This window comes from Pristiophorus japonicus, chromosome 23, assembly GCF_044704955.1.
Source record: "Pristiophorus japonicus isolate sPriJap1 chromosome 23, sPriJap1.hap1, whole genome shotgun sequence".
Classification (NCBI taxonomy): Eukaryota; Metazoa; Chordata; class Chondrichthyes; family Pristiophoridae; genus Pristiophorus; species Pristiophorus japonicus.
This window is the reverse complement of record NC_091999.1, coordinates 48186315-48258403: the sequence shown is the minus strand read 5'-3', so window position 1 is coordinate 48258403 and position 72089 is coordinate 48186315. Positions and strand designations below refer to the sequence as shown.

General features: G+C 42.5%; 3 non-coding genes and 2 pseudogenes across 3 annotated transcripts; 1 reads left to right on the top strand and 4 right to left on the bottom strand.

Moving 5' to 3' along the window:
* Nucleotides 1-28684: 28684 nt before the first annotated feature.
* Nucleotides 28685-28767, bottom strand: trnal-uaa (transfer RNA leucine (anticodon UAA)). The gene has a single exon. It is a non-coding gene; the product is annotated as a tRNA-Leu (tRNA).
* A 3205-nt stretch (nt 28768-31972) lies between these two features.
* trnal-uaa (transfer RNA leucine (anticodon UAA)) lies at nt 31973-32055 on the bottom strand. Its single transcript has one exon. It is a non-coding gene; the product is annotated as a tRNA-Leu (tRNA).
* Nucleotides 32056-34895: 2840 nt separating this feature from the next.
* trnal-uaa (transfer RNA leucine (anticodon UAA)) lies at nt 34896-34976 on the bottom strand. Its single transcript has one exon. It is a non-coding gene; the product is annotated as a tRNA-Leu (tRNA).
* Nucleotides 34977-35567: 591 nt separating this feature from the next.
* Nucleotides 35568-41700, top strand: LOC139235526 (Ig heavy chain C region-like; annotated as a pseudogene).
* Nucleotides 41701-53161: 11461 nt separating this feature from the next.
* LOC139235525 (probable G-protein coupled receptor 139) lies at nt 53162-56036 on the bottom strand (annotated as a pseudogene).
* Nucleotides 56037-72089: the final 16053 nt, after the last annotated feature.

Sequence of the window (72089 nt, the reverse complement as noted above, 5' to 3'; positions counted from 1 at the left end):
GTGTCCCGCAGCATTTTGTAGTCGCCATTTAAATAATAATTTGCTTTTTTATTCTTCCAACCAAAGTGCATAACCTCACATTTTCCCTCATTATACTCCATCTGCCAAATTTTTGCCCACTCACTGAGCCTGTCCATAATACTTTGCTGAATCTTTGTGTCCTCCTCACAACTTGCTTTCCCACCTATCTTTGTATCAGCAGCATATTTGGCTGCAGTGCACTCCGTCCCTTCATCCAAGTCATTAACATAGGTTGTAATTAGTTGAGGCCCCAGCACTGATCCCTGTGGCACCCCACTAGTTACAGTTTGCCAACCTGAAAATGACCCATTTTTCCGACTCTCTGTTTTCTGTTAGTTAGCCAATCCAAAATTTATGCTAATATATTACCCCCAACCCCGTGAGCTCTTATATTGTGCAGTAACCTTTTATCTGGCACCTTATCGAATGCCTTCTGGAAATGCAAATACACCACTGCTACTGGTTCCTCTTCATCCACCGTGCTCGTTACATCCTCAAAGAACTCGAGCAAGTTTGTCAAACGTGATTTCCCTTTCATAAAACCATGCCGTCTCTGCTTGACTATTATGATTTTCTAAATGTCCTGCTACTATTTCCTTCATAATGGACTCCAGCATTTTCCCAATGATAGATGTTAGGCTAACTGCTCTATAGTTTCCTGCTTTCTTTCTCCCTCCCTCCCTTGTTGAATTGGGGTGTTGCATTTGGGGTTTTCCAATCCACTGGGACCTTGCCAGAATCCAGGGAAATTTGGTCGATTACAACCAATACATCCACTTTCTCTGCAGCCACTTCTTTTAAGACCCCAGGATGCAGGCCATCAAGTCCAGGGGACGTCCAACTTTAGTCGCAATAGTTTGTCTGGTACTTTTTCTCTTGTGATAGTGATTGTTTTAAGTTCCTCGCTCCCTGTGACCCCTTGATTATCTATTATTATTGGGATTCTTTTAGTGTCTTGCACCGTGAAGACCATACAAAATATTTGTTTAAAGTCTCCGTCATTTCCCTGTTTCTCATTATTAATTCCCCGTCTCATCCTCCAAAGGGACTAAAGTTTATTTTACCTATCTCTTCCTTTTTATATATCTGTAGAAGCTTTGACTGTATTTATATTTCTTGCCAGTTTACTCTCAATCTACCTTCTCCCTCTTTATTATTTTTATTAAGACAATACTTAAAACCACACGGCAGAAGGAAAGAATGTTCCATAGAAACTAGAATTGTCTCTTCTGAATTTCGATTCTGTACTTATTTTGTAAACTCCTTTTGCAGGGTGTTAGAAGGGGAGGATTTGAAGGAGGGAAACTCAAACTAAACGTCACGTCAAGATCAGATAGAGTCACTCAATTCATCAGGACTTGAATATCATCGGCCTTTAAATGTGGAAGTAGAAATGTTTTTTTGTTTTGTCTGTGGGTAAAGATTACAAACATCAATGTGACTAAAAAAGCAGAGACCCACACACCCGAGTGAGAGTGTATCAGTGCACTGATTGTGGAAAGAGCTTGAACCAGTTACACAGCCTGAAAAACCATTGCACCATTCAAAGCGCGGAGAAACTGTAAACGTGTTGTGTGTGGAGGAGGCTTCAAATGATCGTCCAACCTGGAGAGACGGAAGCACACCCGCACCATGGACAAACCGTGGAAATGTGGCGACTGTGGGAAGGGATTCAGCTACCCGTCTGCATGCAAATTCATCAACACAGTCACACTGGGGAGAGGCCATTCACCTGCTTTGAATGTGGGAAGGGATTCACTCACTCATCCATCCTGCTGATACACTAGCGAGTTCACATTGGGGAGAGGCCATTCTCCTGCTCTGAGTGTGGGAAGGGATTCAGTGTGTCCTCCCACCTGCTGACAAACCAGCGGGTTCACACTGGCGAGATGCCGTTCACCTGCTCAGAGTGTGGGAAGCGATTCACTCAATCATCCAGCCTGGTGATACACCAGCGAGTTCACACTGGGGAGAGGCCGTTCACCTGCTCGGAGTGTGGGAAGCGATTCACTGTGTCATCCCACCTGCTGAGACACCTGCAAGTTCACAAGTGACTGCAGGGGTTGGATTCTGCTATCATTGCAGCTGTTAATCACATCCCGACTGAATCGTGTCCATTACGACAGTTGAAGTTAGTTTCTGATGATAATAACCCTATAATTGGGCTGGAATATAATATTTTGATGTTTCAGTAACAGAGTGTGTCGATATTTAATGTTCCAAGATAAGAGGAGACTAATTGATGTCCTGTTACTGACTGCACCATTTTGGCGCCTTTTCTCCTTTCTAACTCTGGATTATTTCAGTTCTCATACCTTCGGTTACTCTCGTGGACAAATGCCAGTTCCCCTTCCCTTCCAGAGTGCCTCTCCTAGCCTTGGCATTGAGGAAAGGTGTCGGTAACATGCCTGGGATCACTGAACACAAAACCCAGTCTGTGAATCACTTTCAGATACTGGACTTAGTGTCTGTCCAACAGCATCTCTCTCACCTTCGATGTGTGAATGGAGCATCACGCCTGCAAACCTGGGTTTAATTTAAATTTGAATCCACTCAGGAAATGTATTTAAGAGAATACAGATCACATCAAATAATTGCCAACGGTTTCGAGTCAACAAGATGAACAAGTAAATACATCCCGGCCCAATATTCCAGCTCCACATTCACAGGAGAAAGTCTGTTATCAAACTCCTCGAGTAGACAGAATAGAGAACGATGCTGACTCTAAGAATATCTACCATCTGTTGTAAATATCTTTCAAATCCTGACTGATACAACCTGGCATTTTCCTTTCAGTTGAAGTGAATGGAAGATGAGAGGGGACTTGGCATAGGGAACTTGGTTAATTCAGCTTCTGAAAGGTGTTCATTCCATATCGGGGAAAATGTGGTTGTTATCATTAGGGAGAGATTTCACTGAGCAACAGTTGGTGTTTGCACCCAACTGGCTGTGGATATTTTCATCATAGAATGTTTAGATTAGAAATATTATGCGCGAATAAGAAGAGTTCAAAGACTAGTTGTTTGTGCTTATCACAGGAAGTCTAGTGCTTCCAACATTGTTGATGTATGTTGAAGAAAATGCAGACTTGTGTCTCTGGACTATGCCGTAGCCAAAGACGACAATATTAGGCAATGCCAGTTCCAGTTGGATAAGAGGTTGATGGCATAGCAAAAGATCCAGCAGTTAAAACAAAATTATCTCCAGTTATCTGCAGACATCGAATTACGCAGCATGGTCACAAAGTTGGACTAAAGAATTTAAAGTATTGAGTTAAATTATTGGGATTGATTGTTATTGAATTGAATTGTTATAGAATGGAAAAGTGGTGAAGTTATGCTAAACTTGTATCGAACCTTGGTTAGACTTTGTGCGTGCAATTCTGGTCACCATATTATAAAAATGATATGGAGGCACTGGAGAGGGTGCAGAGAAGATTTACAAGGATGATACCATAAAGGCGATCGTATACCTATCGGGAAAGGATGGACAGGCCGGGTCTATCTTCTCTTGAAAAAAAAAGGCTGAGGGGTGACCTAATGTCTTTAAAATGATGAAAGGTTTTGATAGAGTAGATACAGTGTTTCCACTTGTGGGGACCAGCAGGATTAGAGGCCATCAACATAAGATAGTCACCAAGAAATCAAATAGGGAATTAAGAAGAAACCTCTACCCAGAGAGTGGTGAGAATGTGCAACTCGCTGCCACAGGGAGGGGTTGAAGCGAATAGTATCGATGCATTTAAGGGGAGGCTAGACAAGTATATGAGGGAGAAGGGAATCGAGGGTTATGTGGATATAGTTAGATGAGGAAAGAAGTGAGGTAGCTCGAGTGGAGCATAAACGCCGGCATGGACTGGTTGGGCCGAATGGCCAGTTTCTGTGTCGTATATCCGATGTAATCCTATTGTCCAAGTCACACTGCTCGAAGGGGAAGATAAATGACTTGCATTCAAACGCAATTGTTACTTTTGTCTTCTTGGTAAAATGACCATGTCTGGGCATAATTTGTTTGTGAAATTAATACTGATTTTATATATATATATATATGTATTGCAAAGCGTCGCTGGTCAAACACATGGGAAGGAAAATTTAGCTGAAAATTGAGATCATTAAGTTTTATTTTTGAAAAGGTCCCGTCTCTGTGGTTCTGTCCAAACTATGTATTCAGTAATAAGTTTTTGGGGGTGACTGTTATGCTAAAGGTAACTAACATCCTTCCTCTTGTAGACTGAATTGCTCTCTGACATATTTTGGAGAATAAAAGGTCCAAGAAGAGGTTTGGTTAAATAAAATTAAACAAAGAAACTGGGTCAAAACTTGAACCAAGTGGGATTATTTGATCGATGTTTAAAGAAAGTATGATAATATTGTATTAGACAGTAAAGTTCCTAAGGGCTCATGAATGAAATGGTGAACACTGTATAAAATGTAATGAGAGGAAATGAGTGAGGATATACGAGGAAAACAGGAAAGTTACACCTCCAAATAGAAATGTTTCTTAACTCATTGTCATAAATCACCTGGGTACAATCTGGTGTTAATGTAAATTCTTGTTAAAGTCAGGGAAGTGTAGGAAATTGCTAAGATTTCTCTCTCAGATGTTTGTGTCATTGCCTACACTGAACAATAAGAAAACTGAATTAAATCGCCTGGCCACTACCCCAGACATCGGGACTGTGCAGAGGGAGATGAACAAAGATCTTCAGACACCCCACGATCTTTTGATAAGTACACCTCAAATGGCTTGGATCAGATGTCCCATTGGGCATGATACTGTGATACCGCTGCGTGTGTGTGTGAACGAGTCTCAGGCATGCTCCGTTATCGACAACAGCACAACATGAAATGGCTAATGTGGCTCAGGAGAGTGAGAGAACTTTTTAAACCATCAAGGCCGTGACACATTCTCCATAGAAAATGCGACTTTGAAATAATCATGATGGAGTTAAACACACTGCTACCTGTCAGAGGCATTAGAATTAACAGTGGCGAGAATGCTGATCAAATTAGGATTTCCTTACAGCTAGAATGGTCGTCAGTTTCAAGGCCTCCACTAAGTACTGAACAAAGAAAGCTTGTAGAGGGGCTAAAAACAAAAGAAGCCAGCCTGTCTGTGTCTGGACAAGGTGGCCATGGCTGTGTACAGATCAGCTACAAGCTGAAGGTGGGAGATAAAGAGGCCAGACCTCACAGGCTCCATAACAAAACATGAATCCAAGTGAGAGGCCATCTCCAGCAGGAAGCAGAGGACCTCAAAAGGGATAGTTTTGGAATCGTGATAAACCGAGGTATCGACCCTCAAAAGCATCATTTTAGTGGTAATAGAGAAAGAACCCTAAAGCCTGCTCCTTGGAAAGATTGGGAGACCAGGAAGACCCCCCTGAACCAGGTGGGTTGGGACACATCCTGACCCCAAACACTAAATTAATAGTGTTCACTTAAAGAGTTAGTATCACACCAGGACAATAAGTAATTCAAGAACATTATGTCATACTTCAATACAAACTTAAAAGGTAATGACAGCAGGTTATTTTAAAGTAAGAAATGTCGTATGTTGATCAGTAATGTTAACTATTGGTTTGCCAAGTACAAACGCTGATAGTGATCATCATATGTGGGACTTAAATAAAATGACATCCCACCTCACAAAAAGACTCGACCTGTCCCATCCAGTAAAAGAACCCACATTTTATGGACTAGAAGTAACTGAATCAGGAAATGTATTATCTAACAATGTGTGTTTTTAAATTGTGAATTGAAATCAAAAGATTTAAACATGAGCTTGAATCGATCAACTAGATTATGTGAAGGGAGATATTCACAGTTAATAGACAAAATTGGAAGAGAATTAGTAAAGGATGTGTTAGTAAAGAATAGAACACAGGAACCAAGGGATGAGGAAGATGGGGAAAACAAGGAGAAGCTGTTTAATTCGACAGTAAAGTGACAGCTGACAGGATAGCTCAGAATAGGAGCCACAGCAAGGTTAGCAGGAGTAAACAGAATAGATACAGAAAGTGAATGGGAACACGATGTGGCTTACTGGTGGTATTGTGTGTAGCCTCTGTGACATTTATGATGAATGTGGTACAGAAGGGACTAGACAAGAGAGAGAGTAATCAAATTCCTTTGTTTATTCATGAAGGACAACTGAGAAAAAGGTTTCGGGGAACCAAGTCATAGGCTTTGATGTGATGCAGCCAATAGGAATGGGGATTTGTCCCCTAAGGAAGGAGAAAGAAGTGAAGATATTAGACCAGTGGGATTGGTCTTGCCTTTGCTGAGGAAAAATAGAAATGAAACGAAACCTTGGACGGTGTATCGGGTAGAATCGTTTTCAAGGGTGGAAGACTGAGTTAGGTCCGATCCATAAACAGTGTGAGGAATATCCAAGATATCTGATTCAGAAGGGAGGAACTTGGATAGCACCAGATAAGCAGTGTTGTACTCTGAAAGGAGCAACATGGCTGTAGCATTGACGGGGAAGGAGGTGATCTGTATAAAGAATTCGAAGGGGTAAGCTGCAGGACAAGTTATAACGAACCACAAAAGGCTGAAAACCAAGGGTGGGATAGGTGTATTGCCTGAAAAAGAAGGAATACAACTAAAGGGAGAGTGTACCCCAGCGATCGTTAGAGGAAATATACGGCGTATGACCTGAAGCGTGACATGGTAATAACACAGTGAAGCTGGTATTGATCGTGTGTAGTGTAAGCAAAAAGGAATTCGAGCTAAAATGTGGGGTGGGACCCCAGGATCCTAGGAAAACTGGCCAGTGGGATAAAATGCAAGCTAAAATAAATGGAAAATTATTAAAAGAAAAGAAAAATGTTGGAAAAGCAAATTGAATTTACAAAGGACAGTTAGTTTTTACCAAAAGATACAAATGCGAACTTGAAAGCTGCAGCAGCTTGAAAGAGAAACAAAGATGTTGAGGAAAATGGACTGGAGGAAGATCATCAAATTACAAAAACGAATTTGAAGAAATGAGATTTAAATTGGCTGTGAAAAAGATATTGGTTTAAATATAAAAACTTACGAGTTAAACCCGACAAAGCTTTGTGCTGAGAAAGAGAAACAACGATGTTTAACGATGGACTGGAGTAAGGTCATCAAAAAATGATTAAGTTCCGATTCAAAAGGGGGAAAAGTAGTAAGCTAGGCGAACTCAGCACAGAAAGAAAAAACTGGGAGTTACAGAATTCTTAAAAACGATGGACCGGCACCGAAGTTTAGATTTTGTGCTGAGAGAAATAAAACACAAGATTTGCTCAGTAAACGGGATCGTAAAAAAACCAAACTGCTGGAATGTATATAGATTGCGTGGAAATTGGATTTCTGTAAACAGAATAGCTATTAAAAATGTGTGGTCTCGCTTTAAATCAATGAAAAACTCGTTGGCAAGTATTTGAATTGGATGTGTAGAGAAATTGGAGTTTAATCTAAAATGCTGCCTTTCCTGATGAAAACGTTTTATTATGACAACTTTACTAATAATTTCTGCTATTTTAACGGATTCCTAATTTCTTATCAAGTTTTGAAAGCACAAAGACTTGGGGAAATATTTTCAGATGAATACCCGAAGTCACGTAATTACGTCAGACCTTCTTACAAACCTGTAGTGGAATTAACCCATTCCATTGACAGCTGTTTTATTTATACTGGACATTATCAGTTTGGATTTCTTAATAAAAGAAAGAAGACTTACCCGACAGACAGAGGACATGGTGGGATAGTCAGAATAAAAATAAAATGAAGAAAGGCGATGCAATAATACTTGCCTGCTACAGAGGAGAGATAGATACTCAAACAAAACAAAAGTTAGCAGCCCGTCTGCCTGTGGACTGCAAATTTACAGAGCGACCTTCCTCACCCCGACCCTTTCGGCCCAGCAGACCATGCCAGAGTTTACTCCATCATCACGTCCTGATCTTAAACGGAGTGCACAAAGAGAGTGGTCAACATGGGAACGTAGGGAAAGTGAGATTCGGTGGTAAGTCCGTGGTGAGTCTAGCTGAGTATTAGCTGTAAGAAGGGAAATTTAGATTAAAGTTTTGAATTGAACTTAGAACTTTAAATACAGAAATTAGCAGAAACTGCCTGTTAGTAGTAGTTAACCACCAGTCAGCTGTAAGTGTTAGTCTGAAATAGGTGCTAATTACTGCCAGCAATGGGCATGGAGCTGAGACAGCTCTTGTAATTTGTGTGTGGCTCCAAAGATATAAAACTAAACACTGACTTGTGATTCTCAGTGTGTTCTGCACAGTGATATTAAACGGAATTTGGTGAGAGTTTGAATGGGAACAGTGGTTGAAGGAGGTGCTGCTTTGGCCTCCAAATTACAGCCGGTCGATGAACGTTTGGTGAGTATTACCTTTTTTCTCGAAGCTTGGTCTACACTAAGACCTGGGAGCAATAACAATACTTTATTAAATTAATAATTTAACTATAATTACTAATTAATTAATATCATTATAAATAACCATTGAATAAAAACTAAGTAATTAAATTAATTCAGTGTGTAAATAAGCAAATAAATTTATAAAAAAATAACTAAAGATGGCAGGGTAGACAATGAGTCGAGACTGTAGTGTGTATGTTTGTGGACATCAAATCTGTCCCACTTTCCCACATCTGCAGGAAATGTCTCTGCTTTATTCACTCTGGCTCAGCGCAATTGGGCTGGAGTGCGAGTTCGACACACTCTGAAACACACAGGATAAGTGATATAATCCAGAAAACAGTCACATCCCACAGAAAAACGCAGGTTCAGGAAAGTCCGTGGTTGATTGGGTGCCGTGTAGCGATAACTGAGGAGAGGCTGAGAATGAGATACTGCTCCTGCCCAACGATAAGGATAAAGATTGCGTGGAGGACATCCACAATACATACCAAGGTACGTCGCTCATAAGGTTGTCCACAGGCAGAGATAGGAAGAAATATTAAACAATTACTTTGCATCAGTATTTATCAGGGAGTCAACACAGGTGGACATGACATTGGATGATATTAGAAATGAAATAAATGCATTTAAAATAACAAGAGGGAAAATATTATATAAACTAATCAAACCGAAATTGGATAAAATGCCGGCTTCGGACAAATTACATCGAGGGAAGAGATAGCAGAGGCATTAAGAAACATATTTAATACTTCGTTAGAATAAAGTGCAGTGCCGGAGGATTGGCAGATACCTAATGTAACACATATTTTTAAGAAGGGAGGTAGAACGTGTCTGAGGAACTATAGTCCAGTCAACTTAACATCGTTGGGAGGAAAAATAATGGATTCCCTACTAAAGGAGAAGGTGGAAGAACAACTTGAAACCAAAAATGAATAGTCAGCATGGATTATAAAAGGGAAAGTCTTGAATTGACCAAATTCTTTGAATTTTTCGAAGAAGTAACAGATAGCGTAAACTAACGTAATGTAGTAGATGTAATTTATCTAGATTTCCAAAAGCCTTCGATAAGATACCCCATAATAGATTGAAAGGGCAGAACAAAAATTATAATTACAATTAATAATAATAATTGGGATGTTTTAAAATGGAGTTAGCAGATTTTTAAAATGGATCCCACAGCCTGTTTTTCAATCAATGGGAAGCATGTGTGGGATGCCATCCGCAGAGGGTCAGATGTTCCAATGCGTAGACCAAAGGTCTTGGGAGCTGGGCACAGACACAGATAACATCGAATTTGAATTCTGTAATACGATACAAGTTAAATAAAAAGAATCATAACAACACGTATCCTGAATTAATAATTAAACCTATAGAGGCCAGATTGGAGGAAGCAACCTACCAGATAATCATGTATTAATCAATCAGCACGTATTAATTGTAACTTGCCTATTTAAGTAAGACTATAATCTGAAACTTTATAAAATAAGATGTCTCTGGCAGTTTCTCTGAGCATTCCTTCAAGGGTAGCTCACCTGTCAGCTTGTATCTCCGAGTGGTGGTTTGAAGTTAACTCTAACAACGTGGCGCAGTCAACAGGATCTATTCGACGGGCAGATTAGACTCAAAAAGCCAAACCAACCGAATAACGAGTGAGTAGAGAATTACCTTGAGAAATTCTCCTCGCAAAGTAACCAGATATCCAACGAATCTGAGGTAGAGTCCATGCAGCCAGTAAATCCAGTTGAGGGGCGCGTCAGGACAATGTAAATAAGTACTCTAATTGTTGGGACAATAAGTACGCATACGGGATATCGGGGAAAAAGCCTCAGTGTAAATATTTCCGCATAATTAAAGGTGGAAAAACAGCACTAGTTAAAAAGCATTGGTTTAAAAAGTTCTGCTTAAGTAAAGATGGTAAAACAGGAACTGGGGAAAAAGCCCCAATGTCTGAAATGGCAAAGGAATCTGCCAAGGCCCTTGGAGGGCTTCGGTATAAACTACCAGAAGAGTTTCTGAGAGATACATCTGAAAAGGTCATAGAGATGGTTAAGGCAGGATATGATGAAGGGAAAAAGATAATTTTAACAGCCGGAAAGATGAATAGAAAGATACCCGAAGGTGAGATGGACAGAGAAAGTGACAAAAGACAACAGGATGTAAGTATAAAAATAGATATAGATGACAGAAGAGAATGGACAGAGGAATTTGGCCCAAATTTGTATCCCACACTAACAGGGTTATGATTAGGACTGAGGAAAATAAAGGATTGATTGGGGGCCAGAAGGCTCGCTGAGTAGATATTTTTCGTAAGTCCATAACACAAAATGTTAGTGACTATCTTAAGTGAAGTATGGATCCAAAAATAGAGCCGGCCAAACAATAAGCTTTGTTGAATGAAGAGAGACTTTTGTGAATGTCTGTCTTTGAATGAAAGTGCTTGTGTGATTTTTGGCTGCGAAATATTTGAGGTGGGAATTAATGAATTTTTCATGTGTCTGTAAGCCTGCTTCAGAAAGTGGTAGAGCTGTCTGTTGTTATGGCTCCACCCACTTTTTCAGAAAGAGTGATTTGTTTTAACCCTTTGCAGTGTTGTCCTGTATGAAGGAAGTTTTAAGAAAGTGTGAACCTAGATTTGAATTACATTTTAATTTAGAAACCCAGGTGTGGATTTATTCAGATGATATGTTATGGAGCTAGGAAATGCACAAAGGATAGGTTTGTTGAGCAAAAGATAAAAAATGTGTGGTCCCGATGGTTTAAAAAAAACATTTCGACACGCTCACTTGTCAAAAGAAAACATGTAATCATTGATTACATTTGTTTGAAAGACAATACATTTCGTCTAGGAATGAGATAAAGAACGGAGAAGGGAAATTGTAATGCCTTAAAAAAAGAATCCTGCGTGGGTGACTCAAGGCTGCGGTCTTGGGAAGTACGCCCCCATATTTCTTTGTGTAAAATCTTGATGCGAAAGCTTCGAGCTCAGTAAAAATATTTTTAAATAAAAGATTGGCATATTTGAATTGGGATTTTGAGATATTTGTGGTGATTCTCCTTGATAAACATTTTGGTTGTATTGGAAAATCTTGGGTTTGGAAGACTTTTAATAAAAGTAAACATACTGCGGCAGAAGCTGAAGCTTTAAATAATTACATTTATGAGATACTGTATCACAAAATTGCAGTTACAGCGCAAAAGATTCGAGTTTCTGATGTTCAGCTTCTAAAGCAGAAGTGAGGCACATAATTATAAAAAAAGTAATTTGCATTCTGTGATCTGTGAATCACTATAAGCATCAATGATAAGTCCGATTAAAAAACAGTATTATCATATTTGACATTTCATAATCCAACAATAAATACAAATACTACAAAAAGGGAGCAGAAATTAGGATGGAAGCAGTGAAGAGTTAATTTTGTTGTGAAGATTTCAAGTACAACTATTTAAGAAAATACGCAACAAAATTAGATACATTTAAAATCAAAAGTTAAATCTGATCTCTTAAAAAAAAGAAATAAAACTATAATGTTTGGAAACAATGTAGAAATACCTTCAGGGATCAGGTCAAACTCCTGGGCAAGTGGGGAGCTATCTGCGAAATTGCAAAAGGAATTTTGAAAAAAATTAAAGATTAAAATGGCAGGCTTTAGCACTTTAGAACAAAGGAAAATATAAGTTGAACTTGTGACTTCAGATACGGTGGTTGAAGAACCATAGAAACTGAGACGTAAAGGCTATGAAACTGGAGCATTTGAGACAACAGAAAGCAGTTATCAAAGCCTACGTGCTAGACTCTGTTCTAGTAATGAAAAATACATTTGAGATAATGGAAAGCAGGATGTAAACTAAATCCCAAAAAGGCACAAATCGTACAATTTGTGGTACAGTACCTGGGACACGAAATATCCCAAGGAAATCGGACCATGTCCAATGTCGGGAAGGAGGGCATTAGGATTATGCCCCGACCAAAACCAGTCTGAGGGGTTTGTAAGGTACTGGGGTTCTTTAGCTATTGTAGGAATTTTGTGCATAACCACAGCAATTGCAGAACCAATACAGTGGCTAGTGAAAGGAAAATCCGGTTGAAATGGAAATGGTAAGACTCTAACTAAAACCTGGAATATCCAAGATGTGCTTTATCAACAGAATATAAACGTGATCATCACCTTCCTTCCGATTCTACAAGGACAAGCTACAAGGCCGCCCCGAGGGGGCCCAGAAGCATTTAACCACAGCGGAGGGTACAACAACTACATAAAGCAGCATCTAGGGGGCGGCATCTAAGTGTCGGGAGCGTTTGTCTTGAAGCCATAAGATAAGTGTGTAAAAAATGTTACCTGAATATTGTAAACCAGGGGAATTAACCTTGGGAAATAGTTAAACCTGGAACAGAAGTAATGTTGTTATTTGACAATGTGTAGCATGAAATGTTACCTGTGAGCATAAATTAATCAGCCAGAAAAAAATAACCACAAGACTAAAGCGTTGTAAATACGATTGCTAGACACAATCCTGAGAATATCTAGCGACGCATCAGGAGCAAGGGAGTAACACAAGAAGCTGAGACACAAAGAAGGAAGACAGAGGAGATATACAGCGAATGACGTCTTAACTTTAAAGGGACATCTCTAGTAGTTGCACCAGATATAGAGGCGATCCAGGCAGGTGTAGAAAGTTTGAGGGGAACAACGGAGTTACTAATCAGGAAACAGGCCAGGATTGGGATAGAATCTTCAGAGTTAGGATCTAAAACATCCCAAAAAAATGCTAGAGCGTGTAGCCGTATTGGAAGGCCATGCACGAAAAATTAACGAGCAAAATAAGCAGGAATTGAGAGGACGATGCCGAGGACAGGAAAAGAGACACATGTCATGCTGATGGGAGATGGATGATTGGTCAGGTGAGACACGATATGGATCAGATACAAACCGGGCGAGTTACAGGTACAATAAATAGCACCCAGTTGAAAGAAATGGCACAGCACACTGGGCCATTAGATGCATGCACCCTGAAACATAGAAACATAGAAACATAGAAAACTGTTGCGGGAATAGACCATTCGCCCCTTCGAGCCTGCACCAACATTCAATAAGATCATGGCTGATCATTCAACTCAGTACCCCTTTCCTGCTTTCGCTCCATATCCCTTGATCCCTTTACCTTAAGGGCCATATCCAACTCCCTCTTGAATATATCTGATGAACTGGCATCAACAACGTTCTGCAGAAGAGAATTCCACAGGTTAACAACTCTCTGAGTGAAGAAGTTTCTCCTCATCTCGGTCCTAAATGGCTTATTCCTTGTCCTTAGATGTGACCACTGGATCTGAACTCCTCCAAAATCGGGAACATTCTTCCTGCATCGAACTTGTCCAGTCCCATCAGAATTTTATATTTTTCTAAGGTCCCCTCTCAAGCGTCTAAACTCCAGTGAATACAGACCCAGTCGATCCTATCTCTCCTCTGATGTCAGTCCTGCCATCCCGGAAATCAGTCTGGTGAACCTTCGCTGCACTCCCTCAATAGTAAGAACGTCCTTCCTCAGATTAGAACAAAACTGAATACATTATCCCAGGTGAGGCCTCACCTAGGCCCTGTACAGCTGCAACAACACCGCTCTGCTGCTATATTCAAATCCCCAAGATATGGGGCCAACATGCTATTTGCCTTCTTTCTGTCTGCTGCACCTGCATGCCAACCTTCAATGATTGATGTACCATGACACCCGGATCTCGTTGCACTTCCCCTTTGCCTAATCATCCGCCATTCAGATAACATTCTGCCTTCGTGTTTTTGCCAAGAAAATGCATAACCTCACATTTATCGTTATTACACGACATCTGCCACGCAATTGCCCACTCACCTAACCTGTCCAAGTCACCCTGCAGCCTCTTAGCATCCTCCTCACATATCACAACGCCATCCAGCATCATGTCATCTGCAAAATTGGAGATATTAGACACAATTCCTTCATCTAAGTCATTGATGTACATTGTAAATTGCTGGGGACCCAGCACGAAGCCATGCGACACCCAACTAATCATTGCCCGCCATTGCGAAAAGAACCCGTTTATCCCGACTCTGTCAGCCAGTTCTCTATCCACATCAATACATTACCTCCAATGCCATGTGCTTTAATTTTGCACACCAACCTCTTGTGTGGGACCTTGTCAAAAGTCTTTTGTAAGTCCCACTACACCACATTCACTGGTTCTCCCTTGTCCGCTCTACTAGTTACATCCTCACAAAATTCTAAAAGATTTGTCAAGCATGATTTCCCTTTCATAAATTCATGCTGATTTGGACTGATCCTGATAGTGCTTTCCAAATGTGCTGCTATTTCATCTTTAATAATTGATTACAATATTTTCCCCACTACTGATGTCAGGCTAACTGGTCTGTAATTACCTGTTTTCTCTCTCCCTTCTTTTTCAAAATGTGGTGTTACATTCGCTAACCTCCAGTCCATACGAACTGATCTATAGTTGATGGACTGTTAGAAAATGATCACCAATGCATCCACTATTTCTCGGGCCAATTCCTTACGTATTCTGGGATGCAGACCATCAGGCCCCGGGGATGTATCGGCCTTTAGTCCCATCAATTTTCCGAACAAAATTTCCCACAAATAAGGATTTCCTTCAGTTCCTGCTTCTCACTAGCCCCTCGGCCACGTACTATTTCCAGAAGGTTATGCGTGTCTTCCTTCGTGAATGCAGAGCCAATGTATTTGTTCAACTGGTCTACCATTTCTTTGTTCCCCATTATAAATTCACCTGAATCTGACTGCAAGGGACCTACGTTTGCCTTCACTAATCTTTTTCTCTTCACATATCTATAGAAGTGTTTATGTTCCCAGCAAGCTTCCTCTCATACTCTATTTTCCTCCTCCGAATTAAACCCTTTGTCCTCCTGTGCTGAAATCTAAATTTCTCCCCGTCCTCAGGTTGATGCTTTTTCTGACCAATTTATATGCCTCTTCCTTGGATTTAACACTATCCTTAATTTCCCTTGTTAACCACGGTTGAGCCACCTTTCCCGTTTTATTTTTTTTACTCCAGACAGGGATGTCCAATTGTTGAAGTTCATCCATGTGATTTTAAATGTTTTCCATTGCCTATCTGCCATCAACCCTTTAAGTATCATTTCCCAGTCTATTCTAGCCAATTCATGTCTCATACCATCGAAGTTACCTTTCCTTAAGTTCAGGACCCCAGTCTCAGAATTAATTGTTTCACTCTCCACCTTAACAAATATTTCTACCTTATTATGGTTACTTTTCCCCAAGGGGCCTCACACAACAAGATTGTTAATTAGTCCTTTCTCATTACACATCAACCAGTCTAGGATGGCCAGCCCTCTAGATGGTTCCTCGACATATTGGTCAAGTAAACCATCCCGAATTCACTCCAGCAAATCCTCCACCGCATTGCTACCAGTTTGGTTAGTCCAATCTATATGTAAATTAAAGTCGCCCATGATAACTTCTGTAGCTATATTGCACACATCCCTGCTTTCTTGTTTGATGCTGTCCCCAAACTCACTACTATTGTTTGGTGATACACAACTCCCACTAGCGTTTTCTTCCCTTTGATATTCCGCAGCTCCACCCACACAGAATCCACGCGAATGTCCTTCCTTACTATTGGGTTAATTTCCTCTTCAACCAGCTATGCCACCCCACCTCCTTTTCCTTTCTGTCTATCTTTCCTGATTGGTGAATATCCCTGGATGTTGCGTTCCCAGCCTTCGTCACCCTGGAGCCATTTCTCTGTGATGCCAATTACATCATATTCATTCATTGCTGCCTGTGCAGTTAATTTGTCCACCTTATTACGAATACTCCTCGCATTGAGGCACAGTGCCTTCAGGCTTGTTATCTTAACACACCTTGTCCCTTTATAATTTTGCTGCAAAATGGCCCTTTTTGATTTTTGCCTTGGGTTTCTCTGCCCTCCACCTTTACTTTTCAGCCCCCATTTTACTTCCCTCTGTCTCCCTGCATAGGTTCCCATCCCACTGCCATATTAGTTTAACCCCTCCCTAACAACACGAGCAACTCTCCCCCGTGGACATTGGTTCTGTCCAGGTGCAGAGCGTCTGGTTTGCACTGGTCCCAGCTCCCCCTGAACCGGTTCCAATGTCCCAGGAAATTGAATCCCTCCATTCTGCACCACACATTCATCTGAGCTATCCTGCGATTCCTACTCTGACTAGCAGGTGTCAGTGGTAGCTATCCTGAAATTGCTACCTTTGATGTTCTATTTGTTAACTTAGCTGCAGGATCCCTAAATTCAGCTCATAATTCCTCAGACAGAGTGAGTCAGACTCAAACACAAACACATAAAGAGCTCTCTTAACACAGAGAGTGAGAGGCACAGAAACATTGCATGATCCCATTTCTTTGTCAGTTGAGAATGTTATAAAATTATCGACATGTACAGATTCAACAGAATACATTTGCGTATTACTGAGCAGGATGGGAGGAAATCGGTTTGAATTTAAAGATTTACCAAGAGTGGGGTATCGAACCCACACAGCTATACACCCAGTGGATTTTATGTCCAACGCCTAACCCACTCGGCCATCCTGGTTTTGTCAGTATTCGGATTTTGTCTCTGTGAGAATCTGGGCTGCAGATCCACTCTCACAGACATCGGTTTTCAATGAGCATTTTCAAACATTTGTAGTAATATTGACACAGGGGCAACTCTCCTATTCTTTTTCGAGTAATGCTCTGGGAACTTTCACATCTACCCGAGGGTGCAGACGGAGATTCAATTTAACATTTCATCCGAAAGTCAACAGCTTCAACAATGCAAAATTGCCCAAGTACTGCATTTGAGCGTCAGCCAAGATTATATGCTCAAGTCTCAAGAGTCGGACTGACACACACAACCTCCTGATTCAGCCGAGAATGCTGCCACTGAACCAAAGCTCACATCCGTATTACTTTCCACAAGTCTTTTTCTAAAGTTCCAGGACATTTTGAAGCAATATTCAACATTTTGAAAAAGCTCCACCCTCGTCAAGGTATTGAACCCCGACCTCACGCGTAATAGGAAGGGATACTAACTACTACACTAACGAGGAACTGACGGGCATTTGTTTTGTCAGAGCAGGAATCGAGCTGTGAACAGAACTGGACACCATGAAAAGGCGACAGGCACTTTGAGAGACAGAGACTTCCGACAAACAGGGAGAGACAGACAGCGAGATAGAGACAACGCGAGACAGAAAGTATGAGACTGAGAAGGAGAGGCAGACTGAGTGAGAAAAAGACTCAAACACACACATATACAGAGATGTGTGTGTATGTGCTCTTTAAAGAGAGAGAGGGAAAGAGTGAGAGAAAGACAGTGACAAAGACAGTGACAAAGAGAGAGACAGAGAAAGAGTGAGCGACAGATAGAGAGATAGACAGAGATATAAACAGAAATTGATGGAAATACTCAGCAGGTTAGAGGCAGTAACTAACAGAGACAGGCAAAGAGAGAGACAGGTAGAGACATGGACAGACAGAGATGATGGGAATGAGAGCGACAGTCAGACAGAGAGACTGAGTGAATCCCATTGGAACAGAACTGGACATCGTGAGAAAGAGACAGATACGTTGAGAGACAAGGAAACAGGGAGAGACAGACAGCGAGAAAGAGACAAAGAGAAACAGAGACTTTGAGACTGAGATGGAAGGTCAGACTGAATAACAGAAAGACTCAAACACATACATATACAGAGATGTGTTTGTGTGCTCCATAAAGAGAGGGAGGCAAATAGTGATGGAATGGCAGGCACAAAGACAGGAACAAAGAGAGAGCCAATTCATATAATGCATACGGGACTGTTTCTTAGAACAGTATGTAACAGAGCCTAAAAGGGAGCAAGCCATCTTGAATCTGGTCCTGTGTAATGAGACAGGAAAAATAAACGATCTCCTCGTAAAAGATCCTCTCGGAATGAATGATCACGATAAGGTTGAATTTGTAATACAGATTAAGGATGAGGAAGTTGTATCAGAAACGAGGGTACGATGCTTAAACAAAGGGGACTACAGTGGGATGAGGGCAGAGTTGGCTAAAGTAGACTGGAAACAAGGACTAAACAGTGGCACAATTGAGGAACAGTGGAGGACATTTAAGTAGCTCTTTCATAGTGCGCAAAAAAAATATATTCCAGTGAAAAAGAGGGGAGGCAAAAGAAGTGATAACCATCCATGGATAACCAAGGAAATAAAGGAGAGTATCAAATTAAAAACCAATCCGTATAAGGTGGCCAAGGTTAGTGGGAAACTACAAGATTGGGAAAATTTTAAACGACAGCAAAGAATGACTAAGAAAGCAATAAAGAAAGGAAAGATAGATTACGAAAGTAACTGGCGCAAAATATAAAAACAGATAGTAAAAGCTTTTACCGATATATAAAACGGAAGAGAGTGACTAAAGTAAATGTTGGTCGCTCAGAAGATGAGAAGGGAGATTTAATAAGGGGAAATGTGGAAATGGCTGAGACATTAAACAATTATTTTGTTTCCGCCTTCACAGTGGAAGACACAAAAACAAAGCCAAAATTTGCAGGCCACAGGAATGTGGGAAGGGAGGATCTAGAGACAATCACTATCACTAGGGGAGTAGTGCTGGACAGGCTAATGGGACTGACGGTAGACAAGTCCCCTGGTACTGATGAAATACATCCCAGTGTATTAAAAGAGATGGCTGAAGTTATAGCAGATGCATTCATTATAATCTACCAAGATTCTCTGGACTCTGGGGAGGTACCAGCGGATTGGAAAGCAGCTAATGTAACGCCTCTGTTTAAAAAACGGGGCAGGCAAAAGGCAGGTAACTAAAGGCCGGTTAGTTTAACATCTGTAGTGGGGAAAATGCTTGAAACTATCATTAAGGAAGAAATAGCGGGACATCTAGTTAAGAATAGTGCAATCAAGCAGACGCAGCATGGATTCATGAAGGGGAAATCATGTTTAACTAAATTACTTGAATTCTTTGAGGATATAATGAGCATGGTGGATAGAGGTGTACCGATGGATGTGGTGTATTTAGATTTCCAAATGGCATTCGATAAGGTGCTTCACAAAAGGTTACTACAGAAGATAAAGGTACGCGGAGTCAGAGGAAATATATTAGCATGGATAGAGAATTGGCTGGCGAACTGAAAGCAGAGAGTCAGGATAAATGGGTCCTTTTCGGGTTGGAAATCAGTGGTTAGTGGTGTGCCACAGGGATTAGTGCTGGGACCATAACTGTTTACAATATACATAGATGACCTAGAAGAGGGGACAGAGTGTAGTGCAACAAAATTTGCAGATGACACTAAGGTTAGTGGGAAAGCGGGGTGTGTAGAGGACTCAGAGAGACTGCAAGGAGATTTGGATAGGTTAAGCGATTGCGCTAAGGTTTGGGAGATGGAATACAATGTCGGAAAGTGTGAGGTCATCCACTTTGGGAAAAAAAACAATAAAAGGGAATATTATTTGAATGGGAAGAAATTACAACATGCTGTGGAGCAAAGGGACCTGGGGGTCCTTGTGCATGCATTCCAAAAGCGAATGGAATATTGGCCTTCATTGCGAAAGGGATGGAGTACAAAAGCAGGGAGGTCTTGCTGCAACTGTATAAGGTATTGGTAAGGCCGCACCTGAGTACTGCGTGCAGTTTTGGTCACCTTACTTAAGGAAGGATATACTAGCTTTGGACGGGGTACAGACACGATTCACTAGGCTGATTCCAGAAAAGAGGGGGTTACCTTATGATGATAGATTGAGTCGACTGGGTCCTTACTCCTTGGAGTACAGACGGATGAGGGGTGATCTTATAGAAACATTTAAAATCATGAAAGGGATAGACAATATAGAGGCAGAGAGATTGTTTCCACTGGTCGGGGTGACTAGAACTAGGGGGCACAGCCTCAAAATACGGAGGAGTCAATTTAAAACCGAGTTGAGAAAAAATTTCTACTCCCAGAGGTTTGTGTATCTGTGGAATTCTCTGCCAAGGAAGCAGTTGAGGCTCGCTCATTGAATGTTTTCAAGTAAAAGATAGATAGATTTTTAATCAATAAGGGAATTAAGGATTACGGTGAGAGGGCGGGTAAGTGGAGCTGAGTTCACGACCAGATCAGCCATGATCTTATTGAATGGCGGGGCAGGCTCGAGGGGCTAGATGGCCTACTCCTGTTCCTAACTCTTATGTTCTTATGTTTTTATGTTCAAAGGGGGAGACAGATAGAGAGAAAGACAGATATAGAGAGAGATAGAGACAATAATTCGGTTCTGTCTTTACAAAGGAAGATACAAAAAACCTTCAAAATGTACTAGGGGCCTGTGAGTCTAGTGAGAATGAGGAACTGAATGATATCCTTATTGGCGGGAAATTGTGTTCGGGAAATTGATGGGAATAAAGGCCGATAAATCCCTGGGTCCTGATAGTCTGCATCCCAGAGTACTTAAGGAAGTGGCCCTAGAAATAGTGGATGCATTGGTGATCATTTTCCAACAATCTATCGACTCTGTATCAATTCCTATTGACTGGAGGGTAGCTAATGTGATGGCACTTTTTTTTTAAAAGGAGGGAGAGAGAAAGCGGGTAATTATAGACCAGTTAGCCTGACATCAGTAGTGGGGAAAATGTTGGAATCAATCATTAAGGATGATATAGCAGCCCATTTGGAAAGCACTGACAGGATCGGACCGAGTCAGCATAGATTTATGAAAGGGAAATCATGCTTGACGAATTTTCTGGAATTTTTTGAGGATGTAACTAGTAGAGTGGACAAGAGAGAACCAGTCGATGTGGTGTATTGGGATTTCAATAGGCTTTTGACAAGGTCCCGCACAAGAGATTGGTGCACAAAATCCAAGCGCATGATATTGGAATTAATGTACTGACCTGGATAGAGAACTGGTTGGCAGACAGGAAGCAGAGAATCTGGATAAACAGGTCATTTTCAGAAATGCTGGCAGTTACTAGTGAGGTGCCGCAGGGCTCAGTGCTGGGACCCCAACTCTTTACAATATACATTAACGATTTGGTTGAAGGAATAGAGTGTAATATCTCCAAGTTTGTGGATGACACTAAACTGGGTGGTGGTCCGAGCTGTGAGGAGGATGCTAAGAGGCTGCAGGGTGACTTGGACACGTTAGGTGAGTGGGCAAATATATGGCAGATGCAGTATAATGTGGATAAATGTGAGATTATCCATTTTGGGGGCAAAAACACGAAGGCAGAATATTATCTGAATGGCGGCAGACTAGAAAAAGGGGAGGTGCAACGAGACCTGCGTGTCATGGTTCATCAGTCACTGAAAGTGGGCACGCAGGTACAGAAGGTGGTAAAGAATGCAAATGGAAAGCTGGCCTTCATAGCTAGGGGATTTGAATAAAGGAGCAGGGAGACCTTACTGCAGTTGTACAAGGCCTTAGTGAGGCCAGACCTGGTATATTGTATTCAGTTTTGGTCTCATAGTCTGAGGAAGGACGTTCTTGCTATTGAGGGAGTGCAGCAAACCAGTTGCCAAACAGTTCTCTATTCACGTCAGTACATTAATCCCAATACCATGCACTTGGACTTTGTACACCAATCTCTTGTGCGGTACCTTGTCAAAAGCCTATTGAAAGTCCAAATACACCACATCCACTGGTTCTCCCTTGTCCACTCTACTCGTTACATCCTCAAAAAATTCCAGAAGATTCATCAAGCATGATTTCCCTTTCATAAATTCATGCTGACTCGGTCCGATATTGTCAACAGACTGATTCCAGGGATGGCAGGACTGTCATATGAGGAGAGATTCGATCAACTGTGCCTTTATTCACTGGCGTTTAGAATGATGAGAGGGGATCTCATAGAAATATATAAGATTTTGACGGGCCTGTACAGGTTAGATGCGGGAAGAAAGTTCTCGATGTTCGGGAAGTCCAGAACTAGGGGACATAGTCTTAGGATAAGGGGTAGGCCATTTGGCACTGAGATGAGGAGAAACTTCTTCACTAAGAGAGTTGTTGACCTGTGGAATTCCCTGCCGCAGAGAGTTGTTGATGCCAGTTCATTGGTTATATTCAAGAGGGAGTTAGATATGGCCCTTACGGATAAGGGGTGAAGGGGTATGGAGAGAAAGCAGGAAAGGGGAACTGAAGGAATGGTCAGCCATGAACATAGTGAATGGCGGCGCAGGCTCGAGGGGCCTAATGGCCTAATTCTGCAGCTATTTTCTATGTTTCTATGTTTCTAAAACTGAAAATGATGAAAATACTCATCAGGTTAGAGACAGGGACAAAGTGAGACAGGCAAAGACATGGGCAGAGATGATGGGAAAGAGAGAGACAGTCAGACATAGAATCTGAGAGAATCCTATTGGAACAGACGTGGGCACCGTGAGAAAGAGACAGATTGAGAGACAGAGACAAACAGAAAAACAGGCACAAACAGAGTGAGTCAGGGAGAGGCAGACTCAGACTCAAGCACACAAACACATGCACAGTTCTCTAAAGACAGAAAGGCAGAGACTGAGATACACAGATACATTTCACAATTTCATTTCATTTTCGGCTCAGAATGTCACAGAGCAACAGAAAATTGTTGATTCTGCAGATGAAACTCAGGTATCACTGATCAGCATGGGGCAAAATCAGTGATAAATTAAAGAGATTCGAGGAGTGGGGACCGAACTCGCGTGGGAAAATCCCATTGAATTTTAAGGCCAACGCCTTAACCACTCGGCCACCCTGGTCCTTCCAGTGTTTCGATTCTGTCTCTGTGAGAATCTGGGCTTCAACTCCACCCCACAGACACACAAACACACCGGGTTTCAGTGAGCATTTAGGAACATTTTTCGTAATATTGACACGGGGGCAACTCTCCTATTCTTTTTCGAGTAATGCTGTGATCCACCCGAGGGTGCAGACGGAGCTTTAATTTAAAATATCTTCCGAAAGTCAACAGCTTCAACATTGCAAAATTCCCCAAGTACTGCACTTAAGTGTCTGCCAAGATTATCTGCTCTAGTCTCAGGAGTGGGACTGAAACACACAAACTCCTGATTCAGTCGAGAATACCGCCACTCAACCAAAGCCGATATCAAAGTTCACAACCCTATTATTTTCATCAAATCTTTTTAAGAAGTTCCATGACATACCAAATTCATGGTGATGATTTATACAGACAGTTGCACATACACAGATATATATATATATATACAGATAGACAGACACAGACACACACACACATAAGCAAAAATATACTCGCAACAACGGACAAGGACAGATGTCTTAGACATCGAGAGGGATAGCCAGGCTGAATCACTGTCGCAACTTTGGCTGATTTTTGCGTTTTTCTACACGAAAGTATCGTGAATATTGCAGTTTAATAAAATGATTTAAAAAATGACAGTTTTGAAAGGTGTGGGACGTTATTCCATCTATCTCAGGATGAGTTTTGCAGAGACCTGGTTAAATTGTGAAATGGAATGAAAAATGCTGAGAATCGTAGTCGGCAGGTTTCGACCTTCAGCGGAAAAATACGATGGATTTTCGAGTTTATCGCTGTAACCTCTTGGTCACGACTACTGACTCATTAGTTCTTTAAATGTTACTCAGATAAAACTCAATCATCCACCTCTCTGCAGCAGATGACACAGAATTCTGAAAAAATCTCCTCTTCCTATATTTTTACTATTCTGCATTGCACTGGAACTTTTTAATATGAATCTATACCAAGAAACAGAAGTAAAATCCTACATTTTGAAAAAGCTTCCTGTCCGTTGGAGAATTGAAACCCTGTCTTCTGCATAACAGGCCGGGATACTAAGCACTATACCAACGAATGTGGGTTTCGTCAACGCAGGTATCGAACTGTGAAGAGAACTGGACTCCATGAGAAGTAGCGAGACACATTGAGAGACAGAGACAAACCGACAAACAGGGAGAGACAGACAACGAGATAGAGAGAACGAGAGACAGAAAGTGTGAGACTCAGAAGAAGAGGCAGACGCAGTGAGAAAAAATCTCAAACACATACATATACAGAGATATGTGTGTGCTCTATAAAGAGAGAGAGGGAAAGAGTGAGACAAAGACAGTGTTAATGACAGTGACAAGGACAGAGACAGATAGAGAGAGAGCGACAGATATAGAGAGAGACAAAGATATAAACAGACAATGATGGAAATACTCAGCAGGTTAGAGACAGGAACTAACAGCCTCAGGCAAAGAGATACAGACAGGCAGAGGCATAGACAGACAGAGATGATGGAATAGAGAGAGACAGTCAGACAGAGAGATTGAGAGAATCCCATTCGAACAGAACTGGACACCGTGAGAAAGAGACAGACATATTGAGAGACAGAGACAAACAGGGAAACAGGGAGAGACAGACAGCGAGATAGAGACAGAGATAGACAGAAAGTTTTAGACTGAGAGGGAGGGTCAGACTGATTGAGACAAAGAATCAAATACTTACATACACAGAGATGTGTTTGCGTGCTCCATAAAGAGAGGGAGGCAAATAGTGATGGAATGACAAGAAAAAGACAGAGACAAAGAGGGAGACAGATATAGAGAAAGACAGATAGAGAGAGAGAGAGAGAGAGCGAGAGAGAGAGGCATAGAAATAAAAACAGAAAATGATAGAATGACTCATCAGGTGAGAGACAGTGACCAACACAGACAGGTAAAGAGAGAGACGGTCAGACAGAGAGTCTGAGAGAATCCCTTTGGAACAGAATTGGACACAGTGAGAACGAGACAGAGGCAGACTTCGAGCGACAAAGACTCAAACACATACACAGCTTTCGAAAGAGAGAGGTGGAGACTGAGCGACGCAGATACATTTCATTATCTGCTCAGAGTGTCACCGAAACATGCACATGCAACAGAGGTAAATCGGGTATCATGAGCAGCCTGGGAAATAATCTCTGTTTAATTAAACAATTACCAGTTGTGGGGTTCGAACCCGGGCAGTTATAAATCCATTGGATTTTAAGTCCAACACCTTAACCACTCGGCCATCCTGGGCCTGGCAGAAACGGGCTTTGTCTCTGTTAGAATTTGGGCTTCAACTCCACCCCCATAGACAGAGGGTGTAAGGGAGCATTTTCGAACATTTTTCGTGATACTGACACGGGGCAACTCTCCTATTCTTTTTCGAGTAATGCTCTGGACCTTTCACAGCCATCCGAGAGTGCAGGCGGAGCTTCAATTTTACATTTCATCCGATGGTCAACAGCTTCAACAATGCAAAATTCCCTAAGTACTGCATTTGACTGTCAGCCAAGATGATGCGCTCAAGTCTCAGGAGAGGGACTTACACACACGACCTTTTGAATGGAGCCACTGAAACAAAGCCGATACCAAAGATCACAACCGTATTATTTTCCCCAAGTTTTTATAAATGTTCCAGGACATACCAAATTCTTGGTGATGATTTCCATAGAGCGTTGCACATACACAGAGACATAGATACAGATAGAAATACACAGACACACACACACATAAAATAACCAAAAATATACACGCATTAACATAGAATCATAGAAACATATAAATTAGTTGCAGGAGTAAGCCGTTGGCCCTTCGAGCCTGCACCACCATTCAATAAGATCATAGCTGATCTTTCAACCTCAGTACCTATATCCTCCTTTCTCTCCATATCCCTTGATCCCTTGAGCCGTAAGGGCCATATCTGACTCACTCTTCAATATAGCTAACGAACTGGCTTCAACAACTTTCTGCGGTAGAGAATTCCACAGGTTAACCACTCTCTGAATGAAGCTGTTTCTCCTCATCTTGGTTCTAAATGGCTTACCGCTTATTCTTAGACTGTGACCCCTGGTTCTCGAACTCCCCAGCAACAGCAACATTCTTCCGGCCTCTCACTTGTCCAATCTCGTCAGAATTTTATATGTTTCTATGAGATCCCCTCTCATTCTTCTAAACTCCAGTGGATACCAGCAGAGTTGATCCAGTCTATCCTAATATGTCAGTCCTGCCATCCCTGGAATCAAGCTGGTGAACATTCGCTGCGCTCCATTAATAGCAAGGACGTCCTTCCTCAGATTTGGAGACCAAAACTAACAAAATATTTAACGTGTACAACTGCAGGAAGACTTCCCTGCTCCTATATTCAAATCCCCTAGCTATGAAGGCGAACATGCCATTTGCCTTCTTCACCGCCTGTTGTACTTGCATGCCCACTTTCAATGACAGATGTAGCATGACACCCAGATCAAGATATACACAGAGTGCCTTAGACAAATAGACGGATAGACAGGCAGGGTCACTGTCGCTACTTTGGCTGGCCTTTGCGTTTTTCCGTCGAGAATGCTGCCACTGAACCAGAGCCGAAACAAAAGTTCACAAACGTATTATTTTCTCCAAGTCTTTTGAACAAGTTTCAGGACATACCAAATTCATGGTGATGATTTCCACAGATAGTTGCACATACACAGATACATATATACAGATAGACAGACACAGACACAAACACACACACACACACACATAACCAAAAATATACATGCACCAACTGACATGCACAGATGCCTTAGACATATCGAAGGATAGACAGGCTGAGTCACTACATTGGGTGATATTTGCATTTTTCTATCCGTATGTATCGTGAATATTGCAGACTAATAGAAATGTGAAAAAAATTTCAGTGTTGAAAGGTGTGGGACGTTATTCCATCTATCTCCGGATCATTTTTGCCAAAACCTGGTTAAAATGTAAAATGGAATGAAAAATGCTGAGAATCGTAGTCGGCAGGATTCTAACCTACGCGCAGAAAACCCAAAGTATTTCTAATCCATCGCTTTAACCACTCGGCCACAATTACTGCGTCTCTGGCACTTTAAATGTTACTCAGAAAAAACTCAGTCGTCCATCTCTGTGCAGCAGACGGCCACAGAATCCTGAAAAAGTCTCCGTTTGCAAAAAATCTGAAGAGGCAATCTCCTCTTGCTGTATGTTTACTGTTCTATATTGCTCTGGATCTTTTTAATAAAATCTATACCAAGAAACAGAAGTAAAATTCGACATTTTGAAAAAACTGCTGCGCCGTCGGGAAATGGAACCCGGTTCTCCCGTATAACAAGCGGGGAAAATCACCACAACACGGACGAGGATATGGGTTGCGTTAGAGCAGTAATCGAGCTGTCAACAGAAGTCGACAGACACATTGATCGACAGAGACAAACCGGCAAACAGAGATCGACAGACAGCGAGAGAGAGAGACAACGCGAGACAGAAAGGGTGAGACTGAAAAGTGAGGCAGACTCAGTGAGAAAAAGACTCAAACACCTACATATACAGAGATGTGTGTGTGATCTATAAAGAGAGAGAGGGAAAGAGTGAGAGAAAGACAGTGACAAGGAGAGAGACAGATAGAGAGAGAGCGACAGATAGAGAGAGAGACAGATATAAACAGAAAATGATGGAAATACTCAGCAGGTTAGAGGTAGCAACGACCAGCGACAGGCAAAGAGAGACAGATAGGCAGAAACATAGACAGAGAGAGATGATGGGAAAGAGTGAGACAGTCAGACAGAGAGACTGAGTGAATCCCTTTCGAACAGAACTGGACACCGTGAGAAAGAGACAGACAGATTCAGAACCAGAGACAAACAGGGAAACAGGGAGAGACAGACAGCGAGATAGAGACAAAGAGAGACAGAAAGTTTGAGACTGAAAGGGAGGATCAGACTGAATGAGTAAAAGACTCAAACACATACATACACAGAGATGTATTTGCGTGCTCCAAAAAGAGAGGGGGGGGCAAATATTGATGGAATGACAGAGAAAATGACAGGGACAATGAGAGTGAAAAAGAGGGCGACAGATAGAGAGAAAGACAGATAGAGAGAGAGAGACATAGAGACAAACACAGAAAATAATGGAAATACTTATCAGGTTAGAGACAGGGACTAACAGAGACAGGCAAAGACATGGACAGACAGAGATAATGGGACACAGAGAGACAGTCAGACAGAGAGTCTGAGAGAATCCCATTGCAACAGTACTAGATACCATGAGAAAGAGACAGATTGAGAGACAGCGATAGACAGAGTGGGTCAGAGAGAGACAAAGACTCAAACACACAGCTCTCGAAAGAGAGAGAGCGGCAGAGACATTTCACAATTTAATTTCATTATCTGCTCAGAGTGTCACATAGTTACAGAAAACTAGAGATTCAGCAGATGAAAATTGGGAATCACTGAGCAGGATGAGAAAAATATCTGTTTAATTAAGGAATTACCAGGAGTGGGGTTCGAACCCACGCGGGTATAAACCCATTAGATCTTAAGTCTAACGCCTTTACCACTCGGCCATCCTGGTCCTGATCCTGTCATGGGTTGGACTCAGCCTCTGTGAGAATCTGGGATTCAGCTCCAGACATATCGGATTTCAGGGAGCATTTACAAACATTTTTCGTTACATTGACACGGGCGCAACTCTCCTATTATATTTCGACTAAGGCTCTGGGAACTTGCACATCTACCCGAGGGTGCAGATGGAGCATCAATTGAAAATTTCAGCCGATGGTCAACAGCTTCAACAATGCAACATTGCCCAAGTACTGAATTTGAGTGTCAGCCAAGATTATGGGTTCAAGTCTCAGGAGTGGGACTTACACACACAACCTCCTGATTCAGTCGAGAGTGGAACCACTGAACCAAAACCGATACCAACGTTCACAACTGTATTATTTTCCCCAAGTTTTTTAAAAAGTTCCGGGACGTACCAAATTCATGGTGATGATTTCCACAGACAGTTGCATATACACAGAGACATACATACAGATAGACATGCACAGACACACGCACACACAATAACCAAAAATATACACGCTTCAACATAGAAACATAGAAATTAGGTGCAGGAATATGCCATTCGGCCCTTCGAGCCTGCATTACCATTCAATAACATCATGGCTGATCATTCAACCTCAGTACCCCTTTCCTGCTTCCTCTCTATACGCCTTCATCCCTTTAGCCGTAAGGGCAATACCTAACTCTCTTTTGAATATATCTAATGAACTGGCCTCAACGACTTTCTGCAGTGGAAAATTTCAGAGGTTATCCACTCTCTCACTGAAGACGTTTCTCTTCATCTCGGTTTCTAAATGGCTTACCCCTTACTCTTAGACTGTGATCCTTGATCTCGAACTCCCCAGCACCGAGAACATTCTTCCAGCCTCTAAGCTGTCCAATCTCGTCATAATTTTTCATGTTTCTTCTGATCTCCTCTCATTCTGCTAAACTCCAGTGGATACCAGCCCAGTTCATCCAGTCTCTCCTCATATGTCAGTCCTGCCATCCCGGGAATCATGCTGGTGAACTTACGCTGTACTCCCTCAATAACAAGGACGTCCTTCCTCAGATTCGGAGACCAAAACTGAACACAGTATTCCAGTTGTGGCCTCACGGAGGCCCTGTACAAATGCAGTAAGATCTCCCTGCTCCTATACTCAAATCCCCTAGCTATGAAGGGGAACATGCCATTTGCCTTCTTCACCATCTGCTGCACCTGCATACCAACAATCAATGACTGATGTACCATGGCACCCAGATCAAGATATACAAAGATTGCCTTAGACAAGTAGATGGATAGACAGGCAGGGTCACTGTCGCAACTTTGGCTGTCTTTTGCGTTTTTCAGTCGAGGATACTGCCACTGAACCAAAGCCGATACCAAGGTTCACAACCGTATTATTTTCCCCAAGTCTTTTTAAAAATGTTGAGCACATACCAAATTCATGGTGATGATTTCCACAGACAGTTGCACATACACAGAGACATATATACAGATAGAAAGACTCAGAGACACACACACCCACACACATAACCAAAAATATACATGCACCAACAGACATGATTTTGACATATAGACGGATAGACAGACTAAATCACTGTCGCTACTTTGGCTAATTTTTGCGTTTTTCTATCCGTATGAATCATGAATATTGCAGATGAATAAAAATGAGAAATAGATGTCAGTGTTGAAATGTGTGGGACGCTATTCTGCCGATCTCAGGATCCGTTTTGCAAAAACCTGGTTAAATTGTAAAATGGAATGAAAAATGCTGTGAATTGTAGTCGGCAGGATTCGAAACTACACGCAGAAAACCGAAAGGATTTCTGGACCATCGCTTTAACCACTCGGCAACAACTACTGCTTCTCTGGCCCTTTAAATGTTACTCAGAATAAACTCTGCAACAGACGGCCACAGAATCCTGAAAAAGTCTCCGTTTGCAAAAGATCTGTAAGAGGCAATCTCCTCTTGCTGTATTTTTACTGTTCTATATTGCTGTGGAACTTTTTAATAAAATCTATACCAAGAAACAGAAGTAAAATTCGACATTTAGAAAAAGCTGCTTTTCCGTCGGGGAATTGAACCTGGTTCTCCCGCGGAAAAGGGGGGCATAATCGGCACGACACGGACGAGAGAACGGGTTGCATCCGAGCAGTAATCGAGCTGTGAACCGAAGTCGACAGAAACATTGATCGACAGAGACAAACCGATAAACAGGGATAGGCAGACAGCGAGAGAGAGACAACGAGAGACAGAAAGCGTGAGACTGAAAAGTCAGTCAGAGTCAGCGAGAAAAAGACTCAAACACCTAAATATAACGAGAGATGCGTGTGTGTGATCTATAAAAAGAGAGAGGGAAAGAGTGAGAGAAAGACAGTGATAAAGACAGTGACAAGGTGAGAGACAGATAGAGAGTGAGCGACAGATAGAGAGAGAGACAAAGATATAAACAGAAAATGATGGAAATACTCAGCAGGTTAGAGACAGGAACTACCACTGGACACGGTGAGAAAGAGACAGACACATTGAGAACCAGAGACAAACAGGGAAACAGGGAGAGACAGACAGTGAGATAGAGACAAAGAGAGAGATAAACATTGAGTCTGAAAGGGAGGACCAGACTGAATGAAAAAAGACTCAAACACATACATACACAGAGATGCATTTGTGTGCTCCTTAAAGAGAGGGAGGCAAATAACGATGGAATGACAGAGAAAAGGACAGGGACAAAGAGAGAGACAAAGAGGGAGACAAATAGAGAGAAAGACAGATAGAGAGAGAGATTATCAGAGACAAAAACAGAAAATAATGGAAATACTTATCAGGTTAGAGTCAGGGACTAACAGAGACAGGCAAAGACATGGACAGACAGAGATAATGGGACAGAAAGAGACAGTCAGACAGAGAGTCTGAGAGAATCCCTTTGCAACAGAACGAGACACCGTGAGTAAGAGACAGATTGAGAGACAGAGACAAACAGAGAAACAGGGACAGACAGAGTGTGTCAGAGAGAGGCAGACTGAGAGAGACAAAGACTCAAACACACAAACACAAACACAGCTCTCTAAAGAGAGAGAGCGGCAGAGACCGAGCGACACAGATACATTTCACAATTTCATTTCATTATAGACTCAGAGTGTCATATCGTTACAGAAAATTGGAGAGTCAGCATTTGAGAATCGTGTATCACTGAGCAGGATGGGAAAAATCTACTTTTAATTAAGGAATTACCAGGACTGGGGTTCAAACCCACGCGGGTATAAACCCATTAGATCTTAAGTCCAACGCATTTACCACTCGGCCATCCTGGTCCTGATCCTGTCAGAACTTGGGCTCTGCCTGTGAGAATCTGAGCTTCAGCTCCACGCCCACAGCGACACACAGACACATAGGATTTCAGGGAGCATTTACGAACATTTTTCGTTATATTGACACGGGCGCAACTCTCCTATTCTTTTTCGACTAAGGCTCTGGGAACTTTCACATCCACCCGAGTGTGCAGATGGAGCTTCAATTTAAAATTTCAGCCGATGGTCAACAGCTTCAACAATGCAACATTCCCCAAGTACTGCATTTGAGTGTCAGCCAAGATGATGTGTTCAAGTCTCAGAAGTGGGACTTACACACACAACCTCCTGATTCAGTCGAGAATGGAGCCACTGAACCAAAACCGATATCAGAGATCACAACCATATTATTTTCCGCAAGTTTTTTAAAAAGTTCCAGGACGTACCAAATTCATCGTGATGATTTCCATAAAGAGTTGCACGTACACAGATACATACATACAGATAGGCATGCACACACAATAACCAAAGATGTACACGCATCAACATAGAAATATAGAAATTAGGTGCAGGTATATGCCATTTGGCACTTCGAGCCTGCACCATCATTCAATAAGATCATGGCTCATCGTTCAACCTCAGCACCCCATTCCTGCTTTCTGTCCATACCCCTTGATCCCTTTAGCCATAAGGGTCCTTTTGAAAATATCTAACGAACTGGCCTCAACGTCATTCTGCGGTAGAAAATTTCACAGGTTAACCACTCTCTGAATGAAGAAGTTTCTCCTCATCTCGGTCCTAAATTGCTTACACCTTATTCTTAGACTGTGATCCTTGGTCTCGAACACCCCAGCAACGAGAACATTCTTCCAGCCTCGAAGCTGTCCAATCTCGTCAGAATTTTATATGTTTTTATGAGATCCCCTCTCATTCTTCTAAACTCCAGTGGATACCAGCCCAGTTGATCCAGTCTCTCGTCATATGTCAGTCCTGCCATTCCGGGAATCATGCTAGTGAACCTTCGCTGTGTTTCCTCAATAGCAAGAACGTCCTTCCTCAGATTTGGAGACCAAAACTGAACACAATATTTAAGGTGTAGCCTCACCAAGTTGTACAATTGTAGTAAAACCTCCCTGCTCCTATTCTCAAATCCCCTCGCTCATAAGGCGAACATGCCATTTGCCTTCTTTACCGCCTTCTGCACCTGCATACCAACAATCAATGACTGATGTACCATGACACCCAGATCAAGATATACATAGTTTGCCTTAGACAAATAGATCGATAGACAGGCAGGGTCACTGTCGCTACTTTGGCTGGCTTTTGCGTTTTTCAGTCGAGGATGCTGCCACTGAACCAAAGCCGATACCAAAGTTCACAACCGTATTATTTTCCCCAAGTCTTTTTTAAAAGTTCCAGAACATACCAAATTCATGGTGATGATTTTCACAGACAGTTGCACATACACAGGGACATAGATACAGATAGACAGACACAGCGACACACACACATCAATAACCAAAAATATACATGCACCAACGGACATGCACAGATGCCTTATACATATAACGGGATAGACAGGCTGAATCACTTTCGCTACTTAGGCTGATTTTTGCGTTTTTCTATCTGTATGCATCGTGAATATTGCAGATATTGAGATATTGCAAAAAATGAGAAATAGATTCCAGTGTTGAAAGGTGTGGGACGTTCTTCCGCCGATCTCAGGATCAGTTTTGCAAAAACCTGGTTAAATTGTAAAATGGAATGAAAAATGCTGAGAATCAGAGCAGGCAGGATTCGTTCCTGCGCGGGGTAAACCCAAAGGATTTCGAGAACATCGCGTTAACCACTCGGCGACAACTACTGCGTCTCTGGCACTTTAAATTTTGCTCAGAAAAAACTCAGTCATCCATCTCTGTGCAGCAGACGGCCACAGAATCCTGAAAAAGTCTCCGTTTGCAAAAAATCTGGAAGAGTCAATCTCCTCTTGCTGTATCTTTACTGTTCTATATTGCTCTGATACTTTTTAATATGAATCTATACCAAGAAACAGAAGTAAAATTCGACATTTTGGAAAAGCTGCTTGTTTATTGGGGAATTGAACCCGGTTCTCCCACGTAACAGGCAGGGATAGTCACCACTATGCGGATGAGAATACGGGCTGTGGTGAAGCAGTTATCGAGCTGTGAAAATAAGTCGACAGACACATTGAGAGACAGAGACAAACCGACAAACATGGAGAGACAGACAGCGAGATAGAGACAACGAGAGACAGAAAGTGTGAGACTGAGAAGGAGAGGCAGACTGAGTGAGAAAAAGACTCAAACATATACATATACAGTGATGTGTCTGTGTGTGATCTATTAAGAGAGAGGGAAAGAGTGAGAGAAAGACAGTGATAAACACAGTGACAAGCAGAGAGACAGATAGAGAGAGAGCGATAGAGACTAAAACAGAAAATGAAGGAAATACTTCTCAGCTTACAGGCAGGGACTCACAGAGACAGGCAAAGACATGGACAGACCGAAATGATGGGAAAGAGAGAGCCAGTCAGACAAAGAGTCTGAGAGAATCCCATTGGAACAGATGTGGCACCGTGAGAAAGAGACAGATTGAGAGACAGAGACAAACAGGGAACCAGGGACAGACAGAGTGAGTCAGACTGACAGAGACAAAGACACAAACATACAAAACTCTCTGAAGAGAGAGAGAGAGGCAGAGACCGAACGACACAGATACATTTCACAATTTCATTTCATTATCGGTTCAGAGTGTCACATTGTTACAGAAAATTGCTGATTCAACCGATGAAAATCCGGACTCATTGATCAGAATGGGAGCAAATCCGTGTTAAATTAAAGAGATACCAGGAGTGGGGTACGAACCCACGCGGGGAACACCATTGAATTTTAAGGCCAACGCCTCAACCACTCGGCTATCCTGGTCCTGTGAGAACCTGGATTCTGTCTCTGTGAGAATCTGGGCTTCAACCCCAACCCCACATACAAACACATACACATCGGCTTTCAGTGAGCATTTTTGAACATTTTTAGTAATATTGACACGGGGGCAATATCCAGATATTTTTGTTTTTGTATCCCCTCAAAACAATACTATTTAGATGATACTGCCTCTCCATGTTCCACCCAAAGTATACCGCTTCTTAATTATCCGCATTAAATTGCACTGCCATGTCCCGGCCCATTTCACTCGTCTCTCTGATTCCTCTTCAAGTCTGTTACTATCATGCTCACTATTGGCTACGTTGCCAGGTTTTGCTTCATCTTCGAACTTCGAGATGGAATCCCTATAACCAAGTCCAGGTCATTGTTATATAACAAGAACAACAATGGGAATTGAAATGGACCGTTTTAAGGAGAAACTTCCAATTAACCGGATTTTGGAATGGTATTTAATTCGGATTATTTATTGAGTGGGAGGAAGGAGGAAACTCAAGAGACGTCCATTCAATAGGATGGAATAGAGCCCAGATCATAGTGCGCTGAGTAGGGAGAAACTGCTTCCGCTGTTTGGCGATGGACTACTCCCCCAAAATCACCAGTTTTTCCTGGAAGAAAGATAAAATCACCAGCCTTTCCTGGAAGAAAGATAAAGAGCCGGTTAACCATCACCGAGTCAGAGGTGTGCAGTAGCACCATCTACTGCGAGGTTTGACGTGGTGTGTCGGTCTGGGCCATCACAATGCCAGGTTAGTGATGTGGGATAGAGGGCAAACTGTGATAAGATGAGAAGGTATGTTCAACTTGTACAGAAATTTGGTTAGACGACACTGAGAGTGCTGTGTACAGTTCTGGTCTCCATATTACACTTAGAATGATGTGTACAGTTCTGTTCTCCAGATCACACTTAGAGTACTGTGTATAGTTCTGGTCTCCCTATCGCACTTAAAATACTGTGCACCGTTCTGGTCTCCCATATCACAATTAAAATACTGTGTATAATTCTGGTCTCTCTATCATACTTAGAATATTATGCACAGTTCTGGTTTCCATATCACATTTAGAATACTGTCCACAGTTCAGGTCTCCATATCATACCAAGAATATTGTTTACAGTTCTGGTCTCCTAATCACTCTTGGAATACTGTGTAACGTTCTGGTCTCCAGATCATACTAAGAATATTATGCACAGTTCCGGTCTGCAGATTACACTGAGAAGACTGTGCACAGTTCTGCTCTCTGTAAATGCCAGGTTAGTGTTAGTCTGACAGCGAGGAACCTGTTAAAATATAAGGACACTTTGCATTTCTTAATGATTGATTTTGCAAGCAATGTCAATAATTTGTCTTCTCTTGAAGATCCTGAACGCGACATCATTCCTCCAACTGTTCTCCTCACGCTGAGTTCTACTGAACAAATCACCAGCAGCAGATATGCAAGCGCCGTGTGTTCAATCATCGATTTCCGGCCAAAGTCACTGACCGTGAATTGGCTGGAGAGTGGACAACTCCTGGATTCTGGCTCCGTCACCTCTCCCGTCTTTGAGGTGAACGGGAACTTCTCGGCGGCCAGTCGGCTGACAGTCCCCGCCGAGGAATGGTTCACCGGCTCGGTCTACACCTGCTAGGTCACTCATGAAGTGGTCACGCAAAGCCGTAACTTCACCAGATCTCAGGGTAAGAAGCACAATCCCGAGAGGTTACAGACCATTCTGAGCGCTGATCTCAGTCAGGACTTTTATTGAAATTAGTAAAAAGCACCGAACTATTCCTAATTTCCAATCATGCAGTTTGTATATTCTTGTGATTACAAACTTGCCTTGAAACAGCGCCTTCAGCGACCTTAGTCTAAACCAAATCGCTTGCCAGCCAATGAATTAAGTTGTGAAATGTGGTCACAGTTGTAATGTACAACGTGCAGCAATCATTTAGTGCACAGCAATCTCCCACAAACAGCAGTGTGATAATGACCAGATTATATTTTGCTTAGTGGTGTTTTTTGAGCTATAAATATTCCCAGGCCACGAAGGAAAAGTCCTCGGCTTTTCATTGAAATAGGTCCAGGGAATCATTTACGTCCACCTAAGAGGCCAGACGGATCCGCGGTTTAACACGTGATCCGAAAGACGGCACCTCCGACAGTGCACCACGCCCCCAGTACTGCACTGGGAGACACAGCTTACATTTTGTGATCAAGTATCTGGAGTGGGACTTCAACCCACGATCTTCTGGTTCAGGATTCCTCATTGTTCACGATTTAATAAACTCGCCAACGAAGCTTTCCCCCTGCTCTGATTTCAGGCAGTGAGTAACGTGCCCTTATTCTCAGGTTTATCCTGAGTTGGCTGATTATATACGGAGCGGCAGTCGGAGTCTGGAACCCTTTACTGCTAACTGTCCAGGAACCCACTGTTGGAATGGGCATCTACCCTATTCAGAGCGCTGAGTCCAATTCTGGGCTCCGCACCTCAGGAAGGACATACTGGTCATGGAGGCGGTAAAGTGCAGGTTTATCCGAATGATACCGGAGCTAATAAAATAAAATGATGAGGAGACGAGCAGAGAATATTAAGAGGTGATACAATTGAGGTGTTCAAGTAGATAAATACAATTGATCAAGTAGATATAGAACAATTATTTCCTTTGACGGAAAAGTCCAGAACAAATAGCAGAATCTTAAAATTAGAGCGAGATCGTGCGGAAGTGATGTCAGGAAGGATTTCTTCACAGGAAGTCTGGATTTCCCTCTCCAAAAGCTGCTGAAGTTTGGTTTCAATTCAGAACTGAGATTGATTGATTTTTGTTAGGCAAGATTATCAAGTGTTACAGAACTAAGGCGGGAATATGGTGTTGACTGTAGATCAGCCCTGATCTAACTGGATTGCGGGACAGGATGGATGGGCTGAATGGCCTCCTCCTGTTCCTATGTTGCTATTAATGCCCTGAGATCATATTTAACTCTGACTCTCTCTCACCAGACATGATAAATGTTCAGTAATGACAGAAATTAACAAACTACATCACATCATTACAAATGATGCCCCACCACAAAAGACCCTTTGGAACTCCATTCTCCCGACCTTGAACTTCTCCTCTGACGGGGGCTGTGACTGGTTCCTGCACATTTTCACCGCAATAAAGATCACAGCAAGTGACCAGAAACATAACTTTGTTTCCTGCTGTCCCATAAATCCTGAAATTAATTTGACACTTGTTTTGAACCAGAGTAATGCTGGTGTAGACCTCTAGACCTTCGGGCTATTTGGGTTACACTATTATAACCAGCGGAGATGCGTTTGGATGCAAGGATCTACAGATGGGTGTAAACATAGAAACATAGAAACATAGAAAATAGGTGCAGGAGTAGGCCATTCGGCCCTTCTAGCCTGCACCGCCATTCAATGAGTTCATGGCTGAACATTCAACCTCAGTACCCTATTTCTGCTTTCTCGCCATACCCCTTGATCCCCCTAGTAGTAAGGACCTCATCTAACTCCTTTTTGAATATATTTAGTGAATTGGCCTCAACAACTTTCTGTGGGTAGAGAATTCCACAGGTTCACCACTCTCTGGGTGAAGAGGTTCCTCCGCATCTCGGTCCTAAATGGCTTACCCCTTATCCTTAGACTGTGACCTCTGGTTCTGGACTTCCCCAACATTGGGAACATTCTTCCTGCATCTAAACTGTCTAACCCCGTCAGAATTTTAAATGTTTCTATGAGGTCCCCTCTCATTCTTCTGAACTCCAGTGAATACAAGCCCAGTTGATCCAGTCTTTCTTGATAGGTCAGTGCCGCCATCCCGGTAATCAGTCTGGTGAACCTTCGCTGCACTCCCTCAATAGCAAGAATGTCCTTCCTCAGGTTAGGAGACCAAAACTGTACACAATACTCCAGGTGTGGCCTCAACAATGCCCTGTACAACTGTAGCAACACCTCCCTGCCCCTGTACTCAAATCCCCTTGCTATGAAGGCCAACATTCCATTTGCTTTCTTAACCGCCTGCTGAACCTGCATGCCAACCTTCAATGACTGATGTATCATGACACCCAGGTCTCTTTGCACCTCCCCTTTTCCTAATCTGTCACCATTCAGATTATAGTCTGTCTCTCTGTTTTTACCACCAAAGTGGATAACCTCACATTTATCCACATTATACTTCATCTGCCATGCATTTGCCCACTCACCTAACCTATCCAAGTCGCTCTGCAGCCTCACAGCATCCTCCTCGCAGCTCACACTGCCACCCAACTTAGTGTCATCCGCAAATTTGGAGATACTACATTTAATCCCCTCATCTAAATCATTAATGTACAGTGTAAACAGCTGGGGCCCCAGCACAGAACCTTGAGGTACCCCACTAGTCACTGCCTGCCATTCTGAAAAGTACCCATTTACTCCTACACTTTGCTTCCTGTTTGACAACCAGTTCTCAATCCATGTCAGTACACTACCCCCAATCCCATGTGCTCTAACCTTGCACATCAATCTCTTGTGTGGGACCTTGTCGAACGCCTTCTGAAAGTCCAAATATACCACATCAACTGGTTCTCCCTTATCCACTCTACTGGAAACATCCTCAAAAAATTCCAAAAGATTTGTCAAGCATGATTTCCCTTTCACAAATCCATGCTGACTTGGACCTATCATGTCACCTCTTTCCAAATGCACTGCTATGACATCCTTAATAATTGATTCCATCATTTTACCCACTACCGATGTCAGGCTGACCGCTCTATAATTCCCTGTTTTCTCTCTCCCTCCTTTTTTAAAAAGTGGAGTTACATTGGCTACCCTCCACTCCATCGGAACTGATCCAGAGTCAATGGAATGTTGGAAAATGACTGTCAACGCATCCACTATTTCCAAGGCCACCTCCTTAAGTACTCTGGATGCTGTCCATCAGGTCCTGGGGATTTATCGGCCTTCAATCCCATCAATTTCCCCAACACAATTTCGCGGCTAATAAGGATTTCCCTCAGTTCCTCCTCCTTACTAGACGCCCCGACCCCTTTTATAACCGGAAGGTTGTTCGTGTCCTCCTTCGTGAATACCGAACCAAAGTACTTGTTCAATTGGTCCGCCATTTCTTTGTTCCCCGTTATGACTTCCCCTGATTCTGACTGCAGGGGACCTACGTTTGTCTTTACTAACCTTTTTCTCTTTACATATCTATAGAAACTTTTGCAATCCGTCTTAATGTTCCCTGCAAGCTTCTTCTCATACTCCATTTTCCCTGCCCCAATCAAACCCTTTGTCCTCCTCTGCTGAGTTCTAAATTTCTCCCAGTCCCCAGGTTCGCTGCTATTTCTGGCCAATTTGTATGCCACTTCCTTGGCTTTAATACTATCCCTGATTTCCCTTGATAGCCACGGTTGAGCCACCTTCCCTTTTTTACTTTTATGCCAGACAGGAATGTACAATTGTTGTAGTTCATCCATGCGATCTCTAAATGTCTGCCATTGCCCATCCACAGTCAACCCCTTAAGTATCATTCGCCAATCCATCCCAGCCAATTCACGCCTCATACCTTCAAAGTTAGCCTTCTTTAACTTCTGGACCATGGTCTCTGAATTAACTGTTTCATTCTCCATCCCAATGCAGAATTCCACCATATTATGGTCACTCTTCCCCAAGGGGCCTCGCACAACGAGATTGCTAATTAATCCTCTCTCATTACATAACACCCAGTCGAAGATGGCCTCCCCGCTAGTTGGTTCCTCGACTTATTGGTCTAAAAAACCATCTCTTATGCACTCCAGAAAATCCTCCTCCACCGTATTGCTTCCAGTTTGGTTAGCCCAATCTATGTGCATATTAAAGTCACCCATTATAACTGCTGCACCTTTATTGCACGCACCCCTAATTTCCTGTTTGATGCCCTCCCCAACATCACTACTACTGTTTGGAGGTCTGTACACAACTCCCACTAACGTTTTTTGCCCTTTGGTGTTCTGCAGCTCTACCCATATAGATTCCACATCATCCAAGCTAATGTCCTTCCTCACTATTGCCTTAATCTCCTCCTTAACCAGCAATGCTACCCCACCTCCTTTTCCTTTTATTCTATCCTTCCTGAATGTTGAAGCAGCAAGGGATTTCAGGATGAGCGCTCTTCAGTGCCTAACACAATAGCACCACAATGTATTCCCGTTTTACGCCGGTTATTTGCTTCACAGCCCATTACAGGTGGCTCTGGCTTCAAATACACAGGAAATGTTACAGATCTCCCGGAATCGTTGCCAATACATTGTCCTTCCAATAACGCCGGTGTTAAAGCAGCAGCGTGAGGTTGATATCTCAAAAGTGATTTGTCCCCCTTGAACGAGTTAAGGCTAAAAATTGGTGTCCGGATTCTGAAGATGCAGCTTTTCCTGACTTTCATTCCTGTTTTGCAGTGGATGTCCCATGCAGCGATTCAAAAATCACTCTTCGCCCACAGTCACTGGCACAGGACTTACTGGAGCGACGGTGACCTTAAACTGCGTCGTGTCTGATGCTCCTTATGGGCTCACCGTGTCCTGGACCTGAGAAAAGGAGGCTTTGAAATCAGAGATTGCCGTCTAACACGGAGAGGATCCCAGCAGCGTAATCAGCAACTTAAACATCTCGACACAAGACTGGCTGAGTGGGGATAAGTTCTACTGGATGGTGAGCCATCAGGATATACCGACTCCTATCAGAGATTCCATCCACAAGGAAAAGGGATAGCGCGGAGATTGTTACAATAAGTCAGATACTGTGACTATTTCTGCTGCATGTGCAAGGGCCAATTCATTATTTAAAGTGTTTAATGGGCTACTCTGATCATTCAGTTTGGTAATTCCACGAACTCAGCACTCTGGGACCTGATGTTATGTATTTTAGGGGAAACTGGATAAGTCCATGAGCGAGAAAGGAATAGAATGGTATGTTATTAGGATGAGATTAAGTGAGCTAGGAAGAGGCATGTGTGGAACATACACACCAGCATAGACCAGTTGGCCAAATCTCCTTGATCTGTGCAGTAAATTCAACTCCAACCCTTCAAGATTTCAGAGAGAAAGATTATGTTCACTCTGCTGCGGGATGGTAAACCAGAGAGGCCCCAGAGGGGATATAATAAAGCGTTAAATGTCAACGAAGAGCATATTTCTCTGACGTACAACCACGGGACATTGGCGAATGTAAACAGAGAAAGCGAGTTGGTGGTGGCCTCAAAGGCCACCCGGGAGCAGAGGAGGATTGGAATCCGAGTGAGGAGCTCTCGGATCGCGGGGGGTGGGTTAGGCAGGGAACCTGGATCCAGGAGGGAGGTGTAAGGGCAATAACCACCTGGGTGCAGCCGTCCCCGCATCGCTGTAACTGCTGCGATTTACACAGTGTGTCAAGCCGGACCAGCTACAGTTAAAAACCGAATGGAGGTTAAAATAGAGGATTCCAGCCTCCTATAAATATATTATTCAAATACAATATTACAACCAGGAGTGGTCGGGTTGATGTCGGGATGCCGATTTTTACCAATTTAATCACCCCCACAGCCTCAATACGCCTGCTTTATTAGATTAAAACTCCCACCATTGTATCTGGAACTGTAAAGTTCATTTGCCTTTATTGTAACTGTTCTACAGCGAAAGATCCACGGGAACCAGCCGTGTCTGTCCTCCTGCCCTCGGCAGAAGAAGTCTCTACTCAGAGGTTGGTCAGCCTCACCTGCTTAGTGAGAGGTTTCTCCACCCGAGAGATCTTCGTCAAATGGACCGTCAAGGACAAGCCGGTGGTTCCGACAACTACCAGAACACCGAGGTGATGGCGGAGAATGGCAGCAGATCCTTCTTCCTGTACAGCCTGCTATACATTGCAGCCGAGGAGTGGGCCCGCGGCGCCTCTTACTCCTGTGTGGTGGGACATGAAGCGATTTCCTTGAAAATCACCAACAGAACCATCAATAAATTCAGAGGTAAACCCTGTTTTGTGAAGATTTCCCTTGCTCTGATGGACAACATCAATTCTTATCAATGAGAATCTCTCGATTGCCTTTCAGTTCTTAAGTAAAAAACAATAAAGGCCTTTTCTTCCAATCGTGAGTTACACACACAGCCGCTCAATTAATTTTGTTTCCTATTTTAGCCAAGGGGTGCGCTGTTAATCTGAAGCAGAATATTTGTCGGACTTGTGGCCAAAGCTGGTACATTCAGCGCTCTCAGCTCATATACACCACAGGTTGGAGAGAAAGAGAAGCTCTTTAATGACAGGATACCTCAAAGTCATTTCAGCAACTTTCGTCCCACTGGGAGAATCTGCATAGTTCTATTTCCCGATAAACAAATGCTGTACATTTATATTTCGGTGCCCTTGTTTCTCGTGTTGTCCATCCCTTCAGATTTGGGGACAATTTATTTGGCAGCATCGCACACTCTGGGATCTGAAATGAGGTCCACACACGAACACGAACTGAATCTCCCATCGCCCCACCAGAGAGAGGTGAAATGGAAATTGTTATCCCCCTGTACCTTCCACTACACCACCAGAGAGAGATGAAAGGGCAATTATTCATCCACTGTAAGACCATTGCCATACCAAAGAGTGGTGAAATGGCAATTCTGAACCCACTTGTGCTTCCCACTGCCCCACCAGAGTGAGGGGAAACGGCAATTGTTAATGCACTGTAACTTCACTCCGTCTCTGCAAGATTCTACAAGTTCCCTGGCAGGACAGACGCGCCAAAATTAGCGTCCTCGTGCAGGCCAACATCCCAGCATCGAAGCACTGACCACACTTGATCAGCTGCTCTGGGCAGGCCACATTGTCTGCATGCCAGACACGAGACTCCCAAAGCAAGCGCTCGACTCGGAACTCGCCCATGGCAAATGAGCCAAAGGTGGGCAGGGGAAACGTTATAAGGGACCACAAAGCCTCCCTGATAAAGTGCGACATCCCCACTGACACTTGAGAGTCCCTGGCCAAAGACCGTCCTAAATGGAGGAAGGGAGGAAGTACATCCGGGAGGGCGCTGAGCCCCTCGTGTCTCGTCGCCGAGAGCATTCAGACATCAAGCGCAGGCAGTGGAAGGAACGTGCGGCAAACGTGTAAAATCTTCCCCTTCCCGCAACCACGGTCTTTCCCACCTGTGACAGAGACTGTGGTTCCCTATTGGACTGTACAGCCACGTAAGAAATCAGGCTAAGAGTGGAAGCAATTCTTCCTTGATTGCGAGGGACTGCCTTTGATGATGTAAACCCTCTCCCCCACCAGAGAGAGGGGAAAGGGCAATTGTTAACTAACTGTCCCGCCCACTACCCCAGCATAGTGAGGGGAATCTGCAATTGTTAACCCAATGTATCCGACTTCCGCACAAGCGAGAGGGCAAAGGGCAATTGTTAAATCATTGTACCCCTCAATGTCACCAGAGAGAGATGCCCATCGATTCATTTGTTGCATTCCGTCAGCTGATGTCACATTGTGTCTCACAATGAACACATTTACACAGAGCGAGGAAGAATGCGTGGAAACGTTAGTAGTGTATGTTTTTGTGGAAGTTCACACTTACATATAAACACAACACGGATTTACACATAAACACACAGCGACTTACACATAAACACACACATTGACACACTGACACAAGATATTACGCATACCCAGAATATAATACACACCGTCATTGTCAGAACCACAGCACCATTAATATGACAGCAAAAATAAACACACCCTTAAATAAAACAGAAGCACTAACACACACACACACACACACAAAAACACACACACTTTCACTTGCATAAACACATATTCAACACAAATTAACTAACGCATAGCACACACACACATTTACATGCGAACACACAGAGTTATACATAAATGCACACATTGTTACCCATAAACATACACAACACGTACACATAACCATACACAAACACATTAAAACACGCACATGAACGTACTTACAAAGAATAGACATATTTAAACATAACCACAAACAATTGCATATATACACATAAAGGCTTACATGTAAACATACACAAACTTACAAAAATACACAAACACTTAAACATAAATATAAATATATGGAATGACACATTAAAACATTCAAACTTACATATCAACATATATCAACACACAAACACAGACAACACCAAAAGAAGAGATCGTCATACACACAAACACAAACACTAAAGTGCAAAAAATACGTCAGGTAACAGACGAATATAGAATTAAAATAAATTCTTTGAACAGACAGTCTGCAACGATTGTATTAAATAAATCATTTCTGATACCATAATATCTAACATTATATATTCTGGTCCTGAACGCAAACTGAATCAAAGTTCTTAGTTGGAAACTCATGCAAATTAATTATGTTCAGAACCTTGACTACCACAAATTAATCCAGATTATAACTCACATCTGATGTCTTACCCTGTCCCTTTGACAGTCTCCGAATAATTAGCTATCTGAAGCTATTGTTAAATTAATCGATATCATTCAGTATAGTTCCCCCGATATTACATCATACTATTCCCGAATGGTAAATCCTATGAAATTGATGCAAAATCAATTAGCCTGTGACATTGAAGGAAAACTGTCATATTTTCCAAAACCGACTATAGAAGGATCATAAAGAAAGAACGACTGTGGAATTAGAAACACAGATAGATTACTGAGCGTGATTAACTTAACACAGGACATACATTGAACATTAAAATAGAGAATAATCTAACACCTTAAAAAAAGAAAATAGAATACGTAATAATAAGATGAGATCTTGGGTTAACAAACGATCTGAATATATTTCCTCCCCTACATCCCGTAGATTCCTCAGACCACATCTGGAGTGAAGAGTATGAGGACGAGAGCAGCAACTTCTGGACAACCGCTTCCACATTCATCATCTTGATCTTCCTGAACATTTCCTACAACGCTGCCATCACTCCGGTGAAGGTGAGAAGATTCAATGCACTCAGTTCGAGTTGATTGAAGAGGTTTGACAAATCTCTAAATATTTCATTGATAACAACCCTGAAATTAATGCCCCAAACCACTAAAACGCTGCTTCAAACTTTTATCCCTCTTTTACAGGTCAACTGATTGACTGAATTTCGGCCGCCGGGGATTTTTCTCCTCTGGTTGTTAACTGTGTCTTGAAAATAAATTATGTCCTCTTGGTGATTCCCGGAGTAAATTGCCTTCAATTTTTTCATTTCTCTGTTTGAAATGTGTGAGATAACCGTGGCTATAATGTAAATGTATCTCGGAGTCAAACAATTGTTTGAATATCTCATGTGTACATAAGTCACTTTTATCATTCATGATTCACAATTATTCACTTCCCTTGGTGTTGAACATCTGTTTCTCTCTCCCTGATGTCTGTTAGAGTTGTACAAATAGCTGGCAGCTCAGACCGACTGTGTTCTGGTATTAATGTGACGCTCATTTGTTATATTCAATTTGTGTGAACTTTTGAAAACCTTCTCTGTAAATTGTTCTCTGTGAAATTGTTAATAAAACTGCAATGGCAAATGGAATAATTTGGACTGTGCTGAACTTTTACTCCAAGGCTCCTTCACACTGTTCTATTTCCCTATCACACGTTGTTTTATTTCCATGAAATTTATTCTTCCCGCGTCCTATCCTGATGTGTTTGAATCCAAGTCCCTTCGGTTAAGGAGCCACTGCGCCACCTAGTGTCCCATCAGAGTGACGGCACATTTTCCCCTGCCTTGTAACATCATGCACCAGAGGCGGAATGACTGCACAGTGACCAGGCGGTCTCCTCTAATATTATGGCCTTTCACGTGCCATGTTATATTAAAGAGCAGGCCTCTGATGCACCATAGTCCGATACAGTATAGTATGTGTCAGAGCAAATCTCCCTCTACACTGTCCTAACAAACACTCTCAGGGCAGGTACAACACAGGTTAAATAAAGAGTAAAGCTCCCTCTGCACTGTCCCATCAAAAACTCCCAGGGCAGGTGCAGTACGGGTTAGATACAGAGAACAGCTCCATCTACACTTGCACACCACACCCTCCCAGGGCAGGTACAGCACGGGTTAAATATAGAATAAATCTCCCTCTACACCGTCCCATCAAACACACCCAGGTCAGGAGCAGCACTGGTTAAATACAGATTAAAGCTCACTCTATACTGTCCCATCAAACACTTCCAGACACACTAGAGAGCACAAACTCTTGGAATGATTCCCACAAACTGGGGCCTAACTGACACACAGACACGCGCTCCAATGTTTCTGTTATACACATATAGAAAGCCAAGAAAGAGACGACAGGTGGAGAGATTTTCTTTGACAGAGAGGAGATGAGAGTTCACGCGGCATCTGCAGGTACATATGGAGCTTTGTGCCCGTTGGGCACCTATATACAAAATGTGTGATGCACGGGCAATATCAATTTCTGATGTAAAATCATTGTCGTTTTGTTCTACCCAAATATATGATTGACATCCTCCTCTCTGGGAGGGCATTCGTAGAATGTAAGTTTCGTTTACGATTCAACTCTTTAAAGGTCACCTGAATGCATATGGTCCATACGGACAGAAATGCGTAGGGTTATCACTGCCAACCGTTCTCCATTATGAGGAACATACATAAAAACATAAGAATATAAGAAATTGGAACAGGAGTAGGCCATACTGCACCTCGAGCCTGCTCTGCCATTCATGGCGGTTATGATAATGGACTGAGCTCCACTTTCCTGCCTGCTCCCCATAGCCCCTTATCGTTTAAAACACTGTCTATTTCTATCTTAAGGTTATTCAATGTCCCAGCTTCCACGGCTCTCTGAGGCAGCGAAGTCCAGACATTTACAACGTTCTTAGAGAGGAAATTTCTCCTCATCTCTGTTCTAATTGGGCGGCCCCATATTTTAAGATCATGCCCTCCAGTTCTAATCTCCCCCATCAGTGCAAACATCCTCTCTGGATCCACCTTGTCAAGCCCCCTCATAATCTGATACATTTCGATAAGATCACTTCTCATTCTTCTGAATTCCAATGAGTCGAGGCCCAAACTACTCAACCTTTCCTCATAAGTCAACCCCCTCATCTCCGGAATCATCCGAGTGAACCTTCTCTGAACTGCCTCCAAAGCAAGTATATCCTTTCATAAATATGTAAACCAAAACCGCACACAGTTCCAGGTGTGGCCTCCCCAATATCCTGTATAACTGTAGCAAGACTTCCCTGCTTTTATACTCCATTCTCTTCACAATAATGGCTAAGATGCCAATGGCCTTCCTGATCATTCGCTGTACCTGCATATCATCCTTTTGTGCTTCATGCACAAGTACCCTCAGGTGCCGCTGAACTGCGGCACTTTGCAATCTTTTTCCATTTAAATAATAACTGTCTCTTTGATTTTTTTCTGCCAAAGTGCATGATCTCACGTTAAACACGACCCGCTGTCACCTCTTCCCTGGACTGCCTTTCTGTCTGCTCTGCACTATTCCCTCTGATACCATCTCGCTTAACTCACTGAACATCACCCACAGATTTGTTCTCACTGCTCTGCTCCATTCCTTCTGATACCATCTCCCTGAACTCACTGAACATCACCCTGAGGATTCTGTCTTCCTGCTCTGCGCCATTCCTTCTGATACTATCAACGTGAAATCAGTGAACAACTCCTGCGGATACGGCAGTCACCTTCGAAGAAACAGCCAATCACTGTGCTATGATGTATGCGAGGGATTATGGCGTCATCCACGGAATCCAGGTACGCAACTCAGTTGAAGTTAGTACCAGGGACAAACATATTTCCTGATGTTTGATTTCTGATTTAAGCAAATTGGAAAAGGAGCCTGAGGTGAAAAGGGCCGAATTTATTGATGCAGGTTTGATCAGGAATATACTACGTGAAAGAGTGGGGAAAAGAATTAATATTAACTTTAAAAAGGGAATTAGTTAAATATCTAAAAGGAGAAAATTGCAGGGCTTTAGGAAAAGAGTGGGACTAATACGATAGCTCTTTCAAAGTGCCAGCACAGGCTTAATGTTCTGATTCTAGATTCGAGGCGATGCCAGCGAATGTTGTCATTCTGTTCTCACAATTAACTTTAGCTGCAACCAGTTGGCTTCTGCTTCGTGCATGTCGCTAAGATACTCAACCTGCCCAATTGATTGGCTCTGCAGGACATTGCCACGAGTATTAAGAAATCAGTTTATTGTGAGCCCTTCATAAAGGATACTGTCCTTTGGGTCCATCTCAGTGTGTGTCGGCTCACAGGAACCAATGTGGCAGGATCTGCCCGCCGTTATATACGACTTCAGCAGTCGGAGCCAAGATCTACAAAGTGGCGGGAGGTTCTGTATGAGGGTTGAACTGAGTTCCATCACTGTGAGTGCCAGGGCACGTTAATAAACTGCAGGTCCAGTCATCTGCAGCCCAGAGATGGTTAAACCGGTAAACGTAGTCACAATTTAGAGATCTGCAGAGAAACGTCTCTGGCAAAATATATTACCTTCATAATAGCCGATGTATTTCACCAGAATAATCTCGATCGCAGGTAGGTTGTGGTAAGTGTTCCCTGTGCTGGTTTAAATTGTGCTAATTAAGAAGGACATTAGAAACATAGAAACATAGAAAATAGGTGCAGGAGTAGGCCATTCGGCCCTTCTAGCCTGCACCGCCATTCAATGAGTTCATGGCTGAACATTCAACTTCAGTACCCCATTCCTGCTTTCTCGCCATACCCCTTGATCCCCCTAGCAGTAAGGACCTCATCTAACTCCTTTTTGAATATATTTAGTGAATTGGCCTCAACAACTTTCTGTGGTAGAGAATTCCACAGGTTCACCACTCTCTGGGTGAAGAAGTTCCTCCGCATCTCGGTCCTAAATGGCTTACCCCTTATCCTTAGACTGTGACCCCTGGTTCTGGACTTCCCCAACATTGGGAACATTCTTCCTGCATCTAACCTGTCTAACCCCGTCAGAATTTTATATGTTTCAATGAGATCCCCTCTCATTCTTCTGAAATCCAGTGAATACAAGCCCAGTTGATTTAATCTTTCTTGATATGTCAGTCCCGCCATCCCGGGAATCAGTCTGGTGAACCTTCGCTGCACTCCCTCAATAGCAAGAATGTCCTTCCTCAGGTTAGGAGACCAAAACTGTACACAATACTCCAGGTGTGGCCTCACCAATGCCCTGTACAACTGTAGCAACACCTCCCTGCCCCTGTACTCAAATCCCCTTGCTATGAAGGCCAAGATGCCATTTGCTTTCTTAACCGCCTGCTGCACCTGCATGCCAACCTTCAATGACTGATGTACCATGACACCCAGGTCTCTTTGCACCTGCCCTTTTCCTAATCTGTCACCATTCAGATAATAGTCTGTCTCTCTGTTTTTACCACCAAAGTGGATAACCTCACATTTATCCACATTATACTTCATCTGCCATGCATTTGCCCACTCACCTAACCTATCCAAGTCGCTCTGCAGCCTCACAGCATCCTCCTCGCAGCTCACACTGCCACCCAACTTAGTGTCATCCGCAAATTTGGAGATACTACATTTAATCCCCTCATCTAAATCATTAATGTACAGTGTAAACAGCTGGGGCCCCAGCACAGAACCTTGCGGTACCCCACTAGTCACTGCCTGCCATTCTGAAAAGTACCCATTTACTCCTACTCTTTGCTTCCTGTCTGACAACCAGTTCTCAATCCATGTCAGTACACTACCCCCAATCCCATGTGCTCTAACTTTGCACATCAATCTCTTGTTGGGACCTTGTCGAACGCCTTCTGAAAGTCCAAATATACCACATCAACTGGTTCTCCCTTATCCACTCTACTGGAAACATCCTCAAAAAATTCCAGAAGATTTGTCAAGCATGATTTCCCTTTCACAAATCCATGCTGACTTGGACCTATCATGTCACCTCTTTCCAAATGCACTGCTATGACATCCTTAATAATTGATTCCATCATTTTACCCACTACCGATGTCAGGCTGACCGGTCTATAATTCCCTGTTTTCTCTCTCCCTCCTTTTTTAAAAAGTGGGGTTACATTGGCTACCCTCCACTCCATCAAATGCTGTTACCCAATTAAAGAATTTGGTGCCTTTTACGAGGAGAAGAATTGCATGCAATGCTTCTTTACTTTCTGTTATACCTCCCTGCCAAACAGTTGCTCACTTTACTGAGTATAGCAGCTTGCAATGGGAAATAGAATTTAAATTTTAAGGTGTTGTTCGTGACATTGTAATAGCGCCCATATCGTACCATCATATCATTATATTGTGGCTGGTGCAGGATCATAGAATCATAGAATGGGTTACAGCATAAATTGACACATTTCGGCCTGTGGAGCCCCTGTCCGCACTCTGCAAGAGCACCTCAGCTATTCCCACTCCCCACCTTTTCCTCATAGCCCTGCATTTTTCCCCTTTAATTAGCTATCCAACATCCTTTTGAAAACTACGATTGAACTTGCCACCACCATCCTTTCAGGCAGTGCTTTCCAGATCATAACCACTCGCTGCATAAAAAAGTTATTCCTCAAGTCGCCTTTGGTTCTTTTGCCAGTCCACTTAAATCTGTGTCCTCTTGTTCTCGAACCTTCCGCCAATGGGAAGAGTTTCGCCCTGTCTTTTCTGTCCCGAACACTCATGATTTTGAACACCTCTATCAAATGTCCTCTCAAGGTTCCCTGCACCAGAGAACAACTCCAGCTTCTCCAGTCTATGCACGTAAATGAAATCCCTCATCCCTGTAACCATTGTTCTAATTTTTCTGCACTCTCTCGAAGGCCTTCACATCCTTCCTAAAGTGTGATGCACAGCATTGGATACAACATCCAGTTGAGCACGAACCAGTGTTTTATAGAGGATTATCTTAACTTCCATGCTTTGGTACGCTATGCCTCTATTTATGAAGCCCAGGATGGCGATTGTTGTTTTAACTGCTTTCTCAACCTGCCACTCTCAACGATTTGTGAACGTGTATCCCAGGTTTCTCTGTTCATGCACCCCCTTTAGGATTGTACCCTTTAATTTATACTGCTTCTCCTCGTTCTTCCTTCCAAAATGTTACACTTCACACTTTTCTGCATTGGATTTCATCTGCCACGGATCCGCCCATTCCAACAGCCTGCGGTGCCCTTTTGAAGTCTATCACTGTCCGCGTCAATGTTCACCATACTTCTAAGTTTTGTGTCGTCTGTAAATTTTGCAATTGAGACAAGTACACCCAAGTCCAATTCATTAATATATATCAAGAAAAGCAACGTTCCTGATAAAGACTCCTGGGTAACACTGATATCAGTCAGAAACACATTCCATTCATCACTAATCCCTCTTTCCTGTCATTCAGCTAATTTGGTAACCATGCTGCAACTTTCCCTCTTACTCTATGGGCTTCTACTTTGCAGGCAAACGTATTAGCTGGCACTTCGACTTTTTGGAAGTTCATGTATACCACATCAACCGCATTGCCCTCAACTACTCTCTCTGTTACCAACGTAAAAAAACTCAATCAAGTTATTTAAACACAATTTACCTTTAACAACTGCATACTGGCGTCCTTTAATTAATCCATACTTGTCCAAGTGACTAAATTTTGTCTCTATTTTTCGCAGGATCACAGAGACTGCTGCCATGATCCACCACTCGCAATAGTCCTGAGAGTTATGGATCAAGGATATTCAGAGCGGTCTCTACAGGATAACAACTGGTTGTCACATAGTCGCATAATCCTGACTCTAAGAAGGAAAGAAAGAAAGTACTGGATTTATATAGCACCTTTTACAACGAGTGGATGTCTCAAAGCGCTTTACAGCCAGTGAAATACTTTTTGAAAGTGTAGTCACTGTTGTAATGCAGTGAGCCGATGGTGATTCTTGAGAGCACGATAGAATGGAAAAGTATCTGTTAGCATTGGTTTGATAATACTACTCTGAGGAAACAAACCGCCGGCAGTACTGAAAAAGGGCCCTCTGATTAAATATAATCTTAATTACACGCAAATCAGTTGTACGATTTCTCACACATGGATGTCAAGATGTACGATATCGCGCATGTGGATGTCGAGATATTCAATTTCTCAGACTTGGATGTCGAGATGGGCCATGTTATTGGGGCTGATGGAGCTGGACAAAGCTGGTTCAGAACTGACAGGACAGGATGGCCCACTGGGTGTGATGTAATGCAGAATTAACACGAAAATACATTTTTATAATTTGATTAATTTTATAATGAGATTAATTGGATATTTCAGCGCATCTATTAACTCCTCTCTGAATTTACTCTGGATCACTCCATAAATACACGTGTTTGTGCAGGAACTCAAAAGCTGAAGACTATTTCCGGTTTCTTGGAGAATACATTTTGGGTCTTTGAAATTGGAACCTGAGAAATAATTATTCTTTGTAATTCGGACATACAAGAAATTTACAACGTACACTGTCCATAATAGGATGAAACTGCCCGAGATGGTAAAGTGTAAAACGATTAATTTTCTCCGGCTCTCCAACTCTGGGTCGCTTTGATTCTCTCCATTGATGTGGGCCCGGAGCCTTCTGCGGGTTCTGCTCGTCGCTAGAATATGTCTGACGGTCAGAGCATTGAGCAGCAATATCAGGAGAAAGTCATGGCGTTAAAATTCTGTCAATCCATTCATATACTATCCATAGAGGAGAACGATAAAATATTACTTTGATGTTACATAACCATGGGACATTGTCAGTTATGAACATAGGTTCATAAGTGAGATAAGAAGTGATGTTTTTTTAAACAGCCAGGGCACCGACCATGACTATAATCAGAGCTGCACTTTTCTCAGTGCAATATTTTGTTTTCAGTTTCTGGCATCATATCGCCACAAATCGATCGAAGGTGAAAGCGACTGTTAACCAGATGGAACTATCCGTGGCTACATAAATTAGGATAGATGTTATAGTACAGCCTGGAGTAGTGGACAGCAGACTAAATTGAAAATAAATTCCACTGATCCGGTTTAATATCACAGCGGTGATAATGACCAGGAGATCTGCCACTGCCATGGACAGCAGGTACTAAGTGATACATCTGGAAAGACCGCACTTTCCTCGGGACAGGATCACAATTATCACCAAGTTAGCTGCAGGAAATAGACAGAAAAGAAAACAGTAACATTAAGTATCACTCCTCCTTGATGTTTATTTATTTTGATCATATTTCAGCCTCGCGATGGGAATGATTCAGTGACCTGTCGGCAGAGATTGATCTGTTAAGATTTGAATAATGTTTGAGGAAGGGAAGCAGGAACAGCGAAAGTGAAGGAGCGTGGGCGGACTAAAGCAATGAATGAGGAGCAGGACAGTGAGAACAGGCCAAGGAGTTTTAGGTGCAACTTCGTGACTACAACCGTTTATCGTTCACTGATTGCCATCCATTTAATGACTCAGAATATCCCTTCAATAATTGCATGGCTAAAATCACACGTCAATCATGCAATCACTCAATCAGTTCAGAAATTCGATCATATAGACTCATAGATTCATAGAAGCTTACAGCACGGAAGGAGGCCATTTAAGGCCCTCGACCAACAAGAAGCTTTTCAGCTTAATCACACGTTCCAGCTCTAGGTCTGTAATCCTGCAGGTTACGGCACCTATGGTGCATATCCAAGTACTTTTTAAATGTGGTGAGGTGTTCTGCCTCTACCATCCTTTCAGGCAGTGAGTTCCAGAACTCTCTGCATGAAGAAATTCCCCTCAAATCCCCTTTAAAACTTTTAATTATTTTAAATTGATGTATCCTGGTTGTTGATCCCTCTGCTAATGGCAATTAACCCTTTCTATCCACTATATCTAGGCCCGTCATAACTTTAAACACATCAATGAAGTTTCCCCTCTGTTCCAAGAAAAACAAATCCAGCCTATCCAATCTGTCCTCGTGGCTAATATTCCCCACTACCGGCAACATGCTCGTAAATCTCCAGTTCAATCATCTCCTTCCTGCAATGCGGTGACCAGAACTGCACACAATACTTCAGCTGTGGCCTAACCAGTGTTTTATACAGTTGACGCATAAGCCCCCCCTGCTCTTGAATTTTATGCCGCGGCTAATAAATGCAAGCTTTAATTATGCCTTATTAATCACCTTATCTACCTGTCCTACTAACTTCAGGGATCTGTGGACATGCACTCCAACGTCTCTTTGTCCCTCGACACTTCTCAGTGAACCATTTAATGTGTATTGCCTTTCCTTGTCAACCTTCCCCAAATGCATTACCTCACAAACCTCTGGATTAAATTCAATTTGCCACTGTTCTGCCCACCTGACCCGTTGATAGACATTTTCCTGCTGTCTGCACCTTTATTCTTCATTATCAACCACACAGTTGATTTTAGTATCGTTTCAACGCAATAGTCAGAAATAGATGCATTTTAATAACCCTTTACACGCATCATTTCTGGACATTTGTCCGTCGACAGCATTTGTGAACCTGTGTTTGATCACCAGAATTAACTGTACTGATAAAAAGTGGCGGGAAATACATATCAAGACACACATTATTGACTGATCATTGTCGCATCGGTTCACTTCATATTTTTGCATTAGTCACACGATTCTTACTTTTTAAAAATAACGACTTTTGACTTGAACAGAGATTATTAGCTGAAGGCAGTGCGAATATAGATCTGGGACACGAAGTCACGCTGATGCAGAATAATGTTGTAATAAATTTTGCTTTGGACACTCGGGGAACTTTACAATTCCAATAAAATGTCACACTGAACAGGGATACAGAAGACACATACTCTGACTCAGGGAGATTTGAAATGAGACCAGAAAACCTGGAAGGTCAAGCAACATCTGTGGAGAGAGAAAATGAGTTAATGTAGCAGATCAGTGATCTTTCATCAGAACACAATGAACAAAGCGGCTGTGAAGCAAAATCTCGAAACACAAAATGCCAAATCGGGTAAAGATGCAGATCATCAGCAGAAACCGTGATATCCTTAACAACCAATGACTTGCTGTAATACCTTACCTGGAACACCGACAGCAGCGAGAAGCGGATAGTAAATGGCAAGTATTGGACTGTTTCCAGGTGCGTGCATTCTCTGTGAGAAACGAATTGCTGGAGACAGTAGCTCCAATATGAGATGTGGCTCATTCTAATGATCCCTTAGTTATACCGAATGTTAATCCCCAGTGAGCCAATCAGATTATGCAATTTTATTGTGAGCTACGGTCATTGAAACAAACAAATTAAGGCAGCCATTTTCGAGTTCACCTTTTCTACATTACAATAACTTCCAATGAATATTGCAGCATGTGGCAGGGGAAAAAAGACTTCCGTATCTTTCTAAGGAAAATATAATGTAAATCTCCATCTGGACATTCGAAGATGGCATAAAACCATACACAGCATAGAGGTCCGAGTTCAATTCCTGGTGTTTTCTTTTGAACTATGGGGCACAGTCTCAGGATAAGGGGAAGCCCATTTAGGATCGAGATGAGGAGGAATTTCTTCACTCAGAGGGTTGTGAATCTTTTGAATTCTCGGCCTCATCGGGCTGTGGATCCCGAATCTCTGAATATATTCAAGACTGAGGTGGATAGATTTTTGGAGTCTATGGGGAATCTGGGGATATGAAGATTGTGCAGGAAAGTGGAGTTGAGTTCGATGATCAATCATGAATTTATTGAATGGCAGAGCAGGCTCGAGAGGCATAGGGCCTACTCCTGCTCCTATTTCTAATGGTTTGTTATGTTCCTTAATCAGACCCAAATTATCTCAATGGGAGAAAGCAGTTGTGCGATCTAATGATAACTTTTGTCTCCCATCCTGCAATAAAGCAGTCATAGTGTAGTAGGTGGTGCTATCTTTGGACAGAGCACCCCTTGTTCTGCAGCAAACCGTCATACGGCAGAAGGGGTGCTAAAATTATAAAGCACATCCCTCATCATCCGATAAATCAATAATCGGGATGGTACAACTAGACAGACAAATAAGATGTAAACAGAAACGTGTTTTATCAATTAAAACATGCAATACTCAAATAAACAGGGTTGAATACAGGAAACAGCTAAAGAAAATGATGGCTGCTATCACATCATCAAACACTAATGGACTAATGGTTTGTAGACAACTGTGGCAGTAATGGGATCAGCATTTTTCTTTACGTGGTGAATCAGAGACTTATCAAAGATTGTATTGGGCCACTGAAGGGTGTTCAAGGGCAGGTTTCAAAGGAATCACTAAGAATGGTGGAAATATTACATTTGTACTTTGCATCAGTCTTCACCCTTGAAAATGATTCTCGAATATTAGAATTTAATTCTACTAGTTTTGTTAGCAGCATTACCAAAGATAAAAACGTTAGGGTAAAAATAATTAAGAACTTGAAAATAGATAGAGCAGCCGCGCTGGATGATATCCACCTGATGGTCGTCTGGGAGATAGGACATGAGCTGTGAGAGCTGTTGGCCTGTATTTATAATAGCTCACTGCTCTCTTGAATGGTTCCTACAGATTGGATGGAGACTAATGCAGACCCCATTTTTGAAATAGGTGACAAGACAGACTCGGGCAACTATAGGCCCATCAGTTTAACATCAGTAATATGTAAGATGCTTGAAGCAAACATAAGGGATTTAAGAATACTTGGATAGGGAGGGACATTTTAGGCATACCAATATGACTTCATAAAAAAGAGATAGTATCTCACAAATCTAATTGTATTTTTTGAAACAGTTACGAAGTTTGTGGATCAGGGAAGCCCAGTAGACATTGTCCACTCAGATTTCCCAAAACATTTTGAAAAATACCGCACAAAAGGCTTTTGTATAAGATCGGACCCTCTGGTATACGTTGAAATATATTGAGTTGGATTCAGAACTGGCTGGCAGGAAACAGTCAAAAAGTAATAATTGATGGATTTGAATCTGATTGTCGACTGGTCACCCGTGGTGTCCCGCAGGGGTCAGTGTTGGGTATATTGTGTTTTACTATTTTTAATAATGATCTAGATTTTGGGATTGCGCGCAAAACTTTTAAATTTGCAGATGATACCAAGATCTGAGTGAGATTTTGAATTATAGCAGATGCTCGACTGCTTCAGGCAGATCTTAATGTGCTGGGAGATTATGCTCAAGGCTGGAAAATTATGTACAACTTAGATAAGTGCATATTTATGCATGTAGTTAGGGCAAATGTTCACATTCTTACACCCTCCAGGGAAAGGTATTAAAGTTGGCGCAGATAGAAATGGAATTGCGCATTCTAGTACATACATCCTTAAAGTTACATGAGCAATGCCGTGCAGTTATAGTTACAGCAAATAAGGCATCGGGGTGTATCCAAATGACTTTTGATTATAATAGGACGTATACTGTTATGTCCTTGAACAAGGCCTTAATCAGACCGAGCTTTGAATACTGTGTCCAGTTTTGTCCTCCTCACATGATAGGTGATATTGACACTCTGAAAAGGAGAACAAGAGGGTCACGAGGCTATTTCCAAGTATAAAGCATTTTAATTACCAATATAGGTTGAATGAGTTGGTACTCAATTCCTTAGATCAGCGTAGACTTAGGGGGGATCTGATTGAGTTTTATATAATAATGAAGGAAATAGAAGGTTTTCCAACCGATAGTTAATTTCAATTAAATAGGTTAGGTTGGACCAGGTATCACACATTTAAGTTGTATAGGACTAGATCTAGGTTAGATGTCAGGAGGTGGATCTTTTCCCAGAAGATAGTAGACCACTGTACAATCTGTCGTTTCATGTAATGAATGCAGACTCACTGAATTCCTCAAGTGAAAGCAGGATTTGTTTCTGGCTGCGGTAGAGATCACATGTTATAGAATGGGAGGTACTGCAGGGAATTCAAGGCCAGAGTAATCACCTGGACTAGTTTCGATCATCTAGATGGATCAGAGAAGAATTTGCCAAATTTCTTCCCCCAAATTGGCCTGGGTTTTTAATCAGACTTTTGCTACTTCCAGGAGATCACATGGTTTCGGGCGGCGTGGGACAGGCTCAATGAACCAGATGGTCTTAACCTTTCCATCATTGCATGTATGCTCGTATCTTTGTTTGTAGAGTGTCCGTTCTCTTGCAGTAAGTCTGTCATATGGCAGTGGGCGTTGCTAAATGTATACAGAGCGTCGTTTGTCTTGCGGCAAATCAGTCAGAGGGAGGCAGGGGGCGCAACAATTATTAAAGAACATACTATTCCATGCGTTAAAAAATTAAGAAAGCAGTAGGGGGCGCTACAATTATAAACGAATAAAGATATTGAAAAAGAGATAAATTCCTAGATCTAGAGATGGAAAGATAGATAGATAGATAGATAGATAGATAGATAGATAGATAGATAGATAGATAGATAGACAGATAGATAGATAGATAGATAGATAGATAGATAGATAGATAGATAGAGAGATAGATAGATAGATAGATTGATTGATTGATTGATTGATTGATAGATTGATGGATAGAGTGATAGAAATAGAGAGGGATAATCTGCCAGCTAGGCAGATAGAAAGATAGACAGACAGCCAAGTAGATTGATAGTTACATAGATCGACTGATACATACATAGATAGATAGACAGACATACCGACAGACAGACTGATAGACAGACTGACAGACTGACTAACAGATAGATAGTTAGACAGATAGACAAAGAGGGCTAGAAGAATCTATAGATATATAGACAGACTGAAAGATAGATATTGATAGGGCACACAGATAGCTCGGTAGATAGGTAAATATCATGTTGAAAGCAACATATTAATGAAAGGAATGTCCTTGAAGAGAAAATGAGCGCTGTTTGCAGTTCGAGTTGTGTGTGTGGAAAAGTTACAATTTCAAAATCAAGTTATGGAAATGTCATTTTGTACTGACATGTAATGCACTGCATGGTGGGCCTGGTGACCAGAGTCTGCAATAACATAATGCAGGAGAGGGGCGAGGGTCAGGAGATGGAAACAGCAGGGTGTATTGACACTTGATAAATGTACATTTGGCACACTGTAATTAAAGAATGTAAACAACTTGCTCATCCAGTCTGAATCAGACCGACCTTCATCTCCTTTCCTTGTTGCTGGATGTGATGCTATGTCTCAGGATCAAGTGGACACTATCTCAACAGTCCTTAAAACCGTGGATGTACATTACGAGTCACATCAGAAATTATATTCAAATGAAAATCAGTGAGGCACAATGCAGGGATACATAATAACAAAAAAAATCGGAGCAGCAAGAGGCCATTTGGCCCTGCGAGCCTCTCCGCCCTTCAGTATGGTAATGGCTGATCTTGTACCTCAACTGCACTTTCCAGCACTATCAAGAATCCCTTGATTCACTTATTATCCGACAATCTATCGACATGTGCATTGAATATACTGAACGAGTATGCCTCCACTGCCCTCTTGAGCAGAGAATTCCAAAGAATCACCCCCCTCTGTGAAGACATTTCTTTTCATCTAAGTCCTGGTTTATCCTGAGATAGTGAAAGCCTAGTTCTAGACTCTCCTGCCAGATCTTCCCTGCGTCTACCCTGTAAAGCCCTGGATGAATGTTGTAGTTTTTATATGACATTTTATTCTTCGTAACTCTAGAGGATATAGGAGTAGTCTACTCAATCTCTCCTTATAGAGTAATCGATAGATAGATAGAGAGATAGGTAGATAGATAGATAGATAGATAGATAGATAGATAGATAGATAGATAGATAGATAGATAGATAGATAGATAGATAGATAGATAGATAGATAGATAGATAGATAGATAGATAGATAGATAGATAGATAGATAGATAGATAGATAGATAGATAGATAGATAGATAGATAGATAGATAGATAGATAGATAGATAGATAGATAGATAGATAGATAGATAGATAGATCAATCGATCGATATCTACCTGAGCAAGCAGGGACTAAGAGGCACCCGTCACCGTGCAGATATTACCATGAGGGTTTCAGACTGAGACACCAGTCGATGTACTGATATGTCCCTGAGGAGGGAAGTCATATGGATACCAATCAATGTCGAGATCTCCCCCTGAAGGAGAGGGAGTGAGAGAAATCAGTCAATGTACAGATATCTCCCTGTGGAGTGGAACTGAGGGACATCAGTCAATATTCTGATATCTCCATGAAGGAGAGGGACAGAGATAAACCGTCCATTGTACAGATAGCTCCTCAGGACATCAGACAGAGAGAAACCCGTCAGTGTCCAGATATCTCTTGAGTATGCAGGTATAGCCATGAGGGATAGGGGAATGAGGACAACAGTCGATATATTGATACCTCCATGCTTGACAGGGATGGAGAGACAGGAGCCAGTGCATATCTATCTCTCTCAGAGAGAGGAGACTGAGACGCCAGGCACTGCACAGATATCTCTTGTGCGAGCAGGGACTGAGGGACACCAGCCAGTCTATAGAAATCTCCCTGAGTTGGGAAGGGACTGAGAGATACCAGCAGTGTACAAACATTTCTTGAGTGAAAGAGACTGGGAGACACCAGTCAATGTAAATATGTTTTCCTGCGAGAGAGGTGGGGGTCATCGAGACATCTGTAAATATACAGTTAACATGCGGAGAGAGAGGGACTTAGATATTAGTCAGTGCACAGATATCTCGCTTTCTCACGTATAGGATGACATTATTTTCAGTATTTCAATAACTTTAATCATATCCGTCCATTTACAGGATGCAATTTCCTCCTTGATGTGTGAAATTATGCATGCTGGAACCTCAGGGATCTCTTGTATCTACTGGTTTCCAAAGATTTCAGAGAGGAACATCATAGAATCACAAAAGTTTACAGCACGGAAGGAGGCCATTTCCTCCCATCGTGACTATGCCGGTCAATCAGAGGCAAACCAGCCAAATCCCACTTCCCATCCTTGGTCCGTAACCCTGCAGGTTACGATACTTCAACTGCACATTCAAGTACTTTGTAAATGTGGTGAGGGTTGCGCCCTATACCACACTTTCAGCCAGTGAGTTCCAGACCTCCGAAGCTCTCTGCATTAAGAAATTCCCCTCAACTGCCCTCTAAACCTTCTACCAATTACTTTAAATTTATGCCCGCTGTATGTCGACCCCTCTGCTATGGGAAATAGACCCTTTCTACCTATTCTATCTTGGCCCCTCATAATTGAATACACCTCAATCAGTTCTCCGCTCAGCCTCGTCTGTTCCTAGGAAAACAAATTTAGCCAATCCAATCTGTACTCACAGCTAATATTCTCCACTGCTACCAATATCCTCCTAAATCGCCTCTATACCCTCTCGAGTGCAATCACGTCCTTCCTGTAATGTGGTGACCAGAACTGCACTCACTACTACAGCTGTGGCCTAACCAGTATTTTATACAGTTCAAACATAAACCACCTTTCTTGTATGCTTTGCTTTGCCAAATAAAGGCAAGCATTCCGTAAGCCTTCTTAACCAGCTTATCTACCTGGTCTATTACCTTCAGGGATCTGTGGACATGCACTTTGGACATCCAAAGTCTCTTTGTTCGTCTACACTTCTCAGTTTCCAACCATTTAAAGTGTATTTCCGTTCCTTGATAGCCATCCTCAAATGCATTACCTCACAGTTCTCTGGATTCAATACAAATTTGCACTATTCTGCCCCCCTGACCAGTTGATTGATATCTTCCTGCATTACGCAACTTCCCTCTTCATTACCAACCATATAGCCAGTTTTAGTATCATCTGCAAACTTCTCAATCATACCCCCATATTCAAGTCTAGATCATTGATGTATATCACAAAACGTTGAGATCTAGTACTGAGCCCTGTGGAACCCCACTGGAAAGATCCTTCCAGCCACGAAAACACCCATCAACCGTTACCCATTGCTTCCTGCCTCTGAGCCAATTTTTGGTCCAACTTGCCACTTTGCCCTGTATCGCAAGAGTTTTTACTTTTGTGATCAGTTTGCCATGTGAGACCTTATCAAAAGCCTAGCGAAAATCCATATTCACTACTTCATATGTTTGGCTCTCATGGACCCACCTGGTTAATTTCTCAAAAAGGAGGTAACTTCAACCAGTCAAACCCAGTGAGATCGGATTAACATGGTGGAGAAGCAACTGATAACTTCAACAACAAATAACCTTACATTGCAGTATCAACTGTTTTTGGAGAATATATCTTTAATTTACCCCAAATTTTGATCGGTTGCTCTATATTATTTGCCACAACATCAAATGGTTAGTTTTGAGAGTTGGAACGCAAGTCAACAGATCAGGGTCGGAGATCAACTCATCCAATCAGACTGGGCCCTCGATGGACAACGCCTATGACGAAGTGGCACAGAACAAAACCATCGTCCTTCCCTGTTTCCTTGTATTAGTGCTTGTATCGGGCATTACCGGGACCTCAAGTGCACTGTGGCACATCGTACGAATGAAGAAGGTCTCACAAGCAAGTGATGTCCTCCTTCTGGATTTAATGAGCACCGACTTCTTGATTATCCTGGTCTCTATACTTTCTCTTATACAATTTATCCTTGGAAGCAGATTATGGAGTAATTCCGTGATGTCAGTGCCCTCTTGCGTCCAATCAATCTTTATGGCAACGCACTTTTCATGACCTGCATTGCTATTACATGGAAACATAGAAAATAGGTGCAAAAGTAGGTCATTCGGCCCTTCGAGCCTGCACCACCATTCAATATGATCATGGCTGATCATGCAACTTCATTACCCCATTCCTGCTTTCTCTCCATACCCCTTGATCCCTTTAGCTGCAAGTGCCTCATCTAAGTCCCTTTTGAATATGTCTAACCAACTGGCCTCAACAACTTTCTGTGGTAGAGAATTCCACAGGTTCACATTTCTCTGAGTGAAGACGTTTCTCCTCATCTCGGTCCTAATTGGCTTACCCCTTATTCTTAGACTCATGTTGCTGGACTTCCACAAGATCGGGACCATACTTCTTGCATCTAACCTGTCCAATCCCATCAGAATTTAGCATGTTTCTATGAGATCCCCTCTCATTCTTCTAAATTCCAGTGAATATATGCCTAGTCGATCCAGTCTTTCTTCATATATCAGTTCTGCCATCCCGCGAATCTGTCTTTTGAACCGTCGCTGCACTCCCTCAAAAGCAAGAATGTCCTTCCTCAGGTAAGGAGACCAAAACTCTACACAAAAGTCAAGGTGCGGCCTCACCAAGGCCCTGTACAACTTCATTAAGACCTCACTGCTCCTATATTCAATAACTTTCGCTATGAAGGCCAACATGCCATTCACCGCTTGCTGAACCTTCATGCCAACTTTCAATAACTGATGTACCATGACACCCAGGTGTCGTTGCACCTCCATTTTTCTTATTTGTCACCATTCAGATAATATTTTGCTTCCCTGTTTTTGTCACCAAAGTGGATAACCTCACATTTATCTATATTATACTGCAAATGCCATGCATTTGCCCACTCACCTAACCTGTCCAAGTCACCCTGCAGCCTGTTACCATCCTCCTCACAGTTCACACTGCCATCCAACTTAGTGTCATCTGCAAACTTGGAAATATTATTTTCAATTCCTTCGTCTAAATCATTAATGTATATCGTAACTAGCTGAGGTCCCAGCACTGAACCTTGAGGTACCCCACTCGTCACTGTCTGCAATTCTGAAAAGGAACCGTTTATTCCTACTCTTTGCTTCCTGTCTGCCAATCAATTCTCTATCTACGTCAATACATTACCCCCAATACCATGTGCTTTAATTTTTACACACTAATCTCTGATGTGGGACCTGGCCAAAAACCGTTTGAAAGTCCAAATACACCACAACCACTGGTTCTCCCTTGTCCACGCTACTGGTTACATCCTAAAAAACTTCTAGACGATTTGGCAAACCTGATTTCCCTTTCATTAATCCATGCTGACTTGGACCGATCCTGTCACTGCTTTCCAAATGCGCTGCTATTACATCTTCAACGATGGATTTCAACATTTTTCCCACTACCGATGTCAGGCTAACCGGTCTATAATTCCCTGTATTCTCTCTCCCACCTTTTTTAAAACGTGGGGTTACATTAGCTATCCTCCAATCCATAGGAACTGATCTAGAATCTATAGAATGTTGGAAAATGAACACCAATTCATCCATTATTTCTAGGGCAACTTCCTTAAATACTCAGGGATGCAGAATATCAGTCCCTGGTGTTTTATCGGCCGTCAATCCCATCAATTTCCCTAACACCTGATTCTGACTGCAAGGGAACTATATTTGTCCTAACTAATTTTTTTCTCTTTACATATCTATCGAAGCTTTGCAGTCAGTTTTCATGTTCTCGGCAAGCATCCTCTCATACTCTAGTTGCCCCCTCCTAATTAAATCCTTTGTCCTCCTCTGCTGAATTCTAAATTTCTCCCAGTGCTCAGGTTTGCTGCTTTTCTGGCTAGTTTATATGCCTCTTCCTTGGATTTAACACAATCCCTAATTTCACTTGATAGCTACGGTTGAGCCAATTTCCCCGTTTTATTTATATGCCAGACAGGGATGTGTAATTATTGAATTTCATCCATGTGATCTTTAAAAGTCTGCAATTGCCTATCCACTGTCAACCCTTTAAATATCATTCGCCAGTCTATCCTAGCCAATCCACGTTTCATTCCATCGAAATTAACATTCTTTAATTTCAGGACTTTATTCTCTGAATTAACTGTGTCACTCTCCATCTTAATGAAGAATTATATCACATTAAGGTCGCTCTTCCCCAAGTGGCCTCGTAGAACAAGATTGCTAATTAATCCTCTCTCATTACACAATCTAGGATGGCCAGCTCTCTGGTTCGTTCCTCGACATATTGGTCTAGAAAACCATCCCTTATACACTCCAGGAAATCCTCCTCCACCATATTGCTACCAGTTTGGTTAGCCCAATCTATATGTAAATTAAAGTCACCCATGCTAACTGCTGTACCTTTATTGCACGCATCCCTAATTTCCAGTTTGATGCCACCCCAACCTCACTATGACTGTTTGGTGGTCCGTACACAAATTCCACTAGCGTTTTCTGCCCTTTGGTGTTCCGCAGCTCTACCCATACAGATTCCGCTTCATCCAAGCTAATGTCCTTCTTTACTATTGCTTTAATCTCCTCTTTAACCAGCAACGCTACCCCATCTCCTTGACCAATATATTTTTTTGTCCACCACATTAGGTCTCATGTCTGGTGAAGGCCTTGATGCTACCTCATTCTAGTCTATGCAATTTGGGTGGCAGTGTTGGACCTGAGCCTGATAGCCTTTTCATAATGAGAATTAGCAGATAAGGTTTCATGCAAATATATGCAATTATCGTGGCAAATTTTCATGCAATTTTTTTAAATTAAATTATTTCCGATCCTGATGTTGTTGATCTGCTATACTCTAACCGCAAAAGTAATGATAGAAGTGGGAGCTGAGAAGGAATCTATAGAGCTGATGAAGAAGAAAGTGCTGAAATACATTCGTGTAATTTTGGTGCTTCTTTTCTGCTTTGACCCTTATCACATCCTTGAACTGTATTTTGATTGTATTTTGAGATTAAGGATTTGCTAGATCCAGCGAATCCATTCCCAGTTTTTTTACAGGGGCAATAGTAAATTTTACAACTGGACCCTCCCTTCATTCATTGCCTTCCTCAATCCCTTGCTGTACATTTTCAGGTCTCAGAGCTTTGAATGGCGATCGCGCTGCTGCACTGTGTAACATGCTCGAAACAGTAACCCACACGCTCACATCAGCAGGGTCTGAGTTAGAGTATAAGAACTCACCATCTGCTTTTCCACTTTAAGTACGGAGAGAATGTGCTGAAGACACGGACATCAGGAGCAACAGTGTTTGTCCAGTTGTTGCGACTGAGCAAATAGGCTACAAATTATAGCAGATTGAACTTGCCTGAAGTGAAATCATTCCAAACTTAGCTTATGTGTCCATCAAGAACGAATGATTACGTTCATCTATCAATGTTACGTACTCATAAATTTGTTTTCTGTTGATTTATCTTACCGCGTATCACTATAAGTACCGTTTAACCATATGCATATCTATCCAACCATCCATCAATTTCCATCTTTCTATGTATGTTGCTGTTGATGCATCGATTAATATCTCTATCACAGAATCCTTCTACCATTATCTACATATTTATGTATCTCCATAATCTATCTATCTCTCTATCTAACTTTATTTATATGTTGCTATCTAAATCTGTTTATCTCTCCATCTATCTGTATCCATTACTCCTTCTATCGATCTGTCTCTATCGAATATTATTGGCCTGAATTTGCGGTCAGAGCTTTCCCATGGTCGAATGCCTCTGAACGACAAGAAAATACGAACCTAACTGATGGTCACGGAAGTTCGAACACTGGTGCTCCTGGGCCTCTACAGGTACGCAGGCATAAACGTCCACATATCCCAGGGGTGCACGCGTTTAGCATGTGACCCTGGGAACATTTGGACCAGGCCGACCAAACAAAAGGTGAATCCCAGTTATGTTCATGGAGATTCTACTAACTTTTGGAATCAACAAAAGCATAAATAGGAATGTGCCTGTTGGACATGGCCAGAAAAAGCAGCAAACCTGAGGACTGGGAGAAATTTAAATTTCAGCAGAGGAGGACGAAGGGTCAATTTCGGACCGTGGAATATTGATTATGAGAGGAAGCTTTCTGGGAACATAAAAACTGACTGCAAAAGCTTCTATAGATATGAAAAGAGGAAAAGATTAGTGAAGACAAACGTAGGCCTCTTTCAATCAGAATCAAGTGAATTTATAATGGGAAACAAAGAAATGGCAGACAAATTGAACAAATACTTTTGTTCTGTCTTCACTGAGGAAGACACAAATAAGGTTTCAGAAATATTAGTTCCTCCTTCTCGATGGTCTATCGAGAAGGAGGAACTGAAGGAAATTCTTATTGGACAGGAAATTGTGTAAGGGAAATTGACAGGATTGAAGGCCGATAAATTCCCAGGGCCTGATAGTCTGCATCCCACGAGTACTTACGGAAGTGACCCTAGAAATAATGGCTGCGTCGATGATAATTTTCCAACAGTCTATCGACTCTGGATTAGTTCCTATGGACTGGAGGGTAGTTAATGTAACACCACTGTTTAAAAAAGGAGGGAGAGAGAAAAGGGGAAATTATAGACCAATTAGCCTGACATAAGTACTGGGGGAAATGTTGGAATCAATTGTTAAAGATGAATTAGCGGCATTTGGAAATCAGTGAAAGGAGCGCTCCAAGTCTGCATGCATTTAGGAAAGGGAAATCATGCTTGAAGAATCTTTTAGAATTTTTGAGGACTCAACTAGTGGAGTGGACAAGGGAGAACCAGTGGATGTGATGTATTTGGACTTTCAAAAGGCTTGTGACAAGGTACCACACAAGAGATTGGTGTGCAAAGTAAAGCACATGGTATTGGGGGCAATGTATTGACGTGGATAGAGAAATGGTTAGCAGACAGGAAGCAGAGAGTCGGGTTAAACGTGTCCTTTTCAGAATTGCAGGCAGTGACTAGTGGGGTGCCACAGGGGTCAGTGCTGGGATCCCAGATATTTACAATATACATCAATGATTTAGATGCAGGAATTGAGAGTAATATCTACAAGCTTGCAGGTGACACTTAGCTGGGTGGTGGTGTGACCTGTGAGGAGGATGCTAAGAGACTGCAGGATGACTCGGACAGGTTAGGTGAGTAAGCAAATGCATCACAGATGCAGTATAATGTGGAAAAATATGTGGTTATCCAATTTGGTGGCAAAAACGTGAAGCCAGAATATTATCTGAATGGTGGCAGATTATGTAAAGGAGAGGTGCAACAAGACCTGCGTGTCATGGTACATAAGTCATTGAAGCTTGAAATGCAGGTGCAGCAAGTGGTGAAGAAGGCAAATGACATTTGGGCGTTCACAGCTAGGGGTTTTGAGTATAGGAGCAGGGAAGTCTTCCTGCAGCTCTACAGGGCCTTGGTGAGGCCTCTCTTGGAATATTGTGTTCAATTTTGGTCTCCTAATCTGAGGAAGGAAGTTCTTGCTATTGAGGGAGTGCAGCGCAGGTTCACCAGACTGATGCCCGGGATGGTAGGACTGACATCTGAGGAGAGACTGGATCGACTGGGCGTCTGTTCGCTGGAGTTTAGAAGAATGAGAGGGGATCTCCTACAAACATACAAAATTCTGACGGGTCTGGACAGGTTAAATGCCGGAAGAATGTGCACGATGTTGGGGGAGTTCAGAACTAGAGGTCAGAGTCTAAGGTTGAGGGGTAAGCCATTTAGGACCGAGATGAGGAGAAACTACTTCACTCAGAGAGTTGCTCTCCTGTGGAATTCTTTTCCGCAGAGAGTTGTTGATGCCAGTTCGTTAGATATATTCAGGTGGGAGTTGAATATGGACCTTATGGCTAAAGGGAGCAAGGGGTATGGAGAGAAGGCAGGAAATGGGTATTGAGGTGAACATAGAAACATAGAAACATAGAAAATAGGTGCAGGAGCAGGCCATTCAGGCCTTCTAGCCTGCACCGCCATTCAATGAGTTCATGGCTGAACATGAAACTTCAGTACCCCCTTCCTGCTTTCTCGCCATAACCCTTGATCCCCCGAGTAGTAAGGACTTCATTTAATTCCGTTTTGAATATATTTAGTGAATTGGCCTCAACTATTTTCTGTGGTAGAGAATTCCACAGGTTCACCACTCTCTGGGTGAAGAAGTTTCTCCTCATCTCGGTCCTAAATGGCTTACCCCTTATACTCAGACTGTGACCCCTGGTTCTGGACTTCCCCAACATTGGGAACATTCTTCCTGCATCTAACCTGTCTAAACCCGTCAGAATTTTAAACGTTTCTATGAGGTCCCCTCTCATTCTTTTGAACTCCAGTGAATACAAGCCCAGTTGATCCAGTCTTTCTTGATAGGTCAGTCCCGCCATCCCGGGAATCAGTCTGGTGAATCTTCGCTGCACTCCCTCAATAGCACGAATGTCATTCCTAAAGTTAGGAGACCAAAACTGTACACAATACTCCAGGTGCGGCCTCACCGAGGCCCTGTACAACTGTAACAACACCTCCCTGCCCCTGTATTCAAATCCCCTCGCTATGAAGGCCAGCATGCCATTTGCTTTCTTAACCGCCTGCTGTACCTGCATGTTAACCTTCAATGACTGATGTACCATGACACCCAGGTCTCGTTGCACCTTCCATTTTCCTAATCTGTCACCATTCAGATAATAGTCTGTCTCTTTGTTTTTACCACCAAAGTGGATAACCTCACATTTATCCACATTATACTTCATCTGCCATGCATTTGCCCACTCACCTAACCTATCCAAGTCACTCTGCAGCCTAATAGCATCCTCCTCGCAGCTCACACTGCCACCCAACTTTGTGTCATCCGCAAATTGGGAGATACTGCATTTAATCCCCTCGTCTAAATCATTAATGTTCAGCCATGATCTTATTTAATGGTGGTGCAGGCTCGAAGGTCCGAATGGCCTACTCCTGCAGCTATTTTCTATGTTTCTATGCTTCGATGTTCCTACTGACCTGCTCTATCAGTTCCTCTCTACCTGGTTTTCAGAGATCACATTGTAGGTGAGCACCTTAATCGTGGAGCAGTTTGCGGACTTCTGCATAGTATACTGACACAGTGCCCCGCCCCCCGCCCCCCACCCCTGCACCACTTCCAGCACGTGACTCTCCTGCGCTTTCCGATTCTCTATCCAACAGCTCACACTTTTGTCGTTGGTTATTTTCTACTGACCACGTATTTTCTGGCCTCGTGTCTCGACTTCGCTGCTAGCCACCTGTGACGGTATTTTCTGCATCTTCCCTGGGTCCCGATCACCTTGTTGGTCCGTGCTGTACCTTTCCTGGTCACAACCTACCTGTTGGACCGTGCTGTACCTTCCCTGGGTCCCGATCACCCTGTTGTTCTGTACCTTACTTTCCTCGAGTACCGATATTGCTGTTGGCCTCAGCCTCCGACCTCACTTCTGATTTGTGATGAACCTTCCCTGGATGCCAACTTTATTGCCTGTCTTGGCTTCCCGACCTCGCTTCTGCGCTGTGCCTCACGACCCTGCAGCTGGTCCGTGCTGTTTCTTCCCAGGGTCCCGACCTTACTGCTGGCCTTGGCTTCCCAACCTCGCTCCTGCACTCGGTCTCCGGACCTAGCTGCTGGTCTGTGCTGTACCTTCCCTGGGTTCCGTACTCGCTGCTGACCCCTGCTAAACCGTTCATGGGTCCTCCGATCCTCGCCGGCCATCGATTCCCACCGGTCCTCCGATTCTCCATTCCCGCCGTCACCCAGCAACTGGTGCCACGTATTTTTACCGGGGTTTTACCCGTTTTCTTGCCAATCGCTGCCCGACTTGGATGGATTGGAGACACCCGGTGTTTGCGCCACACACACCTTGACACCCATGCAGCAGAGCCTCGTCTCCAATCATCTTGCATCCCCTTGCCATTGGACCAAGACTTAGTCTGTCAGGTTCGGTGGTAGCTCGTGTGCAAGGGACACACCTCAGTAATATAATTCATGCAGGGGTATCTTCTAACCTTTAAAATGAAGTTCAGGACCTGAAAACTTTAGGACCCTCATGGACAATCCCAACATTAACAGACAAGAACGTCATACTGCTGCCATTGCCCGGGAACTGAGATGCTTCGACATCGACAACACTGCCCTGAGTGATACAATGTGGGCAGGACAAGGTCAGCTCAAGGAACTAGGTGGTTGATACACATTCTCAAACGGCACACCAGAAGAATAACACCGTCTCAATGGGGCATACGCACCAACCATGGAAACTACGGACACGGACAAAGCGGAATTCTACTCAAGCCTGAAACAATCCCTGTCCCGACTCCCAATAGGCAACACGCTGATTATTCTTGATGACTTTAACGGCAGAGTTGCAAAGGACACAGACCTCACGAGAGGGGTGATTGCCAGGGAAGGAGTAGGGAAAACCAACTCCAATGGAATCCTCCTCCTGAGGAATTGCTCATAACATGGCCTTGTCATATCCAACACCTTGATTCGTCAGAATGACTACTACAAGGCCACATCGCAACACCCTCGTTCCAGGCACTGGCATCCGATTGAGGGACCACAAGGATGTCCGCATCACTCATG